The 72,089-nt window shown below is 45.4% G+C and overlaps 1 protein-coding gene across 1 annotated transcript; it reads right to left on the minus strand.

The window, feature by feature from the left end:
* Positions 1-14,790: 14,790 nt before the first annotated feature.
* On the minus strand, positions 14,791-18,221 carry LOC109772463 (peroxidase 27). Its single transcript, XM_020331148.4, has 4 exons — positions 17,876-18,221; positions 17,443-17,797; positions 15,360-15,484; positions 14,791-15,270 (listed from the first exon to the last, which is right to left on the minus strand). Exons 1-4 carry the CDS (start codon positions 18,122-18,124, stop codon positions 14,968-14,970), a joined length of 1,032 nt encoding a protein of 343 aa, XP_020186737.1. The 5' UTR covers positions 18,125-18,221; the 3' UTR covers positions 14,791-14,967.
* Between the last annotated feature and the right edge of the window lie 53,868 nt (positions 18,222-72,089).

A 72,089-nucleotide genomic window follows, 5' to 3' on the forward strand; every position in this document is an offset into this window, starting at 1 on the left:
TGATCAGCCATTGTCTTCTTTTCTCTGGTAACGGCACCACGCCTGTGTTCTAAGCCGTTTTTGGCCGTCCAGGGTGGATGCCGACTTTATATTTCTCTATTCAACAAGTGTCACGAGTTCTGAGCTGCTTTCCGGCCGTCTCGTACAGCTGTTGAGTTTCTTTTTGACAGTGGCCCTTTGCTCTGAGTTGCTTTTCGGCCATCTTAGGGAACAGCCACTTTCTTCTTATCAACACGGTCTCATGCTCTGAGCTGCTTTCGACCGTCTTGAGCCATGGTTGAGCTATTTCAGTAATGTCCCAGATGTGAGTTGTAAAGACCGTTCTGGTGGCTACTGATTTATTTGCCAATTTCTTGCAAGGGTTCAGATGATCATTTTCCTACGGTCAGAACTTGAGAGGTGATGAACCGGCAATTTGAATAATGCTACCATGTCAGGAAATGAGGATAAGAGTACACGTGTCAGAATATTGCACCCGACAGAAGATATGGTCACACGGAGAAACAATATGACCCCGCTCCTTCACCCAAGGATCCAGGCAAAGAAAGAAGTAATGAAGGAGCAAGACTGATAATTTTTGCATGATCCACATGGTGCATATACCCCGGACAGTCTGAGTTAGGATCGACCGCCATGGATATTCCCCTAAGGGGGGTCTACTCAATTTTGAACCAACGCCAGCCAAGGATAAGGATATTATCGTATAAGGTCATACCCCTTATGCTGGCCACGACAAGCGACAATCAAATATTTGGTACAGATCTGGTACTCAAGACAGTGGAGCTAGTCAACATGATTCAGAAATTCCTGCGATAAGTCAGAATCTGTCAGGAAAGCGGTTATGCCTCAACTCACTGTTTGGAATCCGAAGGACCTGGATTTAGTGGAGGAGCCCAATGCAAGGAGTCAGAGCTTGGGTGTTCATCAGAAAAACCTGATCACCAATTCATGGACAGTTTTCAGTACCGACACAGTAATTGGAAATCACTCTCGGATTTGTGAGACACGCATATATTTCAAACATGGTAAATCTCAGATAAGTCAGCAGATATGAGCAGAATTGGAGCCAGTATAAGTAGGAAAATGGGAAGTAAGATCTCCCAGGATATGGATACAGTGAAGCAAACCGCCCCAGAGCCAGCCCAGAAAGTCAGATGAAGAATTTAATGGAAACAATCAACAAAGGAAAAAGGATACCCGAGTTGGAAACGGTTTCCTTAAGTCAGTATATGCATACTTGTTCCCTGAGCAACCAAACCTCGAGGACGAGATTTCTTTAAGGGTGGAAGGTTTGTCACAGCCTGATTTTTGGCCCTTCTTTTTCATTTGTTTTTCTGAGGTTTTTGCTTGGGTTTTCTTTCTCTGTGGCTTGGTGGTCTGGAAACTGAAGAAGATGGCCTCTTCTTTGCTTCCAGAGTGGCTTGTCAACCTCAAATCCTTCCCTAGACCTTTCCATTTTCATCCTAGCCCAAATCCCAATATTCTTTTTATTGGGAATATTCCTTTTCTATTAAAGGAATAACCCTAATTGCCCCAGGTTGTAAAGCAACCTATATTTCCATCAATCATAAAATTCCCAAATAATTCTCATAAATTGTTTGGGTCATATCTTCCTCAAATATGGCAAAATATTTCATTGGCCATGTTTCCCATCATGCTCAATAAATTCTTTCATATTCTGTCCTGAATGGCAGATTGTGAAGCAAGTGTCATTTATCTTTTCCCAATTGACTCCAAACTTCTTGGACATCTTTTCATGTCCAAATAATTGCCTCATGACAAATTTTAACTTAATTTACCTAGTAAATATTCCTGAGCAATTTTTCAAAGTTCCTATCTGAGGGAATTGGTTGTGAAGGAAGTACTAGCTAGGTTAATTGAAATGAGTTGAAATTTATGCATGACCTCAATATCATCATATCATAGCCCTCCACCAAAGTTGAGCTCATTTAATGCCTCCATGTGAGCACAACTTCAAATCTTTGTTTCTGCCCAAATTTTCAGTTAGTGAAGCAAGTATATTCTATCTTGCTCCATTATGTCTGAAAATTTTCCTAGGACTTCTCTTATCCATATAACCTATCTCCACCCAATTTGGGCATATTCCATCTAGCCAATTTTCCTCTAGAATTTTTGCAAGTTTCTGGACAGAGAGAATAGCTGTGAAGGAAGTACCTTTTTGGTGAATCCAATTGGTATGAAATTTTTACAGCATCTCTATATGTCCAAATCATAATGCCTTGCCAAATTTCAGATCAATTGGTTAATCCATGTGAGAGCATCATCATGATCAAGTTTCTGGACCTAATCTGAGGTTACAAAGCAACCCTGTTGTTTTGTGATCCATTTCCCCTCAAACTTTCCAGGATCATAGTCCTTCCTAATCTAAACCTCCCAGACAGCACCATTTGACCCAATTAGCTCCCTGTTGATCAGCAGTACACAGCCAAAACTGATACAGCAAACTTCAGTCGATCACTCACGCATCACCTTGGCTCCTTTTGTCGATCCATCAACTCCCTTGGCCTCTAGTATGTAAGGACTAATCACCAGACAGCTCGCTGCAGCCTCTCGCGTCCCCTCCTTGCCGGTCACAGTGGTGACCACTATTTTGGCATGGCGCTTCTCGCGCTCTAGTGCCACTGTCTTCTTCTCCCTCGCTGCTTGCTTGTCCGCCCGTCGCCTAGCTATGTCCAGCGACTTCCCCGAGCCGTCGCCGTCCCTCTAGAGCCCTTGATCCCTCCGTCCTCTTCCCCGGTGAGCCGTCCCCGTCGTGAACAGAGCGCGTCCACGGGTGCACAGTGCCGACAAGGCATTAATGGCGCCGTGCCTTCTTCCCTCCCTTGTCCCCGAGCCCCTCTCGTCTCCGTGACCCTCTTCCACTTACCCCTCGTCGCTGTTTGAGCTTGGCCGCAAGCACACGCGTCCGCGGCGCCGGACACGCGTCCGCGGTGGCAACCGAGCTCGAACCGCCTTGCCACGGCTATATAAGCCAGCCCCGACCCCTCCCGAGCACACCACGCACCTCACCTCACTCCCAGAGCCCTGCCTAGCCTCGGTATCGAGCTCAAGAAGCTCTCCTGTCCTCCCTCTGTCGCCATGGCCACCGCCTTGGACCTCCTAAATTAGCCCAAAGCCCGAGCCCTATCAACTCCCTGACCACACCATCATCTTCCCCGGAGTCCGGCGCCCCTCCCAAACTCCTCGTTTCATCGCCGGAGCGCCCATGGCCGCGTGCCCCAAGATCAACCGCCGCCGTTGCCCTCGGCCTCCGCGAGCCGCCGTCACTCCAGGCCTCCCCAGCACCTGCTGCTGCTCCAGGAGGGAGCAGCACTCCGTTCCACGCCCGCCGGTGGTCCCAGCTCCACCGGGGACGGCCGGAGCTGCCCGGGCCATCGCCGGCGCCGCACGGCCTCGCCTCTCCCCTGCTTCTGTCGAGAGGAAGAAGGAGACCAGCGGGAGGAGAGAGATAGCACCACGGGACCCACCTGTAAGCGAGCCAGGAGCCGGCCCCGTGTTGACCCCGCCCCGCTGACGTGGTTAAATGTAGACGCACTCCCCGGAGTACGCTTTCCCTTAACCGCAAGCACATTCGTTTTCTTCTTCGTCGTGAGTATGCTTTCCTCTCGGGAAAGTGTATTTCTTGAAAACCGCCTCTGCCTTATCCACTCAGGGACCTGTTGGTGATGAAAATATTCACAGATTGGTCCTTCATCTTCTACACCTCATATCTCCGTCCGATTGAGGTGAATCCAATGCCTACTTCTTCTTCTCTTCAAGCCCGAACTTTTGGTATCATTTTCATTATGGTTTGACATACTGGAAATGACCACTTTGCCCTTACGCTAAGTCATCCCCCTCCGAGAGAGTACCCTTTCCGGCGATTCCTTCTGCGGTCATTCCGCACTTCTTCCCTGAGCCTTCTCCATCCCCAGGCAAGCCACAACCACCTTGCATGATAGCCATGCAGAAGCATTGGTTTTCAACTTGAATCTTTAATAACTGTCTGTTTGTTTTGCTACTGCTGTAGGTATTTCGGTTATGCTTATGGATCAGTGTTTACCGTCATGCTATGTTTTCTTGCACTCTGTTATTATGCTCTTCATGCTAGTATTACTTTCTTATGGACCATGTTTGGTAGTAGTACATGTTGGTGATGTCCTTCGGTGCCTGACTATCGTCGGTTCCGAGTACCGTTGTTATGCATGTTCCTTTGCATCCAGTTGATTAAATACTTGCATGGTAGTTTTATCGGTATGTTCTTGCATGATATTTATTGTTGATGCTAGTGGTTAGGTTATGTTATGAGTAGTGTTCTAGTTGTGATATTCATGCTCATCAGCATGCCATGCTCATCTGGATAAATGATTAAATGTTGTTGTTCTGCTCGTTGATTATGTTGCACCTCCATGCTTATTTTGATATCATGTTCATGCACTGTAGTTGCATCATGTTATTTTATCATGGCTCAGCATATTGCATTCAAGTTTAGCCGGATTAAATTGAACTTGAACAACTGTTGGCTGAGTCATGGTGCCACCATATCGATCTAACCAGTGCAACCACGTTTGCCTTATGGGAAGGCCCTAACTGGGTCTATTGTCATGCCTCTCACCGGTGCCTCCCGTGAGGGAAGGTTATGCGCGGGCGCTACCTTGGCCGGGTAGGACGGCATAAGCCTTGTGTGCCCGTGTTTGGTTTTGAGCTCATGTCCCCGTTTGGGACCGTTTTGCCATGACGGTGGCCGTTGGTGCCTTTGGTAGGCACGGGGCCACCCAGGACTTAGCCCAAAGGGGAGTTGGTCGGAGTGGCCGGGAGAGTGTCATGGTAGTAGATCGGTTTTGTCGGAACGCCGTGTCCGCACGTATGGGAGTGCGAGACCATGGGTTCCGTGGTGTGGGTACAATGTGCTAACCTCTGCGGAGTATGTGTTAAATCTATCGATAGCCGCGCCCGCGGATAAGGGCCCAGTTCGTGTCGGTCACACTATGGGTCAAAAGTAATAATAATAATTTGATTAATAACAACCCGGTTCAATGATGAAAGAAGTTGGTTGATATTTATGTGATCGTGAAAGGATCACTGTAGTATCGTGAATACCAACTTGTTGGATATTTGGAATGTTATGCAAGAGTCAAGGGTAAAGGTCATGCTCCTTGTGGTCATAAATGATTGCTACGGTATTGTTAATACCAAGCTTGATTGGATCCTGAGATGATGGTGTGATATCCGTGATGGTATGTGATACAGGTGATGGTTACGAGGTAACCCGAACATAGTAAGTTGGTGCATGATAGTTTCATCATTTTGCATGCTAGTATCATCATGTTCATATGTTTATGCCATGCTCGTATTGTTCTAGCTGTATTATCTTGTTCATGCTATGATTGATCTGATAGTATCATGTTAATCCTTGTTAACCTGTAATTGCCATGCTATTGTTTGTCTTGATTGCTTTGGTTGCTGTGAGCTTGCAAGTACATTCAATGTACTGACCTGGCGTGTCATGCCAGTTTGCAGGTCATGCCGGATATGATTGCTTGTTTGCCGTGGATCCCTTGTTTGCGCGCTAGGATAAGTGTTCAAGCCAGAGTCCCTGCGGAGTGGAGTTCATCACCGTCGTCGCTGTTCCGCTGCCAGTAGTCATTCCGTTGCGTCGTGTTGTTCTGCTGCTTGCATAGAGCAACCGTGGCAGGCGTAGATTGATCTAGGTTAGCACATTGTACCCACACCACGGAACCCATGGTCTCGCACTCCCATACGTGCGGACACGGAGTTCCGACAAAACCGATCTACTGGTGGTCTTGTTGACCATCAACACTTGATGCTCCTTCTTGATTTCTACCTCTGCAGCCTTTAACATTGCGAAGAGCTCGGGAATTGTCTTATCCATCCCTTGCATATTATAGTTCATCACGAAGCTCTTGTAGCTTGGTGGCAGTGATTGAAGAATTTTTTCAATGACACTATCATCTGGAAGATTAACTCCCAGTTGAATCAAGTGATTACTATACCCAGACATTTTGAGTATATGTTCACTGACAGAACTATTCTCCTCCATTTTGCAGCTGTAGAATTTATTGGAGACTTCATATCTCACAATCCGGGCATTTGCTTGAAATTTTAACTTCAACTCCTGAAACATCCCATATGCTCCATGACGTTCAAAAAGTCGTTGAAGTCCCGGTTCTAAGTCGTAAAGCATGGCACACTGAACTATTGAGTAGTCATCAGCTTTGCTCTGCCAGACGTTCTTAACGTCATCAGTAGCATCTGCAGCAGGCCTGGCACCCAGCGGTGCTTCCAGGACGTAATTCTTCTATGCAGCAATGAGGATAATCCTCAAGTTATGGACCCAGTCCGTGTAATTGCTACCATCATCTTTCAACTTTGCTTTCTCAAGGATCGCATTAAAATTCAGCGGAACAACAGCACAGGCCATCTATCTACAACAACATAGACAAGCAAAAAACTATCAGGTACTAAGTTCATGATAAATTTAAGTTCAATTAATCATATTACTTAAGAACTCCCACTTAGATAGACATCTTTCTTATCATATAAGTGATCACGTGATCCAAATCAACTAAACCATAACCGATCATCACGTGAAATGGAGTAGTTATCAATGGTGAACATCACTATGTTGATCATATCTACTATATGATTCACGTTCGACCTTTCGGTCTCAGTGTTCCGAGGCCATATCTGTATATGCTAGGCTCGTCAAGTTTAACCCGAGTATTCTGCGTGTGCAAAACTGGCTTGCACCCGTTGTATAAGAACGTTGAGCTTATCACACCCGATCATCACGTGGTGTCTCGGCACGACGAACTTTGGCAACGGTGCATACTCAGGGAGAACACTTGTACCTTGAAATTTTTAGTGAGAGATCATCTTATAATGCTACCGTCAATCAAAGCAGAATAAGATGCATAAAGGATAAACATCACATGCAATCAATATAAGTGATATGATATGGCCATCATCATCTTGGGCCTTTGATCTCCATCTCCAAAGCACCGTCATGATCACCATCGTCACCGGCGCGACACCTTGATCTCCATCGTAGCATCGTTGTCGTCTCACCAACTATTGCTTCTACGACTATCGCTACCGCTTAGTGATAAAGTAAAGCAATTACAGGGCGATTGCATTGCATACAATAAAGCGACAACCATATGGCTCCTGCCAGTTGCCGATAACTCGGTTACAAAACATGATCATCTCATACAATAAAATATAGCATCATGTCTTGACCATATCACATCACAACATGCCCTGCAAAAACAAGTTAGACGTCCTCTACTTTGTTGTTGCAAGTTTTATGTGGCTGCTACGGGCTGGGCAAGAACCGTTCTTACCTACGCATCAAAACCACAACAATATTTCGTCAAGTTAGTGTTGTTTTAACCTTCAACAAGGACTGGGCGTAGTCACACTCAGTTCAACTAAAGTTGGAGAAACTGACACCCGCCAGTCACCTGTGTGCAAAGCACGTCGGTAGAACTAGTCTCGCGTAAGCGTACGCGTAATGTCGGTCCGGGCCGCTTCATCCAACAATACCGCCGAACCAAAGTATGACATGCTGGTAAGAAGTATGACTTGTATCGCCCACAACTTACTTGTGTTCTACTCGTGCATATAACATCTATGCATAAACCTGGCTCTGATGCTACTGTTGGGGAACATAGTAATTTAAAAAAATTCCTACGCACACGTAAGGTCATGGTGATGCATAGAAACGGGAGAGCAGAGTGTCGTCTACGTACCCTCGTAGACCATAAGCAGAAGCGTTATGACAACGTGGTTGATGTAGTCGTACGTCTTCACGATCGACCGATCCCAGCACCGAAGTTACGGCACCTCCGCGGACTGCACACGTTCAGCTCGGCGACGTCCCACGAACTCACGATCCAGTAGAGCTTCGAGGGAGAGCTTCATCAGCACAATGGCGTGATGACGGTGATGATGAAGTTTACCAATGCAGGGCTTTGCCTAAGCACTGCTACGATATGCCCGAGGTGGATTATGGTGGAGGGGGGCACCGCACACGGCTAAGAGAGATCAATGATCAACTTGTGTGTCTATGGGGTGCCGCCCTCCCCCGTATATAAAGGAGTGGAGGAGGGGGAGGGCCGGCCCTCTCTATGGCATGCCCTAGGGGAGTCCTACTCCCACCGGGAGTAGGATTCCCCCCCTTCCAAGTTGGAGTAGGAGAGGGAAGGAATGGGAAGGAGGGAGGAAGGAAAGGGGGGCCGGTCGCCTTCCCAATTCGGATTGGCCTTGGGGGGGGCGCCCCCTCCTTTGCTCCTTTCCCCTCTTTTCCACTAAGGCCCAGTAAGGCCCATATACCTCCCGGGGGGTTCCGGTAACCTCCCGGTGCTCCGGTATATTCCCGATCTCACCCGGAACCATTCCGATGTCCTAATATAGTCGTCCAATATATCGATCTTTATGTCTCGACCATTTCGAGACTCCTCGTCATGCCCGTGATCATATCCGGGACTCCGAACTACCTTGGTACATCAAAACACATAAACTCATAATACCCATCATCACCGAACGTTAAGCGTGCGGACCCTACGGGTTCGAGAACTATGTAGACATGACCGAGACACGTCTCCGGTCAATAACCAATAGCGGAACCTGGATGCTCATATTGGTTCCTATATATTATACGAAGATCTTTATCGGTCAAACCGCATAACAACATACGTTGTTCCCTTTGTCATCGGTATGTTACTTGCCCGAGATTCGATCGTCGGTATCTCAATACCTAGCTCAATCTCGTTATCGGCAAGTCTCTTTACTCGTTCCATAGTGCATCATCCCGTAACTAACTCATTAGTCACATTGCTTGCAAGGCTTATAGTGATGTGCATTACCGAGAGGGCCAGAGATACCTCTCCGACAATCGGAGTGACAAATCCTATTCTCGATCTATGCCAACTCAACGAACACCATCGGAGACACCTGTAGAGCACCTTTATAATCACCCAGTTACATTGTGACGTTTGGTAGCACACAAAGTGTTCCTCTGATATTCGGGAGTTGCATAATCTCATAGTCATAGGAACATGTATAAGTCATGGAGAAAGCAATAGCAGTAAACTAAACGATCAAGTGCTAAGCTAACGAAATGGGTCAAGTCAATCACATCATTCTCCTAATGATGTGATCCCGTTAATAAAATGAAAACTCATGTCTATGGCTACGAAACTCAACCATCTTTGATCAACGAGCTAGTCAAGTAGAGGCATACTAGTGACACTACGTTTGTCTATGTATTCACACATGTATTATGTTTCCGGTTAATACAATTCTAGCATGAATAATAAACATTTATCATGATATGAGGAAATAAATAATAACTTTATTATTGCCTCTAGGACATATTTCCTTCACAAACATGAGTTAATTGCACAAAACCACCACATTTGGGGCATCATTTGCAGAAAACCACGAGGTCACTAATTTTTTACAAAAACCATCGTGTATTCAGTATTTTTTAAGCATTGATCGAGTGATTTAGGATGTTTAATCCCTTTCTGACAAGTGGGGCTGGATTGTCAGGAGCTGACTTGGCAAAACATTTACATACACCCCTTGGATCTAAAAAAATAAAAAGCAATTGACCCCCTCTCGTGCACAACTGCCAGGAGCAGACTCGATGCTCGCTGTCCATGATGCCGGCCAGGATGGTGAAGGTTGCAGCCGTCTTCGCCCGCCTACCTCGGCTCACAGGCCTGCTTTCCTATCCGCTTCAAGCTCTATCGCCAAGCTCCAAAGATCGAGTGGATTGATCGAACCACCGAGCATCTACCACCCCAAACCACACGGACCTCGCCGCCGGCGCCTCCCTTTCCTCCGCAGGCCCACAACTTCAGCCCCCGTGGTTGCGCCGTCTCGGCCGGGACCAGGCCTTGAGAGAGCTGGCCCATGGAGGTGGTCACCATGGCCGGGTCGAGCAGGAGGCCATGGTCATCAGTACGGTCGCCTGACGCCTCCTTCGCCTCGTCCACGGGGGGGCGACGAGCTCAAAGTGCCTCACCCCTGCCCATGAGCAGCCGACAAACTCGCAGCGGCATCACATCCGACAAGTCTTCGATGGCAACTGGGCGCGTGCATCCACGGGAGCGAGCTCCTCCAACACAACAGATTACCCTAGGGACGCGCATGGAGGTTGGCCCCCATCCACGGCGTCGAGCGGCGCTGGGCGTCCCCGGCTCGCCGGCCGGTGTGAGCTGCTGTCCGTGAGGAGGGGGAGGGGTTGATTTCTTTTATTTTTAAGATCAAAGGGTGTATATGTAAATGTTTTGCCAAGTCAGTTCCCGACAATTCGGTCCCACTTGTCAGAAAGTGATTAAACGACCTAAATCACTTGATCAGTGCTTTTTGCAAAACATTTACTGAATGTGCGGTGTTTTTTGCTAAAAAATAGTGACCTCGTGGTTTTCTGCAAACGATGCCCCAAATGTGGTGGTTTTGTGCAATTAACTCGATTAACATCGGAGTTGTTGTGAAATTTTAGTGTATCGCATAAAATACTTTTTCATAAGAGTATTTTGTGGAGCGCAACTAAAATGTCATATAAAAAGACATTCCTCTATTTTAGGTGCACTTACACAAGAAGTTTCAAGCAAATCGTACAATGACCGTGGTTTGAGTTAGGTCTCTTCTTGGCGATTTTTCAAGCAATTGTAAGTTTGCCACTTACTCTAGTTTCTCTACTTTTATCAAGTTACTATTTACTATGCATTGTTGATACTTATAAAATATTATACTTCCTCCATTCCATAATGTAGTGCGTATAGACTTTTAAAAGTCCAACTTTGATCAAGTTTATAGAGAAAACTATTTATATCTACGATACCAAGCACATAAAATATGAAACTACATCTTATGATGAATCAAATGATATATGTTTGGCTTTTTAGATATAAATGACTTTCTCACAAACCTGATCAAACTTTGTTTCACTTTTCAACAACTCTATATGTACTACATTATGAAACGGAAGGAGTGTGTTTTACTGCTTTGTGAAAGTCCCCACGTCAACGCCAAGATTTTTTTCGTCATCATTGTTTCGTTAAAATTCTAGATAATTATACGTTTCACATGGTTAGTGGCTAAGATATCTTAAACATGTGGGAAAAAATACGTATGCAATGCAATGCCCTTATGAAATGCATGTGATGTGCTTGTGTGTTGTGCTCTGTGCAAGTCTTGTGCTTTAGCAGCTTGGGGCTGCCCTGTATGTCATCACTGGCTGGCCAGACTGGACAACAGTGACAAGCCTGTGGTTAGTACAAGGTAGTTATCACTAAATGATTTTCAGCGATAAACATGTCATCAGTGACCCCTACCTATTGACCGATCAAAAGCGCGTGTGATACAAATTGGTTGGTCAATGCTGTTCGGTTCTTTACTAGTGTTACCTATACCCAACATGGGTTGTGGGCATTGGCAGACCTAGAGGGTGTGCCAAGTGTGCCGTCGCACGGCAAATTTGACAAATTTGACCTATAGACGAAATCAAATCACAGAATAAACTATCCGTGAAACTATTTCACGCGGCTGACCTTTTTGTGTGACGCCCGACACGAAGGCGCCACACTACACTGTGCACCGCCTCACAGTTAGGCGCTACACGGCCAGCGTCGCACCCGTGTGATCCGCAAATTACTAAGTCAGTGTGCAGCGCCTGAGAGCTAGGCGCCACACTATACAGTGTCGCGCCTAGCTCCTAGGCGTTGCACTGGTGCAGCGCCTAGCTCCCAGACGTTGCACTAGTGCAGCGCCTGAGAGCTAGGCGCCACGGGTCAGCCGCGTGAAATAGTTTCACGGACAGTTCATTCTGTGATTTGATTTCGTCTATAGGTCAAACTTGTCAAATTTACCCCGTGGCACACCCAGCATTTTGCTGATTTTTTCACTATATGCCATCTTTTCCTGATTCTGTTGGTTTTACAATACTAGAACTAATTCACTGGAGCTGTACACGTACATGCAAACCTAGCAAACCATAGAAGCAGCTTGACTGATTTTTCTACTTGCAGCACTACGTGTGTGTCCACCCAAAGACTCCTGTACATACATGAGCCCGCTAGAAGCTAAGCTAGATCAATTCCATCGATCAACTCAGACGGAAACTCTAGCGGCGACTCGTGTAGATTGCAAACAGAAAAAAGAAAAATTAGGACTCTTCGATCTAACACGTTATATTTTTAGACAACTTTGATCTATCAATTGATATTTTCAATGTTTGTTCCGGAAGTATAAAACACCTCGAACATAATAAAAATTACATCGAGGTCCATGGACCACCGAACGACCATTGCCGCCGCCAGAATGAGCCGTTGTCGCCACTCCCCTACCGGAGCCGGCATGGCCTTGTCGATGACATCCGAAAAGTCTTCGTGCACGTGCCCCTAAGGACCAGAGCCCCGGCGCCGTAGTGAACGAGCCGTCTTCGTGCACGTGCACGTGCCGCGAGAGGGAAAAAATCTAGGTATAACAATATTTGATATTTGCAATGTTGATCCACAAATTTTCTCCTGTATCCACCCACGTATAAATAGGGACCAGTCTACGGACATGAATGCGGGAGCTAGCCATCCAAACCTAATCCCTCGTCTCGACTGCTCGTCTGCATTTCGGACATCAACGCTCCCTGTGCTTCACTCCCCCTGGTTGCTCACCTTGTCGCCCGGTCCCTTCCCCTCCTTTCACCACTGGCCGTCCGCCCCGAAACGCTTGTCATTTTTTTGCGAGAAACTTCCAATCTATTAATTTTCAATCATGGCAGTACAAAAGAACAACAAAGGTAATAAAAATTAAAATCATGCCCGTGGACCATCTAGCGACGACTACAAGCACTAGAGCGAGCCGAAGGCGCGCCGCGGTCATCTCCCCTCCCTCATCGGAACCAGGCAAACCTTGTTGTAGTATACAGTCACGAAGTCGTCATGCTAAGGCCCTATAGGACCAGCGCACCAGAGTAGCAACCATCGCCGTTGAAGAATGTCGTAGATGAGAAGGATCAAACATGTAAACACCTAAACAAAGACGAACAAAGACCGGATCCAAATAGATCCACCGAAGACCAGCACCGACCGAATCCCACAAGATCCGTCCGCCCTGAAACGCTTGCCATTGACCAGCTGGATGAATGGATCACCCGCATCAGCCGCCCGCAAGCCCGTGGACGAATGCAATGTAATTTTCACCGTTTTGTTGCAATTGTAGGACTCTTACTTCTTGTTTTGTTGTACTTGCATAACTCAAGACAAAGAGGATTGGTAGTATTATGTCCATTTTATTGAGAACATGAGGTCACAATAAAGAAGGTTACAGCTGAAGGGCAAACCAAAGTTATTCTTGTGTATCTTTCATGTAAAACTATTTGTATTGTACTTTCTCAAATTTGAAATTATTTTCTGAAACATAATACTGTGAGACTTGATTGAGCTATTTGTGTTATTCTTTTGCCGTATATGATATGACACTTGGATTAGGCAGATTTTTTTAAAAAAATTGTGCACACCCTCCATTGTTTTCCTGGGTCCGTCACTGGTTGTGGGTAACGTGTTTGGCAACTAGTTGAGGAGCATTGGTGAAAAAGTTTTCTTCGCATATCCTTAGGAGCGGCCGCCTTATATGTTGAGCTATCTAGCTTTCAAGGAATGATGTTTTTTAACAAACGGAACTACTGGACGGATGATACTATATGCCTGACGTTGAGACGATGGACAATCTGATGGGTGTGCTTCACTTTGTTATAATGGTTTGATTTGCCACATCGTGCAAACATCGGCTGAAAAGGATCGTGTGTATAGCAACACTCTTTAACAAAACAATGTTTCATCTTTCGTGCAGGTTATCCATTTATGTACGAAGTGAATCCGTACTTGATCTATCGTGCAGAGGTCAAAGGATAGAGACCTTTTTGCGATTACCTTCACCAAATTCGAGCATATGACCTGGAGATTTTCTTCCACCATGGATGTCGATGTAGTCTCTGGACAAGACATCCTTGATCAGCAAAATTTCAGGTGATACTGGGCTTTAGGTGCTCCCACGATATGAGCTCCCACGAGCCGTTGGATTTGAGATCGAAGGGGAATTGGTTGAACTCCTATAAATTTGCAGAAAGCCCTCTAGAAATATGATATTTATGCGTAAATCTACGAGCTCGGCTATGACCCTAACCCTCGGATTTCAGATCCAACGGCTCGCGGGAGCTCGTATAATGGGGGCACCTAAGGCTCTGTATCACGTTATACTCACTTATCCTTGATCCTAGGCGGATTCTTGTTATTGTTTCATAACAAACTATGTATTTTCTTTCTTTTCAACTTGTGGGTTGTGTATATGAGGTCGGACATTCACTTAGTACGTACAGTTGTATCACCTCGATATGATGACTGGATGAAAAATCCCTTTTTCCGTTAAACCAACATGTTTTTTCTTTCTTTTGAAATAGGCTTTCGTCATGCTTTATACATAAAGCAACGGCCCATACAACCAGCATCCAAACATCTTATCAAGAGCGACGGCTGGGGCAACAACACAATCATGCCCAATAAAACATAAAAGAAATAGGGGGAAAAGCCTTCTAGTGGCAGCCGCCAAGCGGCGCTACGGGGACGACAGTCGACACACTGTAGCCAGAAACATATCCATCTTCGAGGCTGAGACGATCGCAGTCACGCTGCATAGGATGTTCATATGCCGCAGCAATATAGTAGTGATCTAAACACTCTTATTTTTTTTTTACGGAGGGAGTACACCCTATAATACTTTCTTTCATTTTAATTTCTTATAAAATAATTATTTAGTAGTTTTACACACAGCTCCCGGATCATCAAGACACTCGTTACAGTGTGCCTGAATGTTCCAGACACTGTGATACATACCACGTCAGCAATTCATCGACACACGTACACATGCATCTTCCGGTATCTAGGAGTTGACGACGTTGCACTTGTTCCTGATCTGGCCGCTGGCGCCGGTGAGGACGCCGATCTGGCCCATGCGCTTGATGGAGTTCTTGAAGTGGTCGAAGAAGACGCCGTTGTCCTGCAGCTTGTCGACGAGCGCGGCGGCGCGGGAGTTGGTGAGCAGCGTGGCATCGGAGGTGAACATCCCCTGCCGCGCCTTGAGGTTGACGAAGTAGTGGCTGTCGAAGGAGGTGCTGCTGCCGGGGTCCATGGGCACCACCGTCGTGTTGTCGTTCGGGGCCTGCAGGTTACGCCTGCACTTCCCCTGCAGCCCGCACACATAAAATGTCATGTAATGAAGATATGGTTACTTACTTAGGATGGTAGGTGCTGATTAGTAGGAGTAGTGCGTACCTGGAGGAACTTGGCGTAGGGAGGGTTGAGGGAGGGGTCAGTGTCGGTGGGGTTGTTCTTGCCCGTGAAGTTGAAGAGCCTGGAGCTGAAGAGGTTGCAGTTGCCTATTCCGATGGTGTGTCCGCCTAGAGTATGGTCACATGTTCAGTAAGTACTATTTTCGTCCAATAATATAAGAGCGTTTTTACACCATACTAAGGGAGTACTTCTTATTACTAGCATTAAAAAAAACGGAAGCTTTTAATCTGCTACATAAACACATCTATGCTAAGTAAAACTTTTATGCATACTCTAACCCTTCCCACCAGCACTCACTAGTGACTGGCTTTTCTACACCCTGTTTCTCTGTTCCGTACCTCTTCCGCGTGACCGTTCATTCCCAAACGGCCACATTGGATTCAACAGTACCAACTGCTAGGAAAGAAGCTCCATCTACAAAAATTTGGAAGCAACCTCCCAATATGGATCGTCCTCTGATCAGTAGCCCAGTGTTGTTGTTACCGAACTATGTGGTCTTGTCGCCTTCATGAAATCATTTCAGCCAGCTAAGAAGAGTACTAGGCGCAACCGCTCTCGTGATCGTTCAACGTTCTCCTTCACTTCCCTTTTTCTTCGTGACTGAGGGCTTGTTTAGGACTGCTCCGCTTCATCAAAATCAGTTTCGCTCCAATAAATTCACTTTGCAGCAGTTTCAAGCAGAAGTTGTAGCACTACCAAAGATAATGTTTGGCTTCCATCTAGCTCCAGCTTCAAGAATGTGAAATTTGGTGGAAAGGATCTATTTAATTGGTTGAGGGCAGAGAAATGAAGGGGTATCCACTTACTGGTGGCAGTGGTGGGTAATTTCCACCCAACTCCAGCTTCTAGAGTTTTTTGAAGCATCCCCTGAGGAGCTTCATAAAAAACTAGGAGTTATACCCCAGATTCTAGTTTTTTGCGGAGCAGCATATCGTGGAGCTACCCCTGTTTGGTTTGTGTTTTCCGGAGCAGAGTTGAATTTTAAAGAGCAGAACAGTCCCAAACAGGCCCTGAATGTGACTTTTCTACCCCATCCACTAGAATTCTTCTAAGCTAATAAGATAGCCTCAAGTAGGGTGCACCATCTTTGGCATGTGCATGCAGGTGATATCTGTACTGGATTTTCCGTTGATAAAAATCGATCAAGTCACAACAACCTTCTTACTAGTACTGACGAGTACTTCATGCTGATAGCCACACAAGGAACACCGTGGTGCTTTAACACCCTATATATATACTACTTGAAGTGTGGGAATCTCACGATGGCACGGTGGATCATATTTGGAAATCCCCACTGTTACACGTCATGAGGAAAATTCACGATGCTCCAACGACCTCGTCTAGCAACTGTAAAACCTCTACTAACTTGTCAACACAGTTCTACAAATAGGTGACGTGCATTGCTAGCAGCACACACCTATCATCATTAAGGAATCCGTGATTTATGCCGGGTGGCAAGCCGACACGTCTTTCAGTTGCAATCAATCAATCGATCAAATTTGATTGGAGAGCTACGCTGCCTGCAACACAGCTGACCGTCGATGGTACGTACGAGAGGTATGGCCGTATGGGAGAAAGAAAAAGGAAAACAATTCCTGGAGAAACGGATCGGCCACCGACGGCTTCGTCCGCTTTCCAGTGGAGCTAGCAAGCAGTCATTGTCAAACACTGTGGTGATATTAATTAGTCGTCGTGTTGCATGCAACTGCACATGATGTGTCACAAGGCATGTCCTCTTTTTGGCACAAGAACAAATTTCAGTAATAAACACTAAGCTTAGCACTACACGTACTTTATTATTCTATAAAAAACACTATACGTACTTTCGTGAACAACAACAAGAGATGGGCAGTACTTCCTATTTTTTCCGTTCTTTTCGTACTATTAGGAGACGATCGAGCAAGCAAATGCACGCATGATCATTTATGGCCAGCAGCTGCATGTGCCAATGCATGGTCGTGTTGTACGTACGCACGTATACTACCTCTCCGTCATTTTTGTATACACGCCTAAAATGATCGATGCATCTACGTTAACAACCATGGCATGTGGATGTGGTACGCACCAGAGAGGACGACGAGGTCCTGGAGGCCGAGGCCCTTGCCGGAGAAGTTGGTGAGGAGAATGTCGAAGGTGGAGGACGGCGCCGGGATCTCGTTTAACGCCTGCGTGTCGCTGGACACGGTGCCGTCCCGCCGCCCCGTCTCCACCTCCCACAGCTTCTTCCCGTACTGGAACGACACCGAGTCCCGCGCCGCCAGCGCCACTATGTCGGCGCACGAGACCACCCCCGGGCACGCCCGCTCCAGCGCCGCCTTCACCTCGTCGATGACCTCGAACCCGGCCAGCGACAGGTTCGGCGGCGCATCCTTCTCCGCCGTGTTGGTCGGCGAGTCCAGAAGCACCGACGCATCGCACCCCTACACCCAAAGCAACATGTAAATCGGTGGCAACGACCTTGAAAACAAACCAGCGCAGACACTGAAGAATGTGTGTACCCTGACGAAGCAGTCGTGGAAGAACATGCGGAGGAACTTGGCGGCGAGCTCGCGGTTGCCGGCGACGTGCTTCCACACCACCTTCTGCGCGATGTCCTCCGCCTGCGGGCAGCTCTTCTTGTAGAAGCCCTTCTTCAGCCCGGCCGCCTGCGCCGCCGCAATGCTAGCGCTGCCGGCGACGACCAGTGCCACGGCCACCAGGCACACCATGCCCTTCATCATGTTATTACCTAGGCTACCTCCGAACATATGGTCTTTGGTGAGTTGACGAACGAGACCTCTAGCCAGCAAGCTGTATATATAGCTCCCTCCTCTCTAGCTAACTTTATGTGATTCGGTGAAGACGTGCGCATCACACATGACACATGCATATACCTGTATTACTTAGTATAGTACCATCGCTTATACGACAAATATATACTTGTCTAAGGGCATCTCCAACGGCAACCCATGAATTTCCTCCCGCATCCGTCCGCGGACATGGATGCAGGAGGACGCCATCCAACCGTAGCCTCATATATTTCAAACTCTTTTTTAACGAACATGATGAAATTCATGCAAACAAGGCCGGATTTCATATAAACATGACGGATTTTATACAAATCGGTGAAAATGGTTCAACTAAAAAGCTAAAACTATGTGCACATACGGTCGCGCGGAGCTTCACTTTCACGACACGGATACACTACACTAGTCTACGGCCGGCCGCGGCGGATCGCTTTGTCTTCCCATTGTACAGCAGCCCGCTAACCGGACTGCTGGGAGTCCCCGAGGCATATTCTTTATGTCAATTTGGTGAAGACATACGCATCACACATGACACATGCATATACCTGTATTACTTAGTATAGTACCATCGCTTACACGGCAACTACATACTTGCCTAATTAAGATAGCAAACACACCTCATTAACGATGATTCTAGATGGTAACATGGTATGCATCTCCCATGCATCATCTGGTGAAGTTAATAAATGTGTTTGTTATGTCTGATTGGGTTTACGTTACATACTCGGGTATGCATGGGCATGGGCATGCTTTAGGTCTAACTCTCTCCAAGGGAGAATACTGTGTACGTACGTACCGTAAGTACCTATGTGTGTGATCGTTGAGCGTTTGACGCCGTTGTCGCGGGATTAATGTGAGCTTTATTAGTTTCTCAACCACCACCCGTTATCAGAGGCGATCATGATATGACGTGAACATTTCAACGTCGATCTCCTAGCTAGTACTACGTGCCTTGCCTACACCTAGCAGCTTCATCACTTTGTTTCTCTCGATTACATTGCAATTTTACATTACATTCATTTTATAACTTTTTCTTTGCTTGCCCACATTATCGGTGCCATTAATACACACCCGTGTCAAACTGTTTTGTGTAACGTGCATGCCACAAAATGGCCGGCCGGGTCAACATGTGATTTGTTCGAGCAGTGCAGGACAGTCAATCATTGCCGCTTCCCAGCATGCATTGAACTTTGTTGTTAGAGGTTGTGACCGTAGTACAGAGAATAAAATAATACTCCAGTATGGTGTGATGTTACGTGGACCCGCGATCGAAGAGACACTAGTTGATTAGCACATGCACGAAACTTATATGACTTGTGGTTGAAGCATGGCAAGGACACGAGGCCTAGCTAGAGGTTGGTTTCATGCATGTCCATGGCCAACCAACTGGTAGCCGTGCAGCATTTCTAGCCACAGCCCACAGCTAGAACGCGCTCGTTAGAGGCCGGACATACGTGTTAATCTAAGTGCAAGGCTTTAAGAGCCAGATGGTGGATTAGCAGTGTCGGCGAGCGTACGGTCGTAGTGCACTGTTGAGATGAACAGACAGATCTGAGCAAGGCTCGTCTTGTTCGCGACGGTACATGGCTGCCTTGATCCCAAATTTGATTGGTATGTCATTTTTCATTGGTATATCATTGGACGTGTTGCATAATACTAGTAGTCAGCTGAAGCGTACTGTACGTAGCGTATTATATGTCGTACTAGCTCTTCACGGCTCCCGCAGGTGATGGTGCAAATACCTTCTGCACTTTTATCCAAACTCAAGCTGAAGAAAGTTATTCAATGACCACTCCTAACCGTTTTTGGCCCCAAATCTTTATTGTTGCTTTTCTTCTCAATATATTTTTTACGAAAAGGGGACTCCCCGGCCTCTGCATCAGAATGATGCATACGGCCAACTTATTAAACAAATAAATAGGTACAATAAGGTCTTAAAGTCTGAAAACGAAAATAAAGGAGAGCTCACAAAGAGCCAAAAAGGCCAAAAACAAACTCGCCACAAAAAGCCACAACCGGCTGGTATAAGAAAGATAGGTAAACTAATTGCCTATCCTATTACATGACCGCCATCCAAACCGGTTGAAGATATCCCGTGCTACCATCTCCCAGCGGATAGATCCAGTAACCAAACGCTCCCTGGCCTCCGTCGGAGTGAGTAGCGACCACATACGGATCGACGCAGTGGCCCGGAAAATAACCAGTAAAAAAATGAATATTTGTTGTTCTGTTAAAAACCAAATCATTTCTGCAGTTCCAGACTGCCCACAGTAAAGCACAAACTCCTACGTGAATGTGTCTCGCTGTTTCGGGCCCTATCCCGTTAAGCCACGTTCCAAATAACGTGTTGACAGAACTCGATGGAGTAATATTAAATGCAATATGGACTGTCCGCCATAGAACTTTGGCTAATGGGCAGTCAAGAAAAAGGTGTTTGATAGTTTCATCCCGATCACAGAAACTACACCTAGTAGGTCCTGTCCAATTACGCTTTTGCCAAATTGTCCTTGGTTAAAATTACTTGTATATGGACAAACCACATAAACACTTTGATTTTCAAAGGAACTTTGACAGCCCAAACATGTTTGGAACTAGGAATCGAGCTTGAATTGATAACATCAAGATACATTGATTTAACTGTAAACTCTCCAGACCTAGTAAGTTTCCAGCGTAATTTATCGGGCTGTTGAGATAGTTGAACCTCCATCAGTCTACCTACTAGATGGAGCCATTCTTCCCAACGATTGCCAATTAGTGTCCTTCTGAATTGCATATTAAGGGGAATGGATTGAAGTACCGTTGCAACGAATGCCTCACGTCGTTGAACAATACGATACAGAGACGGGTATTGAATGGCAAGGGGGGTCTCTCCGAGCCAAGTATCCTCCCAGAATCGCGTGCTAGCGCCGTTGCCAATAATAAACTTTGTCCTATTAAACAAGGTTAATTTGACTTTCATAAGCCCTTTCCAAAAGGGTGAGTCAGTCGGCCTTGCTGTCACCTGGGACAAAGTTTTGGCGTGAAGATACTTGCTACGAAGGATCTGCGCCCAAGTGGCATCAGTCTCTACCGATAACTTCCACAACTATTTGCTGAGAAGACATCTGTTCTTGACCTCAAGATTCTCAATACCAAGACCCCCTTGGTCTTTCGGTCGACAGATGATATCCCATTTGGCGAGTCGGTACTTTCTTTTTAGTTCATCGCTCTGCCAGAAGAAACGTGATCGATAGAAGTCCAGTCTTTTCCTAACTCCAACTGGGACTTCGAAGAACAACAAGAGAAACATAGGCATACTCATGAGAACCGAGTTTATCAGAATTAATCGGCCTCCGTATGACATGAGCTTGCCCTTCCAGCAACTCAGTTTCTTTTCAAATCGGTCTTTGATGCACTTCCATTCTCTGTTTGTCAGTTTACGATGGTGAATTGGGATACCTAAGTATGTGAAAGGCAAAGTCCCCAATGCGCACCCAAACAATTGCCTATATGCCTCTTGTTCGTCATTGGCTCTACCAAAGCAGAACAATTCGCTTTTGTGAAAGTTAATATTTAACCCGAACAATTGTTCAAATAAGTATAACACCAGCTTCATATTTCTCGCTTTGGCCAAGTCATGCTCCATAAAGATGATCGTATCATCGGCGTACTGCAGGATAGACACACCTCCATCAACTAGATGAGGTACCAAGCCACCCACCTGACCAGCCTCCTTAGCCCTTCCTATCAGAATTGCCAACATATCAACTACAATGTTAAACAAGATAGGAGACATCGGATCCCCTTGTCTTAGGCCCTTATGTGTCTAGAAATAATGACCTATGTCGTCATTCACTTTAATTCCAACACTCCCTTTTTGCGTGAACGATTCTACTTGGCGTCGCCGGGCTTCATCAAAACCTTTCATACGGAAGGCCTGTTGAAGGAATGGCCATTTGACTTTATCGTACGCTTTCTCGAAATCCACCTTAAACCATCTAATTTTTTCAAGTGGATTTCGTGGAGTGTTTCATGAAGGACCACCACCCCTTCTAGGATGCTTCTGTCCGGCATGAAAGCAGTTTGGGACTGCTGCACCATAGAATGCGCAATCTGCGTGAGCCTATTAGTCCCAACCTTGGTGAAAATTTTGAAACTAACATTGAGAAGGCAGATCGGCCTGAACTGCTCAATTCTCACAGCCTTCGTTTTCTTAGGAAGCAATGTTATTATTCCGAAATTTAAGTGAAATAGCTGAAGCTGTCCAGATAATAGATCATGGAACATTGGTAACAAATCCCCCTTGATAATATGCCAACACTTTTTATAGAACTCTGCCGGAAATCCATCCGGCCCTGGAGCCTTATTGTTTTTCATCTGCACAATAGCTTCAAACACCTCTTTCTCCGAGAACGGGGCAACCAAAATATCATTATCATCAGCAGTGAGTTGAGGCACATCCTCAATCCTGGACTCATCCAGGGACACACAGTTATCCTCCGGAGGACCAAACAACTGCTTATAGTACTCGGTTATGTATAATTTTAGGTTATCCTGACCTAAAATAGTTCCTTCATCTTGTTCAAGCTGAAAGATTCTCTTCTTTCTGTGCTTGTCATTAGTGATCAAGTGAAAGAATTGAGTGTTCGCGTCCCCCTGGACAACTTTGCGAACCTTAGCCCGCAACGCCCACTTTAATTCCTCTTCACGGAGCAGCTCTTTCAATCTCATCTCCGCTTCTAGCTTAGCATGAAGCTCTGTGGGTTGCAAAATTGTGGATTCGGCTTTTAAACCTAGGGACTGAATAAGTGTAAGCAGCCTTTCCTTTTCGACCTTATAAATCCCACTACGGTGCTTAGCTCACCCACGTAAGAAACTCCTCAAATGCCTAATCTTATTCTGCCAGCACTCAACGGAAGTCCTACCTCCTGCATCCTTAGCCCATTCCCTGGCTATCAGATCCAAGAATCCTTCACGTTCGAACCATGCCAGCTCGAATGAAAAGGAGTGTTTGTTTCCCACGTGGTTTGGCTCACCAGAGTCCACGAATAAAGGTGTGTGATCAGAGATTCCACGCGAGAGAGCCTGGACCGTTACCAAAGGGAATTTCTGTTCCCATTCGACGCGCGCTAGGACTCGATCCAGCTTCTCAAACGTCGGGTTTGGCAAAGCATTAGCCCAAGTAAATTTTCTACTAGAAAGCTCTATCGCTCTCAGATCCAAGCTTTCAATAATGGTATTAAACATAAACGACCATCTGTTGTCAAAATTATCATTATTCTTTTCCTCTCTCCTCCTAATGATATTAAAGTCACCCCAACTAAAATTGGGAGCTGCTCAGAGCCGCAAATTCGAACAAGATCAGCCAAAAACTCTGGTTTAAGCTCGGGCTACGTGGCACCATAGACCGCCACCAGAGCCAAGTTAAACCCATCTGCTTTGGACCTAACCCGAAACTTAACCGCGAAGTCACCCATCACGACACTTCGGACTTCCAGCGAATCGCATCTCACTCCAAGTAAGATCCCACCCGATCTTCCTCGCGGAGGCAGGCAGTGCCAATCGAAATCGACACCGCCCAATAAAGTATTAAGAAACTGGGGCGCAAACTTATCTCTACCAGTTTCCGAGAGAGCAATAAAATCTAATCTATGCTCGATAGACGCATCTGCAAGAAACCTCCTTTTAGCCAAGTCTTTCAGACCTCTGCTATTCCAAAAGATTCCTTTCATATTTCATCATGAATTTTTTTAGTAGTACGGATCCTAGCACTCCTACGAACCGCTGAAACAGGATAAACCTTCCGCTTCCACTTGCGTTTGGGTTTGCTATGGTCCTCCACCCGGTCCTCATAACCGGGCTCAGTGGATCGAACTACTGTATCTTCTAAAGTGGCATCCTCTTCCTCAGACTCAGGAATGGATGGTGCAAGATCCACACAAAAATTATCGAGCACTCTGACACCCAACGCATCAATATCTGCATCATTCATGGGTTTTACCGCTGCTAAATTTCGAATCATTTCTAAAGCGCATTCCGCTTCCAAGTCTAGGAGATCATTAACAGAGTTCGAAATTTCACTATCATTACTACCAAGTGAAACTCCTAACTGATTTGCATTATAAATAATTTCATTATTATAGAAATGCAAAATGGAGTTAGAGGTGTTGACCGACATACCAGTAGTGATCTCGATATCACGAAGCTTGCCCGCCCGCTTGGCGCACCTCAGCTGCATGTCATCAACATCACGCCCCCAAGCGCCGGCTTGATTAGTGGGGGCGATGGCGGCGGCGGCACGACCACCACCCTCTCTCCATCCCCCTCACGTGCCTGCGTGATTAGGGGAGATGATTCCAGCAGCGGCGCCCGCTCCCGCAGCTCCTCGGCAGACTCCTCGTTCACCGCGGTCGGCGGCGCGGGCGGAGGCTCCGGCGGCGGCGGCTCGGTCGCCTCAGTCGCCTCAGCCGCGTTAGTCATGTCCCGCCGCCTAGTCAGTTGGTACAACTAAAGTCCATTCTCAATATATATATATATATATATATATATATATGTTGGTTACATTTCTTTATGCTATTTGTATCTGTCACTGGTTTATGGACTTGATGACTCCGATGTTCCATGAATTGTATGTGGGGAATTTGCCCATGTTCCAGCTCAACTTCAGAGTCGTCACGCTCCTTGCCAAAAAAGGAGGTGGGCTTAAGATTCGGCTATACTGGCATATTTGAATTTCAAATATTTTACTAAAATCCACACTAATGCATTGCCGCCACTGCAAATAATATGGTTAGATCAATGTAGATGTTTATGCTTGGCCTCCACATTATTGAGGGGGTGGTAGTCTTGCATGAAACATACACAAGCTTCATTCAAAGAAGCTATATGAGGTTATCTTGGTGGCCAATTTCGAGAAAAGCATATGACCTTTCTTGCAGAGCCACTGCATATCAAAAGGCTTTCGACATGTTTGGTGTTAGTGTGTTGAGAACATTCGCACTACTAGGGAAAGCCTAGTAGTGATGCGAGTTAAACAGCTAGTAGTAGCGCAGGGGCCCCCACGCTACAGCTAACAGGGTAGCAGTAGTATAGGCGCCAACCCGCGCTACTACTACTACTGTTAGTAGTAGCGTGGGATTCAGTTGCGCTACTACTACTTAGTTATAGCGCAGGTGTGGCCTTCGCACTACTGCTAACAGAAGTAGTAGTAGCATGTGCCCTGCGGTACTACAGCTTACCGCTATAAATTTCAATATTTATTTTTTCTATGTATTTACACAATATTTATACATCAATTATATAGGTTTTTATACAGTCCAACATATATACACAACATTGAACCTATATGATACAACAATGTCTCATCATCAGCATCATCATACTGATTCCACAAATGTCTCATTATCATTGAAAATAGTGATACAAGTTATTACAAGTCTCAAATACAACTACATGATCACATACACATGTTTCATCATCGATCTAAACTATGATCACATACAACAGAAAAAGCGATCACGGTGAGCAAGAAAGGGATTATGAAGTAGTTCTTCATCCGGTTCTTCTTCCTCTCTCCCGCTAGCGTGAACTTCAAGTAACTAGGTTCTACTTCACTTTTACTTTCAAAACCTTTGTGGCTGCTAACCGAGAAGCGGTCCATTTGGGCCTGACATGCTGACCACTTATTGTAGACTCTTAGAACCCTCTCTCGTACACGACATACCACTTCTTCATCATCTATATCCCTTACACAGATGCGTCATAAGAAAATTCATAGATAATATGCAACATAATACTTAAGCAACACCAAGAGAAAGAGTTACTACTACTGCATGTCCGAAGGGCACAGTGGGGTCCACTTAGTAGTAGTGCGTGCCTTCTGTACCTGCGCTGCTACTATGGCTTAGCTGTAGCGCAGGTCAAATAGGTGGCGCCACTACTAAGTGGTCACCTATAGGGTTTTCCCTAGTAGTAGTGTTGGTGTGAAAGTTAATAATGTTATATATCATTACTTTCAAACTTGGAAGTGTTTGCATCAAGGAGATCTGATTCCCCAATACTCTTCAATATCGATCCTAGTATGGCCATCCTTATTGCACGTGCTAAGGAGGATTCGTAAGTCAGTGGTCTTATTCCACACTTGGTACATGGAGTGTGTGCATCTTGCGATATGCAGATGATACAAGTATCTTTACGGAACATGACGTGCTTACTCCACACTTGGTAGATGAGGTGTCTGCATATTACAACATGCAGATGATACGAGCATCTTCATTCCACGAGTGAAGCGGCTTAGCATCTCAAAATGGTTGCTCATTGTGTCTGCCTCTTCCCTTCATTGTCAAGTGGATGCATGTGACATGAGGTGGAAGACTACTTATTCGGTCTAATAAGAGAAGATCTTGGACGAGTCGGTGCATGACCCAGAGGAGTTCTTGTAATGGCCTAAGTGGCTATCTACGGAGGACCCCACAGTGAACTATTTTTTTCCGTGAAAACGCGAAGACTTTGCGTTTCTTTTCATTGAAAAGTTGGGGAACAGACTACATGCCTCCTAGGAGGTGGTTTGAACTACTTTAGAGTAATGGGTGGACCAGCTACTAAAAGATCCACTGTTAAAATAATGACTAGAGCACCACTCCATATCCAAGGTGAAAACTCATGTTCTACACTTAATTCATTGGTTGGACCCGGCAATGAAAAACTTGCAAAGTTGCATTGTCTCCTTGTTGAAGGTGTTGCCTTCATGCTGATGCTCTAACCTTCATTGGTTGGATCCGACATTGAGCAAGAAAATAATTGTCCCGCTTCCAGGCTAGACATCACGCCGTCTGTGCAAGTGTGAACTAAATTTTTGAAGCCATTTGCTATGGTAGTTTGACTAGTTAGTTATAGGTGTCTTTTTGTCACTTCTTGCGATGGGCCAACCTTTGTTACCCCCCCCCCCCCCCCGTCCCGGTGCATAGGGCGTGCGCATAGTTCTAAGTCCTTGATTAGAATACCTAAAACAGTGTTATATGTCATGAAAGCATATCATTGGATTCTTACGCAAATGGGTTTCTATATTTTTGTGTTACATATAATACAAATTTAGCTACTTAAATCGATGACCTAGAACAACGCGCATGCCTTATGCACCGAGACAGACCGAGTAGTCATTTTGTGTACTCTGTTTGTAAGATGTTTTGACCCATTTATCTAACATCTTATTTAATAATGGAATGATTGTTTGCATCCATGGATGAAGACGCCAGGAGGTGCTACATTTCATTTTCAAAAAAAACACGACTAAAACTCAACAGGTCACCAGTAGAAAAAATAATCTCAAGGACCACATTGACAAAAAAAAGTACTCAACGAGTTACATTGTGTTCTCATTTTATTATTTATCCTTGGTTTGTTCCTGGTTTCAGTGTTCAGTTACCCTCTCAAAGGGCTGCACTCCTATAGGAACCACTTGTTACTCGGAACTAAATTGTTAACTTAACCGAAAAGATAACCGGGGAATAATGTTCCCTGGGAGGGAGGTTCCAGGGAATGCCCTCAAAGCCGTCTGATCACCATCAAACGAACGTCAAATTTTCTATGAAATGTGGCAATTTCCAGTTTTTAAAATGCGTTACATGGCAATTTTTCTATGAAACGTGGCAAATTTTCAATTATAACATTTTTAGTTGGTTTGGCAAACTGGGTGTTCGCTGGAAAAAAAGCGCTCCTAGAGAACATTGCGGTCCTAACTTAGAGCATTTCTAGCAGACCCTGCAAAATCCCAACGCGCAAAAGCCTTTTGCAGTTCGCGGAAAAATGCATATGCAGGCTGGCACTGGAGAGGCCAGACTCAGACCCCGCAAAATGGACCGGTAAAAGAGGATATTCGGCGAATATGCTCTTTTACGGGTCGGCTACGTGGGGTCTGCTCGGGCATCGCCGCGTCGACCCGCAAACCGAAGACGCCCAATTCTCGAATTTGACATCGGTTCCGACAAATAAGTTCAAATTCAAACAACATAACACAGTTTACGCACAAATAAAAGCTTCAGTTTAGTAGGACAAACGCAAAAGAGGGTCTTGCAAAAGTGACGACCACGTCCGGCATCATCTTGGTCGATCTTCACTCCGCGCCATCGAGTCCATCTTGAAGTTCATCGCCACCACCGAATCCATCTCCGGCGCTTGTTCCAACTCCCACATCGAAATCATCGACCTTGGCACCATATGGAGTAGAGAAAACATCTCCAGCACTGTAACACGCACTGGCCGATGCAACCATTCTCCTCTTCAAGATTTCTCTCCTTGCCATATCATGCCATTCTTTGGTGAGGTCGTCCATGTCATTGCAGTTCATTGTCATGATCTTGTTCTCTTTGGCGAGCAACTTGGACATGGCTTTGTTTTCAGCGGCACGTGCTCTTCTCTCCTCAATGGCCGCTTTACGCAGCCCCTCTTCCTTGAGAAATTGCCACTTTTCTTGCTTCTCCCTTGCCTTCTTCTTGGCCAGCTCTTTCTTGATCTCCAACGAGTTCAACAACATCAACTCATTTGATTGCACCATGACATCAATCTTCTCCCTCAACCTCGATGCTTCGTGCTCTCTCTTCATCTTCTCCTTGGTCTTCTTGTTGCCATCGGGCTTGTTCAAATTTCTTGGGCCATCATCATCCTCATCTTCATCCATTTTTTTAAGTGAACCTCTCTTCGGTGGGGATTCTTTGTCGATCAACTTCCACTTCTCACACTCTTTGATCAAGTCCCAACAATGCTCTAGTTTGAAGAATTTGCCTTCCGAAGCTTCCATGTCTTTGTATCTATGTTGGGCAATTTTGTCCTACACAATTTGAACAAACTTAAATGATGCAATCATTTCATATGATGCAACATGTGGTACACAACTTGAACAAAGGCAAAACAAACTGACATAGTCGGATTCCACGGTTCCACTTGGAGGTGCATTGCGTACTTGCTCCAAGCAAGTTGCCCAACGGCTGCACATAGGCTTGATCACATCCCAAAGCCCTTGAAGTGACCGAAATGTGCGTGGAGTCCTATTGGGGTACTTTGCCATCATGGCGAAGTATTGATCTTCGATCATTTGCCAATACCTCTTGGCGGTGTGAGAAGTACCCGTGCATGCATCAAGAGACACCACACTCCATGCCCTGATCGGGATTTGATCTTCCAAGATCGTGTAGTTCTTCGATCTCTGGCTTTTCCCAGTTTTTGTTTGCGATTGCTCATACGCTACCTCATCGATCTCCTCCACTTATTCCTCATCACCATGATCATCCACACTGCCCCCCGTTTCATTGTAGTCGAATGCGGCGAACGGGGCTTGATCGATGTCAACGGCGTTGGTGTCTAACAAGGTCACGAACTCAACAGTCGCATTGTTCGTACCGCCGCTATAGTGAACAACAAGTCACGAGCTATCGCAAATGGCGAAAAGCAAAGAAAATTGCCATGACCGAAGACGCATACATTCCGGCCATTTCGTCAAACACCTCGCCTGCGGTGGGAGCAGCACCGTTGAGCGGCATCGCCGGGGAACCTTTTTCCGAGGCGGTGGGAGTGGATAAAGGAAGCGGCTTCTTTGTAGCCGGAATCCTCTTCCTCTTTACGCTGGTGGCCTTCGTGACCTTCTCCGCCGCCGGCCAGGGTCGCGCAGCGACGTTGGCGCCCGGAGCGCGGGCCTTCGTGGCGGGGGCAGCCAGATTCCCGCCCTACACGACCATGTTGCCTTGCCGCTTGCGGGCAGGCGCAGCGGTGCGTTGGGCGACGGCGGGGCCAACATGGCCGGCGATGAGATCCGCCCGAGGGGATTGAGCGTGCGCGACCTCGACGGTGACGGGGGATGATACGTCTCCAACGTATCTATAATTTTTGATTGTTCCATGCTATTATATATTCTGTTTTGGATGTTTCATGGGCTTATTTATACACTTTTATATTACTTTTAGGACTAACCTATTAACCGGAGGCTCAGCCCAAATTGTTGTTTTTTTACCTATTTAAGTGTTTCGCGGGAAAAAGATATCAAACGGAGTCCAAACGGAATGAAACCTTCGGGAACGTGATTTTTGGAACAAACGTGATCCAGAGTACTTGGAGTGGACGTCAAGCAACCAACGAGGAGGCCACGAGGCAGGAGGGCGCGCCCTCCACCCTCGTGGGCCCCTCTTGGCTCCACCGACCTACTTCTTCCTCTTATATATACCTACGTACCCCCAAACCATCGAAGAGCACCACGAAAACCTAATTCCACCGCCGCAACCTTCTGTACCCGTGAGATCCCATCTTGGGGCCTTTTCCGGCGTCCTGCCAGAGGGGGCATTGATCTCAGAGGGCTTCTACATCAACACCATAGCCTCCCTGATGATGTGTGACTAGTTTACCTCACACCTTCGGGTCCATAGTTATTAGCTAGATGGCTTCTTCTCTCTCTTTGGATCTCAATACAAAGTTCTCCTCGATTCTCTTGGAGATCTATTTGATGTAATCTTCTTTTGCGGTGTGTTTGTCGAGATCCGATGAATTGTGGGTTTATGATCCAGATTATCTATGAACAATATTTGAATCTTCTCTGAATTCTTTTATGTATGATTGGTTATCTTTGCAAGTCTATTCGAATTATCAGTTTGGTTTGGCCTACTAGATTGATATTTCTTGCAATGGGAGAAGTGCTTAGCTTTGGGTTCAATCTTGCGGTGCTCGATCCCAGTGACAGTAGGGGAAACGACACGTATTGTATTGTTGCCATCGAGGATAAAAAGATGGGGTTTATATCATATTGCATGAGTTTATCCCTCTACATCATGTCATCTTACTTAAAGCCTTACTCCGTTCTTATGAACTTAATACTCTAGATGCATGCTCGATAGCGGTCGATGTGTGGAGTAATAGTAGTAGATGCAGGCAGGAGTCGGTCTACTTGTCACGGACGTGATGCCTATATACATGATCATACCTAGATATTCTCATAACTATGCTCAATTCTATCAATTGCTCGACAGTAATTTGTTCACCCACCATAATACTTATGCTATCTTGAGAGAACCACTAGTGAAACCTATGGCCCCCGGGTCTATTTTCCATCATATTAATCTTCCCTCAACAAGCTATTTCTTTCTCCGTTTACTTTGCTTTCTTTAGTTTTAGTCTTTATCATAAAAATACCAAAAATATTATCTTATCATCTCTATCAGATCTCACTTTTGCAAGTGGCCGTGAAGTGATTGACAACTCCTTTATCGTGTTGGTTGCAAGGTTCTTATTTGTTTGTGTAGGTGCAAGGGACTTGAGCGTGGCCTCCTACTAGATTGATACCTTGGTTCTCAAAAACTGAGGGAAATACTTATGCTACTTTGCTGCATCACCCTTTCCTCTTCAAGGGAAAACCTCAAGAGGTAGCAAGAAGGATTTCTGGCGCCGTTGCCGGGGAGTCTACGCACAAGTCAACATACCAAGTACCCATCACAAACCCTTATCCCTCGCGTTACATTATTTGCCATTTGCCTCTCGTTTTCCTCTCCCCCACTTCACCCTTGCCATTTTATTCGCCCTCTTTTCCGTTCGCCTTATTTTTCGCTTGCTTCTTGTTTGCTCATGTGTAGGGTTGCTTGCTTGTCACGATGGCTCAAGATAATACTAAATTATGTGACTTTGCCAATACCAACAACAATGATTTTCTTAGCACTCCAATTTCTCCTCTTACCGAAGCTGAATCTTGTGAAATTAATGATGCCTTGCTGAATCTCGTTATGAAAGCTCAATTCGCCGGCCTTCCTAGTGAAGATGCCGCTACCCATCTAAATAGCTTTGTTGATTTGTGTGATATGCAAAAGAAGAAAGATGTGGATAATGATATTGTTAAATTGAAGCTATTTCCGTTTTCTCTTAGAGATCGTGCTAAAACTTGGTTTTCGTCTTTGCCTAAAAATAGTATTGATTCTTGGAATAAGTGCAAAGATGCTTTTATCTCTAAGTATTTCCCTCCCGCTAAGATCAGCTCTCTTAGAAACGATATTATGAATTTTAAGCAACTTGATCATGAACATGTTGCACAAGCTTGGGAGAGGATGAAATTAATGATACGTAATTGCCCTACTCATGGTTTGAATTTGTGGATGATTATACAAAAAAATTATGCCGGATTGAATTTTGCTTCTAGAAATCTTTTAGATTCGGCCGCGGGAGGCACTTTTATGGAAATTACTTTAGGAGAAGCTACTAAACTCCTAGATAATATTATGGTTAATTATTCTCAATGGCACACCGAAAGATCTACTAGTAAAAAGGTGCATGCAATTGAAGAAATTAATGTTTTGAGTGGAAAGATGGATGAACTTATGAAATTGTTTGCTAATAAGAGTGTTGCTTCTGATCCTAACGATATGCCTTTGGCTACCTTGATTCAGAATAATAATTAATCTATGGATGTGAATTTTGTTGGTAGGAATAATTTTGGTAACAACGCTTATAGAGGAAACTTTAATCCTAGGCCGTATCCTAGTAATTACTCTAATAATTATGGTAATTCCTACAACAACTCTTATGGAAATTTTAATAAGATGCCCTCTGTTTTTGAGACTAGTGTTAAAGAATTTATGATTTCCCAAAAGAATTTCAATGCTTTGCTTGTAGAAAAATTGCCTAAGATTGATGAATTTGCTAGGAATGTGGATAGAATTTTTCTTGATGTTGATTCTTTGAAACTTAGATCTATTCCACCTAAGCATGATATCAATGAGTCTCTCAAAGCCATGAGAATTTCCATTGATGAGTGCAAGGAAAGAACCGCTAGGATGCGTGCTAAGAAAGATTGCTTTGTGAAGGCGTGTTCTTCTAATTTTCATGAGAATAAAGATGAAGATCTAAAAGTTATTGATGTGTCCCCTATTAAATCCTTGTTTTGCAATATGAATATTGATGATGATGGGACTGGAGATGAGTCAACTTTAGTTAGAAGGTGTCCCAAAAATTCGGAGTTTTTAGATCTTGATGCTAAAATTGGTAAAAGTGGGATTGAAGAGGTTAAAACTTTAGATAGCAATGAACCCACTATCTTGGACTTCAAGGAATTTAATTATGATAATTGCTCTTTGATAGATTGTATTTCCTTGTTGCAATCCGTGCTAAATTCTCCTCATGCTTATAGTCAAAATAAAGCTTTTACTAAACATATCGTTGATGCTTTGATGCAATCTTATGAAGAAAAACTTGAATTGGAAGTTTCTATCCCTAGAAAACTTTATGATGAATGGGAACATACAATTAAAATTAAAATTAAATATCATGAATGCTATGCTTTGTGTGATTTGGGTGCTAGTGTCTCCACGATTCCAAAAACTCTGTGTGATTTGCTAGGTTTCCGTGAATTTGATGATTGTTCTTTAAACTTCCACCTTGCGGATTCCACCATTAAGAAACCTATGGGAAGAATTAATGACGTTCTTATTGTTGCAAATAGGAATTATGTGCCCGTAGATTTCATTGTTCTTGATATAGATTGCAATCCTTCATGTCCTATTATTCTTCGTAGAACTTTCCTTAGAACGATTGGTGCAATCATTGATATGAAGGAAGGTAATATTAGATTCCAATTTCCGTTAAGGAAAGGCATGGAACACTTCCCTAGAAAGAAAATTAAATTACCATATGAATCTATTATGAGAGCCACCTATGGATTGCCTACCAAAGATGGCAATACCTAGATCTATCCGTGTTTTTATGCCTAGCTAGGGGCGTTAAACGATATCGCTTGTTGGGAGGCAACCCAATTTTATTTTAGTTTTTTTTTCTTTTTGGTTCTGTTTAGGAATAAATAATCCATCTAGCTTCTGTTTAGATGTGGTTTTGTGTTTCAAGTAGTGTTTGTGCCAAGTTAAACCTATAGGATCTTCTTGGATGATAGTTATTTGATCTTGCTGAAAATTCCAGAAACTTTCTGTTCACAAAAACAATTGTTTAAAATCACCAGAACGTGATAAAATACTGATTCCAATTGCAGTAGATCAATAAACAAATTATCTAGGTCTTCCTATTGTGGTAGAAGTTTTAGAGTTCCAGAAGTTTGCGTTAGTTACAGATTACTACAGACTGTTCTGTTTTTGACAGATTCTTTTTTTCGCGTGTTGTTTGCTTATTTTAATGAATCTATGGCTAGTAATGGAGTTTATGAACCATAGAAAAGTTGGAATAAAGTAGGTTTAACACCAATATAAATAAAGAATGAGTTCATTACAGTACCTTGAAGTGGTGTTTTGTTTTCTTTCGCCAACGGAGCACACGAGATTTCCTGTTAAGTTTTGTGTTGTGAAGTTTTCAAGTTTTGGGTAAAGATTTGATGGATTATGGAACAAGGATTGGCAAGAGCCTAAGCTTGGGGATGCCCAAGGCACCCCAAGGTAAAATTCATGGATATCCAAAAGCTTAAGCTTGGGGATGCCCCGGAAGGCATCCCCTCTTTCGTCTTCATCCATCGGTAACTTTACTTGGAGCTATATTTTTATTCACCACATGATATGTGTTTTGCTTGGAGCGTCTTGTATGATTTGAGTCTTTGCTTTTTAGTTTACCACAATCATCCTCGATGTACACACCTTTTTGAGTGAGACACACATGATTCAGAATTTGTTAGAATACTCTATGTGCTTCACTTATATCTTTTGAGCTATGTAGTTTTTGCTCTAGTGCTTCACTTATATCTTTTAGAGCACGGTGGTGGTTGCATTTTATAGAAATTATTGATCTCTCATGCTTCACTTATATTATTTTGAGAGTCTTAAACAGCATGGTAATTTGCTTTAATTGTGAAATTTATCTTCCATATTGAGTCCATTGAATATCATGAGAAGTCAGATGCTTGATAAGTGTTTTGAGATATAAAGATGGTAATATTAGAGTGTGCTAGTTGAGTAATTGTCAAATTGAGGAATACTTGTGTTAAAGTTGGCAAGTCCCGTAGCATGCATGTATGGTAAAAGTTATGTGACAATTTTGACACATAGGTGCTCTTTTATTGCTTTCCTTATGAGTGGCGGTCGGGGACGAGCGATGGTCTTTTCCTACCAATCTATCCCTCTAGGGGCATGCGTAGAAGTACTTTGCTTCGAGGGCTAATAAACTTTTGCGATGAGTATATGAGTTCTTTATGACTAATGTGAGTCTATGGATTATACGCACTCTCAACCTTCCACAATTTTCTAGCCTCCACGGTACCGTGCATTGCCCTTTCTCACCTTGAGAGTTGGTGCAAACTTCACCGGTACATCCAAACCCTGTGATATGATACGCTCTATCACATATAAACCTCCTTATATCTTCCTCAAAACAGCCACCATACCTATCTATCATGGCATTTCCATAGCCATTCAGAGATATATTGCCATGCAACTTTCCACCGTTCCATTTATTATGACACGCTTCATCATTGTCATATTGCTTTGCATGATCATGTAGTTGACATCGTATTTGTGGCAAAGCCACCATTCATAATTTTTCATACATGTCACTCTTGATTCATTGCATATCCCATACACCGCCGGAGGCATTCACATAGAGTCATATATTGTTCTAAGTATTGACTTGTAATTCTTGAGTTGTAAGTAATAAAAGTGTGATCATCATCATTATTAGAGCATTGTCCCATGTGAGGAAAGGATGATGGAGACTATGATTCCCCCACAAGTCGGGATGAGATTACAGACTAAATAAAAAAAGAGAGAGAAAAGAGGCCAAAGAAAAAAAAAGAGAAGGCCCAAGAAAAAAATTAGAGAAAAAGAGAGAAGGGACAATGTTACTATCCTTTTTCCACACTTGTGCTTCAAAGTAGCACCATGATCTTCATGATAGAGAGTCTCCTATGTTGTCACTTTTATATACTAGTGGGAATTTTTCATTATAGAACTTGGCTTGTATATTCCAATGATGGGCTTCCTCAAAATGCCCTAGGTCTTCGTGAGCAAGCAAGTTGGATGCACACCCACTTAGTTTCTTTTGTTGAGCTTTCATATATTTATAGCTGTAGTGCATCCGTTGCATGGCGATCCCTACTCCTCTCATTGACATCAATTGATGGGCATCTCCATAGCCTATTGATTAGCTGTGTCAATGTGAGATTTTCTACCTTTTTGTCTTCTCTCATAACCCCCATCATTATACTTTGCTCCACCCATAGTGCTATATCCATGGCTTGCGCTCATGTATTGCGTAAGAGTTGAAAAGGCTGAAGTGCGTTAAAAAGTATGAACCAATTGCTCGGCGTGTCATCGGGGTTATGCATGATGAGAATGTTTGTGTGACGATATTGAAACATGGCCTAACTATATGATTTTGTAGGGATAAGCTTTCTTTGGCTATGTTATTTTGATAAGACATAATTGCTTGGTTAGTATGTTTGAAGTATTATTGTTCTTATGTCAACATTAAACTTTTATCTTGAATCTTTCGGATCTAAATATTCATGCCACAATAAAAATAATTACATTGAAAATTATGCTAAGAAGCATTCCACATCAAAAATTATGTTTTTATAATTTACCTACTCGAGGACGAGCAGGAATTAAGCTTGGGGATGCTTGATACGTCTCCAACGTATCTATAATTTTTTATTGTTCCATGCTATTATTGTTGGGGAACGTAGTAATTTCAAAAAAATTCCTACGCACACGCAAGATCATGGTGATGCATAGCAACGAGAGGGGAGAGTGTGTCCACGTACCCTCGTAGACCGAAAGCGGAAGCGTTAGCACAACGCGGTTGACGTAGTCGTACGTCTTCACGATCCGACCGATCAAGTATCGAACGCACGGCACCTCCGAGTTCTGCACACGTTCAACTCGATGACGTCCCTCGAACTCCGATCCAGCCGAGCTTTCAGGGAGAGTTCCGTCAGCACGACGACGTGGTGACGATGATGATGTTCTACCGACGCAGGGCTTCGCGTAAGCACCGCTACGATATTATCAAGGTGGACTATGGGGAGAGGGGCACCGCACACGGCTAAAAGATCCAAGAGATCAATTGTTGTGTCTATGGGGTGCCCCTCTCCTCCGTATATAAAGGGGGGAAGGAGAGGGCCGGCCAAGGGGAGGAGGCGCGCCCAAGGGGGGGAGTCCTACTATCACCAGGAGTAGGACTCCTCCTTTTCCTATTTGGAAAGGGAGAGGGAAGGAAGAGGAAGGAGGGAGGAAGGAAGGGGGGCGGCCCCCCTCCCAATTCGAATTGGGCATGGGGGGCACGCCCCTCCCTTGCTCCTTTCCCCTCCTTTCCACTAAAGCCCATTAAGGCCCATATACCTCCCGGGGGGTTCCGATAACATCTAGGAGCTCCGGTATTATCCCGATCTCACCCGAAACCATTCCGGTATCCAAATATAGTCGTCCAATATATCGATCTTTACGTCTCGACCATGTTGAGACTCCTTGTCATGTTTGTGATCACATCCGGGACTCCGAACAACCTTCGGTACATCAAAACACATAAACTCATAATATAACCATCATCGAACTTTAAGCGTGCAGACCCTACGGATTCGAGAACTATGCAGACATGACCGAGACACGTCTCCGGTCAATAACCAATAGCGGAACCTGGATGCTCATATTGGCTCCCACATATTCTACGAAGATTTTATCGGTCAAACCGCATAACAACATACGTTGTTCCCTTTGTCATTGGTATGTTACTTGCCCGAGATTCAATCGTCGGTATCTCAATACCTAGTTCAATCTCGTTACCGGTAAGTCTCTTTACTCGTTCCGTAAAACATCATCCCGCAACTAACTCATTAGTTGCAATGCTTGCAAGGCTTAAGTGACGTGCATTACCGAGTGGGCCCAGAAATACCTCTCCAACAATGGGAGTGACAAATCCTAATCTCGACATACGCCAACCCAACAAGTACCTTCGGAGACACCTGTAGAGCACCTTTATAATCACCCAATTACATTGTGACGTTTGGTAGCACACAAAGTGTTCCTTCGGTAAACGGGAGTTGCATAATCTCATAGTCATAGGAACATGTATAAGTCATGAAGAAAGCAATAGCAACATACTAAACGATCAAGTGCTAAGCTAACGGAATGGGTCAAGTCAATCACATCATTCTCCTAATGATGTGATCCCGTTAATCAAATGACAACTCTTTGTCTATGGCTAGGAAACATAACCATCTTTGATTAACGAGCTAGTCAAGTAGATGCATACTAGTGACACTCTGTTTGTCTATGTATTCACACATGTATCATGTTTCCGGTTAATACAATTCTAGCATGAATAATAAACATTTATCATGATATAAGGAAATAAATAATAACTTTATTATTGCCTCTAGGGCATATTTCCTTCAATTATATATTCTGTTTTGGATGTTTAATGGGCTTATTTATACACTTTTATATTACTTTTGGGACTAACCTATTAACCGGAGGCCCAGCCCAAATTGCTGTTTTTTGCCTATTTCAGTGTTTCGCAGAAAAAAGATATCAAACGAAGTCCAAACGGAATGAAACCTTCGGGAACGTGATTTGGAACAAACGTGATCCAGAGGACTTGGAGTGGACGTCAAGCAACCAACGAGGAGGCCACAAGGCAGGGGGCGCGCCTACCCCCCTGGGCGCGCCCTCCACCCTCGTGGGCCCCTCGTGGCTCCACCGACCTACTTCTTCCTCCTATATATACCTACGTACCCCCAAACCATCGAAGAGCACCACGAAAACCTAATTCCACCACCGCAACCTTCCGTACCCGTGAGATCCCATCTTGGGGCCTTTTCCGGCGTCCTGGCGGAGGGGGCATTGATCACAGAGGGCTTCTACATCAACACCATAGCCTTTCCGATGATGTGTGAGTAGTTTACCTCAGACCTTCGGGTCCATAGTTATTAGCTAGATGGATTCTTCTCTCTCTTTGGATCTCAATACAAAGTTCTCCTCGATTCTCTTGGAGATCTATTCGATGTAATCTTCTTTTGCGGTGTGTTTGTCGAGATCCGATGAATTGTGGGTTTATGATCCAGATTATCTATGAACAATATTTGAATCTTCTCTGAATTCTTTTATGTATGATTGGTTATCTTTGCAAGTCTATTCGAATTATCAGTTTGGTTTGGCCTACTAGATTGATTTTTCTTGCAATGGGAGAAGTGCTTAGCTTTGGGTTCAATCTTGCGGTGCTCGATCCCAGTGACAGTAGGGGAAACGACACGTATTTTATTGTTGCCATCGAGGATACAAAGATGGGGTTTATATCATATTGCATGAGTTTATCCCTCTACATCATGTCATCTTACTTAAAGCGTTACTCCGTTCTTATGATCTTAATACTCTAGATGCATGCTGGATAGCGGTCGATGTGTGGAGTAATAGTAGTAGATGCAGGCAGGAGTCGGTCTACTTGTCACGGACGTGATGCCTATATACATGATCATACCTAGATATTCTCATAACTATGCTCAATTCTATCAATTGCTCGATAGTAACTTGTTCACGCATCGTAATACTTATGCTATCTTGAGAGAAGCCACTAGTGAAACCTATGGCCCCTGGGTCTATTTTCCATCATATTAATCTTCCGTCAACAAGATATTTCTTTCGCCGTTTACTTTCCTTTCTTTACTTTTAGTCTTTATCGTAAAAATACCAAAAATATTATCTTATCATCTCTATCAGATCTCACTTTTGCAAGTGGCCGTGAAGGGATTGACAACCCCTTTATCGCGTTGGTTGTAAGGTTCTTATTTGTTTGTGTAGGTGCAAGGGACTTGAGCGTGGCCTTCTACTGGATTGATACCTTGGTTCTAAAAAAACTGAGGGAAATACTTACGCTACTTTGCTGCATCACCCTTTCCCCTTCAAGGGAAAACCAACGCAGTGCTCAAGAGGTAGCAGGGGATAGCTAGGAGTCATCAATGGCGGCGAAGGACGGCCAGGGAAGATGCACCGGAGCGTGAGGTGGCGGGGCAATGGTGGCGAAGGGTGGGGGAAGCGGGAACGGCCGCACAGAAATGTCCCTCCCGCCCAATCTCGCTGCAGATAGGGGCCGAGCTCGGGTCGTCCTCCCACCCCATGAATCTAGAGGTCGAGGGAGATCTTTTGCCGCGCCCTGCACAAAAATTTACGGGTCAGCCGCGAATGCGGTGTCTGATCGGGCATGTTTTCCCGCCCTGACCCGCATTTTGGCGGTTATTTTGCAAGTCGGGGCGGGATGCGGGGTCTGCTAGAGATGCTCTTACACACTCCAACCAGTAGTGCCCTATCAGTACCTTTTTGACATCAACAGAAGCAACCCCAGGTACACGCAGCGGCCTCCTTCTTTTCAATTTACACGTCAGCATCCAAGTTTCCAGTTTTTTTCAAGCAATCAATAGATATACTTATTTTCCATTGTTGATTGTTTTTTGAGACAGCGAACCGCTCCTCATACCGAGCGGTAAATAACTTTCTTTTCCAAATAAAATTATATGTAGGAATTAACAGCTGGAATTTGACTTACACAAGCATGTGCTGCACTAAAACATGTTTGCACTGCCTCAGAATCGCTTTACGCTGACTACGTGTGTACACGATGTAGGAGCAGGACTCCCACTAATTAAGCTAGAGATCTCATTAAGCTATAACACCTGGTAAGTGTCACTAAAGTTTCTGCTGGGGGTCCAAATTTCAAGTTCAAGTTCTGGACTCATTCAGTCATATTTCACTAAATATTCTCATGGATTTCCGGTAAGTTTTCCTAGTAATCTGACGACGGGGAGTTTTCCTATAAATAGCCCGGCATGCCTGCACGGTTGCACCAAAGAGTTACTGAGCTTGCTGTGTAGCTTAACTGATTCAAGAGTTGTTATTTTCAGGTAGGTTCAGAGTGGTGAGATTGTACAGTTGTCTGAACTTCTAGCCAACCATGGCTTATGCTTACCATGTTGCTACTCTTGTTTTTCAGGGTCCTTATCTTGGAGCATTTCATCCTGTGTCGCTTGAAGATCTGTTGAAGTGCATTTCAGAATGGGAAAGCGCAACCCCAACAACGTCAAGAAGAGCATCTGGCAGCTCCTCTGCGGCTGTGGGTCGCCTCAGACCAGCAACTAATTAAGATCGGAAGAGCATCTGGCAGCTCCTCTGTGGCTGTGGTTCGCCACAAGTGAAAGCCAATTGATATAGGTCGCCGCCAGAAGTTGCTTGATGTTGAGTTTTAAAAAATTTATGTGATTAGATATTGCTAAGTTGTTTGGTTGAATTGGTTTGTAGTCGTGTGGTTGTGTCAGGCTAGCTTTTGCAGCAAGGAGCATGTAAACGAGTGTCATGTGATCAGATTCAAAAATAAATCTCGGAAACTTGTTTTGTTTACTTGTCATGCGTGTGAATCCCTGCGAGATTTGGAATGAAGCAAAAGGAGACAGAAGAAGCGAAGCTTCTTGAGGCTTCGTGTATTCCATCAATGCAAGGAGGTTAAGTTTTAAAAATCCTACCGAGTGAAGAGCAATCCTCTCACTCGGGGGCTTAGCCGCGAACCTGATTCGCTTTGTTTTAAAAATCCTACCGAGTGAAGAGCAACCCTTTCACTCGGGGGCTTAGCTGCAGTTCCGTACTCGCCTAAGTTTTAAAAATCCTACCGAGTGAAGAGCAACCCTCTCACTCGAGGGCTTAGCTGCAGTCCTATACTCGCCGAAGTTTTTAAAAAAATCCTACCAAGTGAAGAGCAACCCTCTCACTCGGGGGCTTAGCTGCAGTCCCGTATTCGCCTAAGTTTTAAAAATCCTACCGAGTGAAGAGCAACCCTCTCACTCGGGGGCTTAGCTGCAGTTCCGTACTCGCCTAAGTTTTAAAAATCCTACCGAGTGAAGAGCAACCCTCTCACTCGGGGGCTTAGCTGCAGTTCCATACTTGCCTAAGTTTTAAAAATCCTACCGAGTGAAGAGCAACCCTCTCACTCGGCTACAGGAAACAGCTATTTTGCCGTCTGCCACGGCGGACGGCAAAGGCACGAACGGCGGACGGCAAAGGCCTTTGCCGTCAGCCGCGGACGGCAAAAGGCTCCGGCAAAGTAGGCTACGGTAAACAGCTGCTTTGCCGTCCGCTTCCTGGCGGCTGACGGCAAAGGCCCTTTGCCGTCTGCGGCGGACGGCAAAGAGAGCGGACGGCAAAAATTGTGCTCTCAGTCCGTTAAGTGGCTAATGGCAGGCCTTTGCCGTTCGCCAGCGGACGGCAAATTTTCTAGTGCCTTCGCCGTCCGCTAGCGGACGACAAACTTTCTAGTGTCTTTGCCGTCCGCCGTATGATGTCATCTACACGTCACCACATGGCAGGCCTTTGCCGTCCGCCGCTGATGGCAAACTCTTTTACTCTTTGCCGTCTGCCACTGTAGGCAAATTGACCAAATTGATCAGCTCCCAGGAAGCACAGCTGGATGCCACGTGGCCTCTTTGCCGTCCGCGGCAGACGGCAAAGAGCCCGTTGCCGTCGGTGGCAGACGGCAAAGAGCCTGCATATTGGCTCTTTTTATGTTTTTTATTAAATCCAACAATTTTCATCACAAATATATATGACATATACAGATATATTTCACAGCAAACATATAAGATATATATATGATATATATGACAACAATTTTCACAGCAAACATATAAGATATCCAACATGCAGAGTTCCATCATACATAGTTCCATCACATATGTTCCATCCAACTACCAAGTTCCATCATACATAGCATAGTTCATCCAACTACCAAGATACATGCATAGTTCAACGATACAAAAGAAACAGAGACAGGGATAAGGAGCACTCCATCTATGCAAGCTTTCGTCAAGTGAATGAATCTGCAAAATGAAAAATAAGAAAGTTAGAAATAGGTGACTAGAACAAGAAGAGTATGTCATTTATGGGCTAACTTACGTGAAATGGATCATATATGAGCTAACTAAGTTGAAATGGGTCGTTTATGAGCTAACTAAGGTCAAATGGACCGTTTTTGAGGTAACTAAGGTGAAATGGATCGTTTTTTAGCTCACTTAGGTCAAATGGATCATTTATGAGCTAACTTAGTTGAAATGGATCGTTTTTGAGCTAACTTTGTTGAAATGGATCATTTATGAGCTAATTTAGTTGAAATGGATCTTTTTGAGCTAACTTTGTTGAAATGGATCATTTATGAGCTAATTTAGTTGAAATGGATCTTTTTGAGCTAACTTAGGTGAAATGGATCATTTAAGAGCTAATTTAGGTGAAATGGATCTTTTTTAGCTCACTTAGGTCAAATGGATCATTTATGAGCTAAATTAGTTGAAATGGATCGTTTATGAGATAACCTAGGTAAGATGGGTCATTTTGGAGTTAACCTACGTGAAATGGGCCATTTTAAAGCTAACGTAGGTAAAATGGATCATTTAGGAGCTAATCTAGGTAAAATGGGTCATTTTTGAGCTAACTTGGATGAACTGCATCATTTATAAGCTAACCTAGGTAAAATGGGTCATTTTGGAGGAAAAGAAGCTAACTCTAGATCATTATGGTAAGCATATTGGAGGAAATAAAGCTAAGTCTAGGTCTTGATGCATTTGTTAAGCAAAACACTAGAGAAACTTACCGTGATCAGGGAGGTGTAGGAGCGGGGTGGCTAGTGCCGCTACCTGGAGAAGGATTGTGCGATGCGTTTCTGGAGTTAAGCTGCACCAAAGATCATTTCCAATGTCGCGTTAGCATTATGACACTCAAATGTTAAGACTAGCAAGTAATGTCCATTCAAATTAAACTCACCGTGCTCCCAGGAGCAATCACTGGCATCGGCGGAGCGGGCTGACCGGACTTCTCGCACACAGACTGCACATTTGGTTTTCACAACAGAGTCATACTAGTTAGTAATGAGACTCAAATGTTAAGACTAGCAAGTAATCTGCAGAAGAAACTTACCACAAGGAGCTCGTACATGGCCCTTGCCTGCATGTCATTCCGTGCCCTCTCCTCCTCCATCATCTTTCTCGTCCTCTCCTCCATCTCCCGCTGCCTCTCCGCCGCCTCCGCCAGAAGTTTCTCTGTTCTATCTCTCTCAGTCTGTATAGCAGCCTGCAACACCACTCACATGACCATTTGTAATCATTGATGGAAGCGCACACAATGTAATGGATAAAGATAACTGAGTATGTATCACTAACCTTGATGGCGAGTTGCACTGGCCGTTCACGAGGCCTTATCTCAGGAGCGGAGCTCGACTGGCGCGCCTTGATCTCCGGGAGAGTGCTAGGACAACGGATAAGTCCATCTCCAATGGCTATGGAGCCATGGGACCTCCCGCCACCAGATATCATCACTAGCTCTGGATCAATGGGACCCTGGCTCGGGTTAAAGCCTCCCCTTTCCTCGCCTTCCCCTCATCTCTATATCTCACGAGCTTGTTGTGGGAGGAGATGTTGGTGAAGTTGTTTGCATTATCGAGGTCAGACTGAGAGAAAGCCTTGACTTTCTTGAAAGAGACAGTGTGGGCCATGGCATACAGGTCGTACACCTCTGGCACCTTATCCGCCTTATTGTAGCATGCCTGAAAGAGAGAAACAATGAAAATTAGTAATTAAAGGGCTCAAGCTAGCATGATGAATGAATTGCATGAATCATGAAGCAAACCACATACCCAGTTGCGCTCGAACTGATATAAGTTGGAGCTGCCTTGATGGTGTGGCACACCTTCCATTTGGGCACGTTTGTCCTTGGCCTCGTTGTGGAGGGCTAGCCATTCTTTTGAGAACCACTCATCGACCAACACCTCCCAACAATCCATCCGATCCGCACACCATCTCGCAGGCGCCTAAGTTAGCAAATAGAAACTTGAGCGCTACGGCTAAGAATTACTAAATGAAGGAACTTAAGTAGAAGGCCTTAAGAATTACCTTCATGTACTGCTCCTTACTCAGGAACTTATCGCGGCACGCCGGCTTGGTCTTCTTGATACCACGCAAGGCGTAGTAGTCTCGAACAGCCTGCACCCGAGCCTCGTGCCGTAAGTTCTGGAGTAGGCGCTTGCAGACGTTCTCGATAACATGTGCCGCGTCCTCCTCGTATCCCTCCTCACACCTGTAGAATGTCTGCAATCAAATGAGACAATATTGATTAGTACAATTAATAACTAGCTAGTTGAAGATTTTTAAATGTGTAAAGGAGAAATTACCCAGAACTTTCTGATCACCATGTCTGCCCTCGTGTCGCACACGACACCGTCGATAATCTCATCCGGCGGGGCCGGGGCAGCCACGTAGTGCTCCCACCTTGACGTAATCGGTCAAGCAATGACAGGTCATCTGCAGCAGTAACCTCTTCTTGTTCCGGCTCTTCTTGTTCCTCCTCTGGGGTGATGTCAGATTCACTGTCGCTGTCTACTTCAATGTTTTGGGGTGAAGTATAGCGGTTCTTGAAACGCTTTTTGGAAAGACGTGTCTCTTGGAAGAATTCTCCTTCATATGTGTCTGGGTTAATGTGAGGTTCATAATCCTCTTCCTTTGGGGGAGATAGTCTAGCACGTGGCGGCACTTCATAAACGACATCCCAACCTTTCAGATTTGGATTAGTTTGGCAGGCCCACGGTAGATAGAATACTTGGGTCGCCTGTTGAGCCGTAATATAGACATCAGGAACATCTAAATGGGTGCTTTGGTTGATTTCAACTAGCCCTATATGTTCATGAGTCCTTCTAGTCTCCTTCGGCTGAAACCAATAACATTTGAAGACTACGACATTCGGTGGGTTTTCACCATAGAATAGAAGTTCATAAATTGCTTCAACTCTCCCATAATACTCGGTACCTCCTTCGCCGATAGCAGATACACAACAATTTGTAGACTTTCGGTCGGCCATAGATAGCTCTTTGCCATAGGTACGAAAGCGATACCCGTTGATGTCGTATTTGTCAAATGAACGGACCTTATAGTCAAAACCATTAGCGACTTGTCTCAATTCGGCGTCCATAGACTCTGAATTAGCCTACAAGTTTAATATGAAAGGATTGTTGCATTACGCACAAATTAGCGAATGAAACCGGGATAGCCGCCTACAAATTAGCCTACAAGTCTAATAGAAATTACCGTTTGTTTGAACCAAGAGATGAAACCGGGATAGCCGCCTCCTTGCTTTGCGAGAAGCTCATACTCTTCGACAGAATCCTTTTGGATCACCGCTCCATACGAGAATAAGGCGACGTATCGACTGTATGAAATATCCAGGAATAGGAGCAGTTCAAAGGAAATAGAAGTTGCGAAACATGTACCGAGAACTTACTCGATGTACGGCCGCACTTCTATCAGGTTGTTGAAGATATACAACGAAATGGTCCGCCATTGTTCGTTATCCAAAGATACTGGATTTGAAACACTGGCTGGTGCGAGATTCCCTTTGAATAGGCTGAGGTTGGATCCACCCTTTTTAGGGTCGTCAGCATTGTACCGAGGCTTCGGATTATGCAAATGACGATTTTTGGCTTCGTAGTGTGCTGTCACAAAGTTTGCCGCCTCCTCAGTGATGAATGCCTCAGCCATCGATGCTTCAATTCTACGTTTATTTTTACAGTTTTGTCGAAGCGTCTTCTGCATCCTCTCAGTTGGGTAGCACCAACGATTTTGCACGGGCCCCCCCAATCTTGCCTCGGTCGGGAGATGCAAAATCAAATGTTGCATTGGATTAAAGAAGCCCGGTGGAAAGATCTTCTCTAACTTGCAGATCAACTCCGGCGCCAACTCTTCCATTTCTTCTAGCACGCCAGGCGATAGTTCTTTCGCACAAAGAACACGGAAGAAATAGCTGAGTTCTGCCAGTACTAGCCATTCATCCTCAGGGATGAAGCCACGCAACATCACCGGCATTACCCGCTCAATCCATATGTGCCAATCATGACTCTTGAGACCAAATATCTTCAATTTATCAAGACTGGCTCCCCTCTGTAGATTCGCTGCATACCCATCGGGGAACATCAACTGCATTTTCACCCACAAGATAATTTCCCTCATAGCTGGCCTTCCAAGATTGAACCATGCCTTTGGCTTCATCCAGTTCTGCTTTCCTTTCGGTTCTTTCATGTTTTGTAACGGCCTATCACATAGCGCCTCCAGATCGACTCTAGCCTTAGTATTATCCTTTGACTTCCCATCTATGCCGAACAATGTACCAAAAAGTGCCTCGGCGATATTCTTCTCAGTGTGCATCACGTCGATGTTGTGTGGGCAAAGGAGGTCTTTGAAGTAAGGCAGATCCCATAAGCATGTTTTGTGAGTCCAGGTGTGCTTAGAATTATACCCCTTGAAGTACCCTGGACGCTCTGGATTTGGCTCGAGAGTGTTTAACTGATCCAGGGTCTGTTGGCCTGTCAATGCAGGTGGTGCAGAGTTTTTGACAACTCTACCTCTAATGAAGTTCTTCTTGTCTTTCCTGAACTTATGGCGAGGATTCAGGAACTGTCTATGCATGTCGAAGCAAGAAAACTTGCGACCGGCCTGAAGCCAACGAAACTCAAGAGCTCCCTTGCATGTGGGGCACGGGAACCTTCCATGCACACACCAGCCAACGAATAGAGCATACGCCGGCAAGTCATGCTTCGAGTACATGTACCAGACACGCATTATGAAGTTTCGTTTGCTATAGGCATCGTATGTCTTGAACCCATTATCCCAGGCTTCTTGCAATTCGTCCTTAAGCGGTTGCATGTACACATTCATATTTTTCCCCGGATAGTTGGGCCCTGGAATTATCAACGTCAGGAAAATGTTCTTTCTTTGCATAATCTGTCCGGGGGGGGGGAGATTGAGTGGAAAGAAAAATACGGGCCAACAACTGTATTGGGTTGCCGTCATACCAAACACACTGAACCCATCCGTGCTGATGCCGACTCGAGGATGCCTCGGATCTGCCGCTTTGTCACCATGTAATTCATCAAACTTTTTCCACGCAACACCATCCGATGTGTGTACAATCATCAGATTCCCATCTGCATCTAGTTCGGTTCTTTTGCCCGTTTTGTGCCATGTCATCTGTCTGGCCGTCTCTTCGACCATGAAAAGACGTTGAAGTCTTGGTACGATTGGCATATACCGAAGAACACTAACGGGGATTTTGGTCTGTGTCTTCTCACCCATACCGTTGTCTACCACAACATACCTGGAAGACTTGCAAATGGGACAATAGTTCAAGTCCGCATAGTCAAGCCTAAACAAGACACATCCTTTCTCACAGGCATGTATCTTATCATAGGGCATCTTCAGTGCACGGAGGATTTTGTCCGATTGGTACAGGTTTGCAGGCATTACATGGCCTTTGGGTAGAAAGCGTCCAAATACTGTCATCATTGCATCGTAGCATTCTCTGCCCAAGTTGAACTGAGCCTTCAGAGCCATTACTTGTGAGATGGCATCCAACTGACAAAGCTCAGTGTGCTCATGGAGCGGACGTTTTGAAGACTCCAACATTTCATTGAAGGCCTTTGCAGATTCCTCCATCTCCTCGTCCGAATCCCGAGCATCATCAAAGTCTTGCACCATGTTTTCCATCCCGGTACCATGCTCGTCGGTGCGACGACGATCCACCTCAGCTCGGTCACGTTGGGCAGACTCACCATGAAATGTCCACACCGTATAATCGGGCGTAAAACCACTCTTCTGCAGGTGTTTGCCCATTTCAGCCTCTGTCCTCTTTTCCCAATTGCCGCACCGTAAACAGGGGCACCAGGTTTTCCTCTGGCCATTTGCAAATGCGGCTCGCACAAACCCCTTGGTTTTTATGAACCATTCAGTGCTCCATTTGTTCTGACCAGTGTGACCGGTGTACATCCACGCACGATCACTCATCTTGACTTTCAGAGCTACTAGACACACAACAAATATATATATATAATTCACCATGTATATATTCATCAGTTGATCTACTTTGTCAATTTTATTACGTCCATGCAACCTACACTCTAATAGGTAATGATAGGTCCTAATCCCACCCGAGTATGTTTAGATTGGGTTCATTTTCCCATGCTATGCTCCGGATCCTACGCAAAATTTCGGCAGCACCTCCCCGCTGTTCTCCTGATACACGTCTCTGCAATAAACAGAGAGGATGTGTACCCGGAGAACAACAGGGGAGGCACTGACGAAATTTATGCGTCGGATCCGGAGCAAAGCATATGGGAAAACGAACCCAATCTAAACATACTCGGGCTGTCCATGGATAGCGTTGGACAATTCGAAAGAATCAAGGTTATAAATATGCAAATGCATGCATATTTATAACTATGACGCTTTCGAACGGGAGACACATATTGGTTACGCATACTGATGATTCAAGACACATATATAGCTAGCTATCAAGTTTCATCGGAATAGATCAAATAATTAATGGGGGAGGAGGACATGTCATTTGTGCTCACCCACGAACGAAGGGGCAGAGCTCGTCAAACGCACGGCGAGGTCGTCGAACACCAAACCTCGCAGCGATGAAACAACTGCACATTTAAAACTACCCGATCAACACAATTATATATGATGTTTTTCATAACAAAATCGAAAAATATATGACCTAACTAATAATTCTCATTCTTCTACTACTTCTACTTCTTCTCATTCTTCTACTTCTTCTCATCCCCCGTCTTCTACTTCTTTTCTTCTTCTTCTTCTTCTTCTTCTTCTTCTTCTTCTTCTTCTTCTTCTTTCTCCTCCTCCTCCTCCTCTTCTTCTTCTTCTTCTTCTTCTTCCCCCTTCTACTTATTCTACTTTTCGTCTTCTTTTTTCATCTTTTTTCACTTCCTTTAATTATGACTATTTAACTAAAACCTAACACTAGTCTAATATAATCCAATCTAATTAATCTAATCTAGCTAACTATATAACCTAAACCTAAACTAAAAACCTAAACTAGTTAAAACTAAACTATTTAAACTAATTAAACCTAAACTAATTAAACTAAATAACCTAAACTAATTAATTCTAAACTGAAAAAACTTAAACTAAAAAACCTTATCTAAACAGAAAAGAAAAACAAAAAACAGAAAAAAAAAAATAGGACACGGGGGGCGGCAGGGGCTCACCGTGGGGGGCGGCGACGGGTCGGGGAGGGGGCGGCGACGGGGCGGCGCAGCGATGGGGAGGGGAGGGGCGGCGATGGGCGGCGCTCCTCGGGGGGCGGTCGACCCGCGGCTGCAGCGGCACCGGCGGTTGGTCGGGGGTCGGGGGCGGGGACGGGCGCGGCGGTACGGGGCTTGGACGGCCGCGGCGCGGCTGGCCGACGTGGAAGGAGCGGCGGGGCCGCGATGGAGGTTGGGGAGGGGTGCGGGGCGGCGGGGAGGCCGGCTACGCCGGACGGGGTCGGCGGCGGAGGCACGGGCAGGTGTGGGCGGGGCGATGTGGAAGAGGCGGCGAGGGTGCGGTGGAGGTCGAGGTGGCGAGGGTGCGGTGGAGGTCGGGCCGGGGCGGCGGGGGGGGGGGGCGGGGTGGGGCGGGCGGCGGTGGCGGCGGGGTGGGAGGAGAGAACGGCGAGGAGAGAAGAAGTGAGTAACGGGCGGGGGGGTACGGGCCCTTAGGTAGTGCCCTCTTTGCCGTCCGCCTATCTTTGCCGTCCGCTCTTTTGCCTCTTTGCCGTCTGCTAGCGGACGGCAAAGAGGTGGGCCGTTAAGTTTTTTCCAAACGGGCGGGGGGTGGGGGCCACCTCACTCTTTGCCGTCTGCCAGCGGACGGCAAAGATTCTTTGCCGTCTGCTGGCTGACGGCAAAGAGCTCGCAGATGGCAAACAGCTTCTTTGCCGTCTGCCGTTTCTTTGCCGTCTGCTTTTGGGTAGCTGATGGCAAAGAGCTTCTTTGCCGTCAGCTAGCAGACGGCAAAGAGCTGGCAGATGACAAATTAGCTGATTCCAGTAGTGTTAGCTGCAGTCCTGTACTCGCCTAAGTTTTACAAATCCTACCGAGTGAAGAGCAACCCTCTCACTCGGTGGGCTTAGCTGCAGTCCTGTACTCGCCTAAGTTTTAAAAAATCCTACCGAGTGAAGAGCAACCCTCTCACTCGAGGGCTTAGCTGCAGTCCCGTACTCGCCTAAGTTTTGAGCCACTCCGAGTGGACGAGTCACAAGTACAACGTGCGCTCCATCCTGATCCGCAAGGACAACGAGGTGCAGGTCGTGTACAGCACCTAGTGCTCTTGTCCATGACCCCCTCGACAGAGCTGCGTCACAAGTACAACGTGCGCTCCATCCTCATCCGCAAGGACGACGAGGTGCAGGTCGTGTACAACACCTAGTGCTCTTGTCCATCACCCCCTCGACGGAGCTGCATCACAAGTACAATATACGCTGCATCCTGATCCGCAAGGGCGACGAGGTACAGGTCGTGTGCAGCACCTAATGCTCATGCCCACAACCCTCTCGTCAGAGCCGCGTCACAAATACAATGTCAGTTCCGAGTGAAGAATCAAGTTTCACTCGGAGTCGAGAGATTCAAAATCAGCGAAGACAAAGACAAGCATATTCAAGGAAAAACCAAGTTCAGATAAGTCCCACGAGGTTCCGAACCGTAGATAAAAGTGCTCGAGCATCAGGCCCGAAGGAGTTTAACGGTTACAAAATCACTCGGCATTCCGAGGCAAATTTAATTAGGGCATAAAGTTTGTTCACTCCGCAGGAGGAGGGCTGGCAGGCTCGATGAACTCGTCCAGGTTGATTCCGTCTGCAATGCGAGTGGCTGCTTCGATGAAGGTCTCCATGAAGGACTGGAAGTGAAGCTTCTTAGTGTTGGCAACCTTGAGCGCTGCTAGCTTCTCTTCCTTGGACTCTTTGCAATGGATGCGAACCAGAGACAGAGCTACATCAGCACCGCATGGGGCGGATGACTTCTTCCATTCCTGCACTCAACCGGGAATCTCATTGAGTCGAGTCATCAGGGACTCGAGGTCATTTTGGAACGTCTCCCTTGGCCAGAGTGCCGTGTCAATCCGTGACACCGCCACCTTCAGTCGTGCGAGGTAGTCCATGGCACTGGCAAGGCGAGATTCCAGTCGGAGCACGTTCATGGCAGCTTCATCCTTAACAGGGGAGTTGATGGGGTCCAAGCTCATCTCGATTCTCCCAGTCTCTTCCTCGAAGTTTTGACAGAATTCTGCACATACAGAGAAATGATGAGTCGGCAGCTATGTGACGAGTCGACTAAAGGAAATCAGTCGTATAAGGAAAAGTACCTTCAAGCATAAGGAACAGCTTTCGGGCGAGTCCTCCCAGATAAACATCCAACTCGTCTCTCTTTCGAGTGAGATCTTCAACTTTGTCAGTCTGGCCCCCCTTGTCCTTCTTCAGTCGCGTCACTTCCTTGATGGCTTAGTCAAGGGCAGTCTTCAGCTTGGCGTTATCTTCTTCTAACTTACCGACTGAAGCCAGCTTCCGGTCGGCGAGTTCTGATTTCTCTTGCGCCGTTTTTTGTGCGGCCGCAAGGTCAAGGTCCTTCTTCTCCAGAGCCTGCCTCATTTTTTCTAAAGGAAATAACACTCGAGTCAGAAAGAAGAAAGACAAATGTTATTCTCAGACCAGAGCCGACTGCCCGCAGTCGACTACGGTCTTGGGGACTACACCCAGTGGGTGCACTCAGCGTGCCCCCACTGGTCCAGATTCCACTCGACATGGTCCGCCCAGACTGAGTGGAAGAACCGTCTAGAGACATTTTTCTTCAAAGACCCCCGCCGAATCAAACATTCGACGGTGGCCTCGATGACTACACCCAATGGGTGAACTCTACGTGCCCCCACTAGTTCCAAGAAACACTCGACGCGACCTAGTCGACTCAAGTGGAAAAACTACTCAGCAAAAGTCAAAACACCCAGTAGGTGTACAGATGCAAGGTGCAGACTGACAATAGATGCACATTAAAGGTTTTTTGGGTAGCATATCCTAACAGAACAAGCGTCAAGCTAAATGATCAGTTGGAAATCAGCTAACCTGAACGTTGGTCTGGAGTGCCGAGCTGGCATCATAAGCAGCCTGACTGGCCTCGTGCACCACCTTCATCTGCCACATCATAAGGCCTGCCTGGCGTATAGCTTCCTTGGCAGCACTCACTTGGTCCTCCGGGATATGATGGGTGACGAAAAGCGGAGTTGGTGGAACAGTCGCAGCAACCTGGGGATCTGAGGCATGGAGTTGCACGGACGAAGCAGGGACTTGGACAGTCGACGCCGAAGGACGTCCAATCGACACAGGATTGGCAAAAGTAACAGAAGCTCGATTGAGGTCTCCGGACTGCTGGGTCGCTGGTTCTAGCACTGACGTCATCTGAGGTGTCTTGTTAGCTGGCACCCTCCTGCCTGAAGACCTGCCCCTCCTTCCCGTAGGCCTCTGGGGCATATCTTCATCGTCGTCTAGAAGTTCAATAACATTCTGCGGCGCTGCAAAAGACTCGACCACAAGAGTTCAGTCGACCGATAAATCAATTGACAAAATGAAAGCAAGATCGCAGAAGTCATACCTGCTTTGGAAGTGGCTGCGTCCTCGGTCTCCTCGTCATCCTTGTAAATGTCCATGGAGGTCACAGAGGTAGCGGCGCTGAAAGTTTCAGGATTCACTCGGTCAAGCAAGAGAATGATTCGACTGAATTATAGAAGTTTTCAAACGATGCAAAAGCAAAGAGATAAAGCAAAATACTTACCCAGAGGCAACGGGGACGTCCACTTTGATCTTTGGCAGGGCCTTCCGAGCCTTTGTAGGCGCAACCTTGAGCTACTTTGGGGCCTTTTCAGTCGGCTCGGGGGAAGATGTCCGAGTGCGCTTCGATGCATGCGCGCTCGATGCGACCGCTTTGCCTCGAACGCTCGCCGGATCGTGCTTTTGCTTGGAACGTCTTTCGGAACAAGGTGGGGAGTCGACCTCTTCGCCGCTGCTTGAGTCCTCACTTTCTTCCTCGTCTTCGTCATCGGATTTCCCGTCGGCGCTCTCACCTCCGCTTGCCTCTCCCTCCTGGACTTGCTCTCCATTCGGCATGGAGTACATCTCAGTATAGATCTGCAAGGAAAAGGGGTGCACAAGCATCAGTCAGGTTCAAGGACAGTTACAAATCAGAACAAGAAGACACTCGGCAGTAAAAGTCAGACCTTGTCTGGTTCATTGGCGGCGGCGAGTGGTGGAACCCTCCTGGACCCCCTGGGGTTGTCTTTGTTTCCAGTGATGCCCTGCAACCACTGCGCCACTGTCTCCTCGGTGACTTCCTCCGGGTGGATCCGAGTGGTGTCATCAATACCTGAGTACATCCACATGGGATGATCACGGGCCTGGAGTGGCTGGATGCGTCGACTAAGAAACACCTCAAGCAAATCTATGCCGGTCACACCATCACGGACTAGTTGGACTACCCGTTCGACTAACATGTTCACCTCTGCTTTCTCTGCTGGAGTCACTTTCAAGGAAGAGGGCTGCTGGACTCGCTCATGGAGAAGGGAGGAAGGCAAGTCGACTGGCCAGGGGTCGGTTGGTCCTTACAATAAAACCAGGTCGACTGCCACCCTCTAACTGAATCGGGAAGAGCCATAGCTGGAAAAGTACTCCTACCCCTCATCTGAATCCCTAGACACCCGTACATCTGGATCACGTGCGTCCTCTCATCACTCGGATTTGCCTTTTTCACAGACTGGGAGCGGCAAGTAAAGATGTGCTTAAAGAGACCCTAATGCGGTCGACAACCCAGGAAATTCTCACACATGGAAACAAATGCAACGAGATATGTGATGGTGTTGGGGGAAAAGTGATGAAGTTGGGCTCCAAAAAATTTCAAGAAACCCCGGAAAAAAGGATGGGGGCAGGGAGAAACCACGGTCAACATGAGTCGCAAGGAGGACGCACTCACCCTCCTGCGGTCGCGGCTCAGTCACATTTCCCGGCAGCCTCCAAGATCCGTGGGCAATCAAGCCCCCTTCAACCAGATCCTCCAGGTCATCCTTCTGGATCGTGGACCGAATCCAGTCGCCCTGGATCCAGCCGGGTGGCAGGCCGGACCTCGACGACGACCCCCCCCCCCCCTGACTCGTCATCTTGCCCTTCGCCGCCGCCGTCGCCTTCTTCGCGCGCTCTAGGGCCGCCGTCTTGTCCTATTCCCATCACAGCAGACTGCGCACAGACGGGGCGGCGGCGTCGAGGGTGGAGGCGAACGCGGTGGAGAAGCAGAGGAGGAGGAAGGGGAATGAGATGCACTTTGCAGTATACATCGGCCCCGACGCCTTTTATAGGCCCGCTTCCGAGTGGCTGACTTGTGGGCCCAAACGATCCTGTCAAATCCCGCAACAGTCGAGCGCTCAGTACGTGGCGAAAAAGGTGGCGCAAGAATCGAGGCGTCCCTGCCTAATCCGTTCCGTTTACTGCCGTGCTCTCCGTCCCGCGCGCTTCTCCAAATATCGAATCCCGTGAGATCCGGTAACGGAGGTGCAACCATCGCGCCAAAGATTTCATACCATTTCAACATTCGAAGCATATCAGTACAAGTTCGCTCGACAAACTCTGAATGGATCAAGCCGACTGAAAATGAAGTTGAAGTTTCAGCATGGTTCGCCGGCCCAGGTAAAATGCCTCCGAAGCATAAAAATCGGGTCGGAACCATCTTCAACTCCTTCTCCACTCAGACCTCGATCCATTCGGGGGCTAATGATGATGACATGTACCTAGGGTAGGGTAATAGGCCTGACCTAGACACCCTTCCCAAGGACACTGCCCTAGAGTCAAAGGCATTCAAAGTACAACAGCATCTACCGACTGAAATCACCTCAGAGTGCAACCCACTCGAGCAACAATTCCACTCGGATAACCCAATTCCGTTCGACCAGGATATAATCATTCGACCATACCAGAAACCACTCGGAGTACAGAAGATCTAAAGTCACTCAGTATGGCAACGGTCAGGCGTTCACTCCATAGTCTTAATGATCATTTATATGTCTTTATTATTGGCGTTACCAGTAACGTTTCGCCTTAATGTACATTGAACCCCTTGTAACGTGGGCTGGCTGGGTCCTGGCGCACTCAATATAAGTCACCCCCCTCCACTGAGACAAGGGTTCGCACCCCCTGTAACTTCACCATAATCCAGTCGACCAAGCCTCCGGGCACCGAGACGTAGGGCTGTTACTTCCTCCAAGAAGGGCCTGAACTCGTAAATCTTGCGTGCACAATCTCACCGTAGCTAGGATCTTGCCTCGTCCTACGTACCCCCTATCTACTGTCAGACTTAGAACCACGACAATGCCCTTAAAGCCGTCTGATCATGATCGGACGAACGTCAATTTTTCTATGAAATGTGGCAATTTTTCAATATTTTAAATGTGTTACATGGCAATTTTTCTACGAAACGTGGCAATTTTTCAGTTATAACAATTTTAGTTGGTTTGGCATGGCAAATTGGGCGTTCTGGAAAAAACGCTCCTAGAGAACGTTCCCCAGATATTGCGTTCCTAACTTAAACGCTCCAGCCAGTAATGCCTTCTCAGTCATTCTTCACCAATCTTATGTAAATTTACCTTTATTGCTTCAACAGCAGCAACCCCAGGTACACGCAGCGGCCTCCTTTTCAATTTACACGCGGGCATCCAGGTTTCGAGTTTTTTTATGGGAAATTTCCCAGTAATTAACCAGTCAATTACATTTGTATCATAGAAATCGTGGTTAAATAGTAACAATTTTGCATCCTTGTGCGAGTTTATCACCTAGACAATTTTGCAAGCGGTCAATAAATATATTTATTTTCCATTGTTGATTGTTTTTTGAGACAGCGAACCGCTCCTCATACCGAGCGGTAAATAACTTTCTTTTCCAAATAAAATTATATGTAGGAATTAACAGCTGGAATTTGACTTACACAAGCATGTGCTGCACTAAAACATGTTTGCACTGCCTCAGAATCGCTTTACGCTGACTACGTGTGTACACGATGCAGGAGCAGGACTCCCACTAATTAAGCTAGAGATCTCATTAAGCTATAACACCTGGTAAGTGTCACTGAAGTTTCTGCTGGGGGTCCAAATTTCAAGTTCAAGTTCTGGACTCATTCAGTCATATTTCACTGAATATTCTCATGGATTTCCGGTAAGTTTTCCTAGTAATTTGACGACAGGGAGTTTTCCTATAAATAGCCCGGCATGCCTGCACGGTTGCACCACAGAGTTACTGAGCTTGTTGTGTAGCTTAACTGATTCAAGAGTTGTTATTTTCAGGTAGGTTCAGAGTGGTGAGATTGTACAGTTGTCTGAACTTCTGGCCAACCATGGCTTATGCTTACCATGTTGCTACTCTTGTTTTTCAGGATCCTTATCTTGGAGCATTTCATCCTGTGTCGCTCGGAGATCTGTTGAAGTGCATTTCAGAATGGGAAAGCGCTACCCCAACAACGTCAAGAAGAGCATCTGGCAGCTCCTCTGCGGCTGTGGGTCGCCTCAGACCAGCAACTAATTAAGATCGGAAGAGCATCTGGCAGCTCCTCTGTGGCTGTGGTTCGCCACAAGTGAAAGCCAATTGATATAGGTCGCCGCCAGAAGTTGCTTGATGTTGAGTTTTAAAAAGTTTATGTGATTAGATATTGCTAAGTTGTTTGGTTGAATTGGTTTGTAGTCGTGTGGTTGTGTCAGGCTAGCTTTTGCAGCAAGGAGCATGTAAACGAGTGTCATGTGATCAGATTCAGAAATAAATCTCGCAAACTTGTTTTGTTTACTTGTCATGCGTGTGAATCCCTGCGAGATTTGGAATGAACCAAAAGGAGACAGAAGAAGCGAAGCTTCTTGAGGCTTCGTGTATTCCATCAATGCAGGGAGGTTAAGGCCTCCTTTGGTTCACATGACATGAGTATTATGCGAATAGAAAAATTATAGAAAACGAGATGATATGTATCTCAATTTTTATAGGAAAGTGATGTCATTTAATGGGGCCCTCCCACCAGCAAGGGCCGGGGTCCACCACGCCTCCATGGACATAGGACCACATGAGACGAGGTAGACCGGCGACGGCACCGGCGGGAGGCACGAGAAACCCTAGCCAAAGGGTCCTCTTTCTTTCCATCTTCCCGTGGGTTAGATGCGCTAATTCTGTAGAGCAACCCTTGTTTCTGCTCATGCGCTCTTAGTTCATGTCGTTTGTCCTATACATAACTTAGAGATGTCGTTTTAGCTTGATTTCTTCCTACTATCAATGAAATCATACACACGCCGAAAGTCCTATTCTGATCACGAGCTCAAATGCACTCTCATGAACAGTAAAATCAAAAAAGTAGTTAAAAAATTCAAAAAATTCTGAATTTGTTTTGTGGTAAATTTTGACAAATATTTTGTATGGTTGCAAAATTTCAGGACGAAATGACATTCGTGGAAGCCGTGTCAAAAAAACAAAATCAGTACTCCAAAATGCTTTCCAAACTAGCATTTTTGGAGCATCCATTTGTTTATTTTTTGCCATGACTTTACACGATTGTCATTTTGTGATGAAATTTTCAAGCATACAAAACATTTTTCGAAGTTTACCACCAATTTTTTAGTATTTTTTAGTTTTTTGTTTTACTGTTCATCGGGGTGCATTAATTTGAGCTCAGGACCATGTACTGACAGCTGCAGTAAAACATTTCTAAGTTTCGGATTCTTTTTATGCTGACTATGTATGTAGACGATGTCGGACTCCCTGTAATTAAGCTGGGGATCTCATTAAGCAATAACCCCTGGTAAGTGTCACTGAAGTTTCTGCAGGTGGTCCAAATTTCAAGTTCAAGTTCTGGACTCATTCAGTCATTCTTCAACGAATATTCTCGTGGGTTGCCGGTAAGTTTTCCTAGTAATCTGACCAGGAATTTGCTAGTACTTGGGTAATTCCTATAAATAGGCCTGCATGCCTGCACAGCTGCACCACAGAGGTACCGAGCTGGTTGTCTAGCTTAACTGGTTTCACTTTCAGAGTGGTTGTTTACAGGTATTGTACTAGGTTCAGAGTGGCAAGATTGTACAGCTGTCTGAACTTTCGGCCAACCATGGCTTATGCTCACCATTTTACTACTCATGTATTTCAGGATCGTCATCTTGGAGCATTTCATCTTGTGGCCCTCGGAGACCTGTTGAAGAAGAATGGGAAAACGCAACCCCAACAACGTCAAGAAGAGCATCTGGCAGCTCCTCTGCGGCTGTGGGTCGCCTGAGACCCGCAACTAATCAAGATCGGAATTGTATGGACGACAAAGCGATAGGTCGCCAGAAGTTGCTTGATGTTGAGTTTAAAAAGTGTATGTGATTAGATATTGCTGAGTTGTTTGGTTGAATTGGTTTGTAGTCTTGTGGTTGTATCAGGCTAGCTTCTCCCGCAGAAATTAAGGAGCATCTAAACGAGTTTCATGTGATCAGATTCAGAAGTAAATCTCGCAAACTTGTTTTGTTTACATGTCATGCGTGTGAATCCCTAGGAGATTGGAACCTCGTCGCACCTGGCGAAGAAAATTTGAGCCGAAACTAACAATGTTTGGGCAGACGGGTCATCTCCACACTATTCATTCATTTCGAGTTCGACGCTGCAAAGGTGAGCCGCGTCAGTTTAATTTGCCTCAAACATTGGTTACCATTACGTGCATCATTAGCAGTGGTTGAACTTGAACCCTTCCAAGCCGATGTGTAAACGTTCCATGCTTCAGTCATGGCAGTCATGCTTCAGACACACGGACCATCCTCAGTATTTCAGTCTCCGTTTACGCGTGCTATATGTGGCCTAACGAATTGTGTCGCACGGGTGCCGACCAGCAAATCGTTGAATGATTGAACATTGAAGGCATCACATCTGGGAGCCATGTTAAAATCATAAGCTATCAGTCGTGGTCATACGCTCACACTGACTGACAGCGTCACACGAAAGCGTCAGAATTGTCAAAAAGGAAAAAAAAGTCGGGTCATCCCGGGTCATTCAGAAGTCATTTTCAGTTAGTTTTCACTTCTAACACTGGTCACTGGTCAAGTACCGGAGACAATAGAGTAGCTAACGCGAGCAGAATATATACTTGGCAAGATTTTGCAAGCATCTTTCACTGAACATTCTATGACAAGCGCAAACTAAGTCCAACTTAGCTATATTTTTGTGTGTGTGATTGTTCATGTACTTTTCCAGGTACGTGCAACCCAAGTTTCTTCGGTTGTGTGACTTGGAGTACTACTATGAGCAGAGTACTCAGAGGACATTGACTCCCCTGAATTTTCTTGTGGTTTCCCGTGTTCTTTTCCTAGTAAAGTCTGCTGTAGGCACCGACATGTGGGGTAGAGGTGCTAATTAACTAAGTGTAGGTAATTGCTTTGTGTCAGTGTGAGTGTGTGACTTCTATAAAGAGGCGTTTGGAAGTGCTGCTTATTCACCACGTGACACACGTGGTGAGCAATTCAAACTATTTCTGAAAAAAAAAAGGAAGTGCTGCTTATTCGCATCAATCAAAGGCACAAATCCTGATTTGCTTGATTAGCTCTTCAAGCAGTTGCTATTCTCAGGTATGTTCCCTGCCTTGTTGTGCCGGTGGCACCGATAGATGGAAACATGCTCTGCTACCCAAATCCGCATATAAACTTTCTTTAGTTTTCTAGATGGTAAGTTGGTAACTTATGCCAGGAATTCTTTGTTGTACTAGGAGCAAATTTTTGGTGCATTTTCAGCTTCGGGGAGGCAGCGACCGATCTCGGTTGGAAGCAAGGGAAAAATGGTTGATGGCAATGGTGTGAAGAAGAGCATCTGGCAGTTTCTCTGCGGCTGCTCCTCGTCATCTACCACGGATGAATAACTTCTAGAGCTAGTGCAGAAGAGGTGTTTAACTTATTTCCTGTCTTGCGTGGCGTATGCTGTAATGAAAGATTGTAATAACATTTAATTAATTAGTATATGATGATTTTTTTCTAACAAAATTGTATCTCTTGGGGTCCTGCCGCACGTAATTGTTGGACGTGGTTAATCAGGGTATTAGATTTTCCTGTCTGGTTCAGTTGGTATGTGGTTGTTCATGTGATTAGTTGTCCTGTCATGTAACTAGGCTTCGTGGGAAGTTTGAATATTTGATATTCAATATGCCAAAATGTTGCAGAAAATATTGTTTTCATGGTAACCAGAAATCAATACAACATTTTTTTACGGGAATACAACATTTGTTTGCCCCCTTGCTAAATCCTTGTGGCGTTCTATTCATGTTGCTTTTTTTAACCAATTTATCTTTTTCATTGTATAATTGCATCCCGTAGTACTACTTCACCAAGTCGATCTACTCAGCAGTACACCATGCTCAACCCAATCTCGAGGTTGTCATAGCACACATGTAGTATTTGGCTAAGTATGAATCTTCGCCTTGGACGGTGTAATCTACACACTCTTATTGAGGCATTTCTCCTAAAGACAAGACCAAGGACCTTAGGTCGTCTCCGATGGTTTGACCATGTATGGCATGGGCAAGTACAAACACCTGACAACTTCATCATTTAATGTCCCATTCTCTGGGATAATCTATGCTCGCAAAACAAAGAAGAAGAAACTTTAATTCACGATCAGAAAGCTTATATATAGAATCTTAGCAATAGTGTGGGGTAAAAGCGCAGCGTTGGTCGTGAACCGACGCTACAGGTAGCTTCATAGCCGTAGCGCTGGCTCGCCACCCAGCGCTGCTGCTAAGTGGTCCCAGCCTTAGCCCACGGGGCTACCGTAGTAGTAGCGCATCCTAGGGAACCACGACTTCTGCTAAGCCTGTAGCAGTAGCGCTGGCCGAGACAAAGCGCTATCACTATGTGTGTACTATGCCTATGCCAGTAGGTGGGCCTAACTTAGCAGCAGCGTGGGATTCTTAGTCAGTGCTACTGCTATGCCCCGTAGTAGTAGCGCTGGTCCCTGACGCGCGTTGCTGCTAACCCAAACTTATCGTCTTCTCCGCACGGTCGCCTCTCACTCTCCCTCTCCACTCTCTCCCCAGGCCACGCCGCCGTCGCCCGCCGCCACCTGCTCCTCCTCCTCCACCACCGAGGTATCTCCTCTCTCCCTCCTCCTCCACCGAGGTATCTCCTCCCTCCCTCCTCCTCCACCACCGAGGTATCTCCTCCCTTCCTCCTTCCACCTCCCTCCCTCCTCCAGCACCGAGGTATCTCCTCCCTTCCTCCTTCCACCTCCCTCCCTCCTCCAGCACCGAGGTATCTCCTCCCTTCCTCCTTCCACCTCCCTATCCCTCCCTCCCTCCTGCCTCTTCCCTCCTTGCCTCACCCGTCCTCCTCCTCCCTCAACCTCCCACCCTCTCTCCTGCCTCCTTCCTCCCACCTCCCTCCCTGCCTCGCGCGTCCGTCCTCCTCCTCCCACTAGTAGGGAAAAGCTTATACACAGACGCGTACTAGTAGCGCGGGTTTATACCACTCGCTACTACTACTTACTAGTAGCGCGGATTTTTACCCCTTGCTACTACTAAGATGATAGTAGCAGCGCGGGTTTTTAACCCTCGCTACTACTAAGCGGTCTCTACCATGCCCCCCCGGGACATGCCATAGTAGTAGCGAGGGTTATAAACCCGCGCTACTACTAAGTTGATAGTAGTAGCGTGGGTTTTTGCCCCTCGCTACTACTAAGCGGTCTCTACCGTGCCCCCCAAAACATGCCATAGTAGTAGCGGGGGGTAAAAACCCGCGCTACTACTAAGTACTGGCTTTTTTAACAGACCTGAAATCCCCATCTCCTCGTCCAAATCACTCCTCTCCCCCATCCCTCTCCTCCTCCCCTCTCTCTCTCTATAGGCTCTCCCATGGCGCTCCTGCCCATGCGCGTCTCCTCCTCCATGGCACCCAACGAGGCTGTCGCCTCGCGCCGCTGGCATCCAGGAGCTCGCCGGTCTTCCCCCTCGCTTCCCGCCACCACACCGGAGCACCTCACCGCCAACAACTAGCCCCGGTGCTCCCTCCGTCTCCTTCATCTCTCCTTTCTTTCTCTTTTTCCCTCTGCCCTCTAGTTTCACTCACCCTCCCATGTCCTTGCCCGTGCAGGTCATCGCCATGGACGACCAGGAGCTCGCTGCCTTGGCCGCGAAGAGGAGCCCCATGCCGCCGCCTTGCTCAGCCATGAATCCCGGCCCTCTGCAGCAGCCGACACTTGATCTTGTCTGCCTCTGCCCTTCCACAGCTCCGGCGACTGATAATCCCCAAGTGAAGGGAATCATCGTAGCAATTTCCAAAGGTGGAAGTGATAAGTATGGAGTGTCGAACCCACAAGGAGCTAAAGGTAAGATCAATATTCTCTCAAGCCCTATCTGCCACTGATACGACTCTACGTATACCGAACGTTTGCTTCCAACTAGAAAAGAGAAATAAAACTATGTTGTGGGTATGAAGAGGATAACTTTGTATGGTAACGGAGAGCTAAAGCATTAAAAGTAGGTGATGTTATCATAAAGTTAGAATATATTACTAAATATTATGAATAGCGGGTGTGGAATAATGATGGATCGGTGTGCGGAATTGTCCTAGGCAATTGTTAACAAGACCGGTAGTCGTCATTGCAATTTCATATGAGGGAGAGGCATAAGCTAACATACTTTCTCTACTTAGATCATATGCACTTATGATTGGAACTCTAGCAATCATCCCCAACTACTAAAGATCATTAAGGTAAAACCCAACCATAGCATTAAAGCATCAAGTCCTCTTTATTCCCATACGCAACAACCCCCTTACTCGGGTTTGTGTTTCAGTCACTCGCCAACCCACTATAAGTGAATCATGAACGTATTGCAACACCCTACAGCTGGAATCCCTCACGCTTGCGCGACACGAAGGGTACCATAGACAGCACCAAAATAAAACATACAACTCGTACCAATCTAGATCATCAATCAACCCAAAGACAAGGGATATCTACTCAAAACATCATAGGATGGCAAAACATCATTTGGATCATAATATGTGGCATAAAGCACCATGTTCAAGTAGGGATTACAGCGGGGTGCGGGAGAGTGGACCGCGTAAAATAGATGAGGATGGTGATGATGGTGGTGATGTTGATGAAGACGATCACCGCGGCGATGATTCCCCTCCCGATGGCACTCCAGCGCCACCAAGAGAGAGGAGGAGAGGTTCTCCCCCTTGTGCTTCCTCCTCCATGGCCTCCCCCTAGATGGGGAGAGGTTCTCCCTCTGGTCCTTGGCCTTCATGGCGATGATGGCCCCTCCGGGATCCTCCTCCATGGCCTCCGGTGATGATGGCCCCCTCCGGAAGGGTGCCAGAGATGGCCTAGATTGATTTCTCGTGGCACAGAGGCTTGCGGCGGTGGAACTTCCGATCTACGTTAACTCCCGAAGGTTTCTATATTTATAGGAGAAGTTGGCGTTGATTTCACGTCAGGGGGACCCTCGGGGAGTCCACGAGGTAGGGGGGTGCGCCCCCCACCCTCGTGGGGCCCACAGGACTCCCCTCCGGTAGATTTTTACTCCAGTATTTTTCATATTTTCCAGAAAAATTCTCCGTTGATTTTCATCGCATTCCGAGAACTTTTATTTCTGCACAAAAACAACACCACGGTAGTTCTGCTGAAAACAGCGTCAGTCCGGGTTAGTTCTAATCAAATCGTATAAAACTATTGTAAACATGGCATGAATACTTCATAAATTATAGATACATTGGAGACGTATTAGCATCCCCTAGCTTAATTCCTGCTCGTCCTCGAGTAGGTAAATGATAAAAGAAATATTTTATGAAGTGTGAATGCTAGCAAGTGCACAAGTTTGATCAATGATAATTTCAATCACCTTTTCTAGCATCATTATATATCATAACAGTAGCTCAACTCATAAAACTTTTCATGATCAAGTAACAAGCTATTCACATGTTAAAGTATAGATCATAAACTTTCTTGAAACTAACAAACTGTATTCTCAGTCATCAAACAATTGCAATTCATCTTATTTTCAGGAAGGATCTATGTCAGAGCTTTGATTTAGCAAACTCCACATACTCAACTATCATTTAATCTTTCACAATTGCTAACACTCACGTGATATTTATGGGTTCAAAGTTTTAGTCGGACACAGAGAAAGATAGGGGCTTATAGATTCGCCTCCCAACCTTTTACCTCAAGGGTAATGTCAACAATAATAGTTCATGATAACTTGCATCCAATTGGATATATATATCAGGATCTTTCCAACAGAATGTGCTTGCCAAAAGATAAAATGTAAAAAGGAAAGGTGAAGATCACCATGACTCTTGCATAAGGTAGAAGATAAAAGTAAACGATAGGCCCTTCGCAGAGGGAAGCAGAGGTTGTCATGCGATTTTATGGTGGGATGCACAAAATCTTAATGCAAAAGAACGTCACTTTATATTGCCACTTGTGACAGGGACCTTTATTATGCAGTCCGTAGCTTTTATTGATTCCATATCACAAGAACGTATAAAGCTTATTTTCTCCACACTAATAGATCATACATATTTAGAGAGCATTTTTTATTGCATGTACCGATGACAACTTACTTGAAGGATCTTACTCAATCCTTAGGTAGATATGGTGGACTCTCATGGCAAAACCGGGTTTAAGGATATTCGGAAGCACAAGTAGTATCTCTACTTGGTGCAAAGAATTTGGCTAGCATGAGGGGGAGAGGCAAGCTCAGCATGTTGGATGATCCATGACAATATACTTTATTTCGGATATAAGAAGACATAACCCATTATGGTGTCTTCCTTGTCCAACATCAACCTTTTAGCATGTCATATTTTAATGAGTGCTCGCAATTACAAAAGATGTCCAAGATAGTATATTTATATGTGAAATCTCTCTTCCTTCAATATTCTTTCATGAATTGTTCAAGTGACCAATTCTACGTTTGCTAACTTTCAATAAGTTTACTACCTATACTTATTCTCTGTGAAGTCATCACTCCCCATGTTATAAGCATATGAAACATATATAAATTCAGATTTATGATATTCAATTCATTCAACCATTTACTCATAGGATGTACATGAAGCACGTGAGTAAACGACAAACTACTCCAAAAAGATATAAGTGAAGAACACCGAGTAGGCAAATAATTAACTAGCCATGGGAGGACTCTATTTCATTCAAGATTTCAGATCCAATGATTTTATTCAAACACCAAGTAAAATTGAAAATACGCTCCAAGCAAAACACATATCATGTGACGAATAAAAATATAGCTCCGAGTAAGGTATACCGATAGTTTTGAAGACGAAAGAGGGGATGCCTTCCGGGGCATCCCCAAGCTTAGGCGCTTGAGTATTCCTTGAATATTACATTGGGGTGCCTTGGGCATCCCCAATCTTAGGGTCTTTCTAGTCCTTATTCTCCGCATATCGATATCTCACACAAAGCTTGAAAACTTCAATCACACAAAACTTAACAGAACTTCGTGAGATAGGTTAGTATGATAAAGAGTAAACCATTCACTTTGGTACTGTCAAAGACAAGGTTCATAATTGTTCTCACACAATGCCTACTGTACCATATCATTTCTACAATTTATATTGAGAAATATAAACCATAGAAACTAGAAAACAAGCAAACTATGCGATGAAAACAGAATCTGTCAGAAACAGAACAGTCTGTAATGATCTGAACAGCAACCATGCTTCTGCTACTCCAAAACTTATGAAATAGATTGGTGGACGTGAGGAATTTGCCTATTAATCTTTTCCAAAAAGAATCAACTCAAAACCACTCTTCTGTAAAAAATGGTAGCTAATCTCGTGAGCACAAAGTTTCTGTTTTTTACAGCAAGATCACATTAACTTTCACCCAAGTCTTCCCAAAGGTCTTACTTGGCACTTTATTGAAACAAAAGCTATAAAACATGATTACTACAGTAGCTTAATCATGTAAACACACAGAAAAAGTAAGGGTAAATATTGGGTTGTCTCCCAACAAGCGCTTTTCTTTAATGCCTTTTAGCTAGGCATGATGATTTCAATGATGCTCACATAAAAGATAAGAATTGAAACATAAAGAGAGCATCATGAAGAATATGACTAGCACATTTTAATCTAACCAACTTCCTATGCCTAGGGATTTTGTGAACACATAATTTATAGTAACAAGAATCGACTAGCATAGGGAGGCAAAACAAGTATAACTTCAAAACTTTAAGCACATAGAGAGGAAACTTGATATTATTGCAACTCCTACAAGCATATATTCCTCCCTCATAATAATTTTCAGTAGCATCATGAATGAATTCATCAATAAAACCATCACATAAAGCATTCTTTTCATCTATAAGCATAGAAATTTTTCTACTCTCCACATAAACAAAATTCTTCTTATTCGGAATAGTGGGATCACTAATTCCTAAAGTTGACACTCTTCCAAACCCGCTTTAGATGATAGTATTATTCATACTCCAAAAGATATAAGTGAAGTTCATGGATCATTCTACAATTAATATAGACTAACCAATATCCAAACTCAAAATATATAAGTGAAGCACACGAAGCATTCTATAAAACCATACTCAAAAGATTTAAGCGAAGCACAAAGAGCATTCTATAAGGTCATACTCAAAAGATATAAGTGAAGCACATGAATTATTCTATAAATTTATTAAGGGACATATCATACTAGCATGGTTCTTAAAGAAAAAGAAAAACACAAAGGACACAAATCATGTGAACAAAACAAAAACCGAGGTATACCGATAATTGTTGAAGAAGAAAGATGGGATGCCAACCGGGGCATCCCCAAGCTTAGATGCTTGAGTATCCTTGGAATATTTACTTGGGGTGCCTTGAGCATCCCCAAGCTTGAACTCTTGCCTCTCTTTATTCTTCTCATATTGATAGCTCCTCGATCTTCGAACACTTCATCCACACAAAACTTTAACAAAAACTTTGTGAGATCCGTTAGTATAAAAAAACAAATCACTACCTTTAGGTACTGTTGCAAACTTACTATTTATTTATATTTGTGTTAAACCTACTGTATTCCAACTTCTCTATGGTTCATACCCCCCGATACTAGCCATAGATTCATCAAAATAAGCAAACAACACTCGCAAAACAGAATCTGTCAAAAACAGGACAGTCTGTAGTAATCTGGAGGTCTAGCAAACTTATGTAACTCCAAAAATTATGAAATAAATTTGCAAATTTGAACAATTTGTACAGAAGTAATGTGCAAAAAGTTTCAGACGCAATTGACTTTCCAGTAAAAAAATGTAAAATTACGTGCTACAGCCAAAGTTTCTATTTTTGTTCTGCACATAGTAAACAAGCAATCTAATCATCCTAAAACCAAAGCTTGGCACACTATTTTTATAATACAATGGATATATGAAAGGGGATAATTATTTACAGAGAAACTTCCATGAAAAATTCTACATTGTTTCCGTGAGCATGAACACAAGTGCTCAAGGTCGACCCTCACTTCTTCAATGCAAAACTTTCCAATCACTTCTCTTTTTAAAAAACTTTTTTGGCATGAGAGGCAAGTAAATTTTTTGGTATTTTCATTCTTTAAATTTTTTTTGTATGTTTCACCCACAACAAAACGGAAAAAAAGGAAAAACAAAATCTACTTAGTGAAGAAAGCAAACAAGCACACACGAGAATATCAACCCCACGCTATTGCTCCCCGGCAACGGCGCGAGAGAAGAGCTTGATAATCCCCAAGTGAAGGGAATCATCGTAGCAATTTCCAAAGGTGGAAGTGATAAGTCTGGAGTGTCGAACCCACAAGGAGCTAAACGTAAGATCAATATTCTCTCAAGCCCTATCTATCACTGATACGACTCTACGTATACCGAGCGTTTGCTTCCAACTAGAAACGAGAAATAAAACTATGTTGTGGGTATGAAGAGGATAACTTTGTATGGTAACGGAGAGCTAAAACATAAAAGTACGTGGTGTTATCATAAAGTTAGAATATATTACTAAATATTATAAATAGCGAGTGTGGAATAATGATGGATCGGTGTGCGGAATTGTCCTAGGCAATTGTTAACAAGACCGGTAGTCGTCATTGCAATTTCATATGAGGGAGAGGCATAAGCTAACATACTTTCTCTACTTAGATCATATGCACTTATGATTGGAACTCTAGCAATCATCCCCAACTACTAAAGATCATTAAGGTAAAACCCAACCATAGCATTAAAGCATCAAGTCCTCTTTATTCCCATACGCAACAACCCCCTTACTCGGGTTTGTGTTTCAGTCACTCGCCAACCCACTATAAGTGAATCATGAACGTATTGCAACACCCTACAGCGGGAATCCCTCACGCTTGCGCGACACGAAGGGTACCATAGACAGCACCAAAATAAAACATACAACTCGTACCAATCTAGATCATCAATCAACCCAAAGACAAGGGATATCTACTCAAAACATCATAGGATGGCAAAACATCATTTGGATCATAATATGTGGCATAAAGCACCATGTTCAAGTAGGGATTACAGCGGGGTGCGGGAGAGTGGACCGCGTAAAATAGATGAGGATGGTGATGATGGTGGTGATGTTGATGAAGACGATCACCGCGGCGATGATTCCCCTCCCGATGGCACTCCAGCGCCACCAAGAGAGAGGAGAGAGGTTCTCCCCCTTGTGCTTCCTCCTCCATGGCCTCCCCCCTAGATGGGGAGAGGTTCTCCCTCTGGTCCTTGGCCTTCATGGCGATGATGGCCCCTCCAGGATCCTCCTCCATGGCCTCCGGTGATGATGGCCCCCTCCGGCAGGGTGCCAGAGAGGGTCTGGATTGATTTCTCGAGACTACAGAGGCTTGCGGCTGCGGAACTTCCGATCTAGGTTAATTCCCGAAGGTTTCTATATTTATAGGAGAAGTTGGCGTTGATTTCACGTCTGGGGGACCCTCGGGGAGTCCACGAGGCAGGGGCGCGCCCAGGGGGGTGGGCACGACCCCCACCCTCGTGGGGCCCACAGGACTCCCCTCCGGTAGATTTTTACTCCAGTATTTTTCATATTTTCCAGAAAAATTCTCCGCTGATTTTCATGGCATTCCGAGAACTTTTATTTCTGCACAAAAACAACACCACGGTAGTTCTGCTGAAAACAGCGTCAGTCCGGGTTAGTTCTAATCAAATCATACCAAAATCATATAAAACTATTGTAAACATGGCATGAATACTTCATAAATTATAGATACGTTGGAGACGTATCAGCGACCCCTAGCGTCGCAAGATCGTAACATTGGTGCCATTGACAGCACGCACGGGATCGAGAATTTCTTTGTTTATGAAATTAATAGTAGTAGCATCGGTGGCACCCACGCTACTACTAACAGACGTAGTAGTAGTGCGGGCGCACCCGCTATTGGTGTCAAAACCGGCGGATCTCGGGTAGGGGGTCCCGAAATGTGCGTCTAAGGCGGATGGTAACAGGAGGCGGGGGACACAATGTTTACCCAGGTTCGGGCCCTCTCGATGGAGGTAATACACTACTTCCTGCTTGATTGATCTGGATGATATGAGTATTACAAGAGTTGATCTACCACGAGATCGTTGAGGCTAAACCCTAGAAGCTAGCCTATGATTATGATTGTTGTTGTCCTACGGACTAAACCCTCCGGTTTATATAGACACGGGAGGGGGCTAGGGTTACACAGAGTCGGTTACAAGGGAGGAGATCTACATATCCAAATTGCCAAGCTTGCCTTCCATGCAAAGGAGAGTCCCACCCGGACACGGGAGAAAGTCTTCAATCTTGTATCTTCATAGTCCAACAGTCCGGCCAAAGTATATAGTCCGGCTGTCCGAGGACCCCCTAATCCAGGACTCCCTCAGTAGCCCCTGAACCAGGCTTCAATGACAACGAGTCCGGCGCGCAGATTTTCTTCGGCATTGCAAGGCGGGTTCCTCCTCCGAATACTCCTTAGAAGATTTTGAACACAAGGATCGTGTCCGGCTCTGCAAAACAAATTCCACATACCACCGTAGAGAGCATGTTATTCCACAAATCTAATCCGCTGACAACTTTTCATAACGTGACGTCCTGTCGTGGCCTGGTCATTACGAACCGTTTTTCCCTGCCTGTCACTGCACGTGTTGCGAGGCGGTTTTATAGGCACGTGTTGTCGAAGAAGAGATCGTGTTCCCCTTATCACGGGATTCTCATCAATACGGATATGGGTAACCCAACCGCGCCATCAATCGCGGCGCTTGGGGAATAAGCGATTTCAGGGGGCAAGTAGGGAGGCGCACAGTTTCTACTTCCTTTATAAAGGGACAAGGACTCCTCTTTTTCACCCACGCCTTCTTCTTCCCTGCCCATCCATTCTCGCGCACTCGAGCTCCAGTGCCCAAGTTCTCATTTTCTCCGCAAAACCATTCCAAACATGTCCGGAGTGGGAGCAAGTGGATGGTCTCTTCCGTTACGGAGGAGAACATTACGAAGCTCCGGGAAGCCGGATACCTGGCCGCAGACATCGCGCACTGGCTCCCAGACGCGGGGCAGATCGTCCCTGCTCCAGAACCCCACGAGAGGGCTGTATTCCTTACCCACTTCATCCGCGGGCTGGGATTTCCCCTCCACCCATTTGTCCGCGGGCTCATGTTCTACTACGGGCTGAACTTCCATGATCTGGCCCCCAATTTCATCCTCAACATCTCGGCGTTTATCTTCGTGTGCGAGGCCTTCCTCCGCATCAAGCCCCACTTCGGCCTGTGGCTGAAGACCTTCAACGTGAAACCGAAGGTGGTGGTCGGCCAGCAAGCGGAGTGCGGAGGCGCCATGGTGGGCAAAATGCCCAACGTCACCTGGCTCGAAGGCTCCTATGTGGAGACCGTGAAGGGGTGGCAATCGGGCTGGTTCTACATCACCGAGCCGCGCGACACCAACTGGGTTGCGGCCCCCGAATTTCGATCCAGCATCCCCATGCGGCTCACCTCCTGGAAAGAGAAGGGCCTATCCTGGGGTTCATCGGTGGAGCTGACCGGACTCGAGAACTGTGTTAAAAACATGATAAGCAAGAAAATCAAGCTTGTCAACGTGGTCCAGGTCATGCTCTTCCGC

The sequence above is a fragment of the Aegilops tauschii genome, chromosome 6 (genome assembly GCF_002575655.3).
Source record: "Aegilops tauschii subsp. strangulata cultivar AL8/78 chromosome 6, Aet v6.0, whole genome shotgun sequence".
Taxonomy (NCBI): domain Eukaryota; kingdom Viridiplantae; phylum Streptophyta; class Magnoliopsida; order Poales; family Poaceae; genus Aegilops; species Aegilops tauschii.

What these genes read in the sequence shown, in the direction of transcription:
- LOC109772463 (XM_020331148.4), bottom strand. Translation starts at nt 18,124, where the DNA reads ATGTTCGGAGGTAGCCTAGGTAATAACATGATGAAGGGCATGGTGTGC. An exon ending in TCCACGACTGCTTCGTCAGG is followed by an intron (nt 17,798 to 17,875) that starts GTACACACATTC and finishes CTTTGGGTGTAG; the next exon opens with GGGTGCGATGCGTCGGTGCT. An exon ending in CCTACGCCAAGTTCCTCCAG is followed by an intron (nt 15,271 to 15,359) that starts GTACGCACTACT and finishes TGCGGGCTGCAG; the next exon opens with GGGAAGTGCAGGCGTAACCT.